The sequence below is a fragment of the Urocampus carinirostris genome, chromosome 1, assembly GCF_059441175.1.
Source record: "Urocampus carinirostris isolate Australia breed hairy pipefish chromosome 1, RoL_Ucar_1.0, whole genome shotgun sequence".
Classification (NCBI taxonomy): Eukaryota; Metazoa; Chordata; class Actinopteri; order Syngnathiformes; family Syngnathidae; genus Urocampus; species Urocampus carinirostris.
This window is the reverse complement of record NC_142349.1, coordinates 9,030,105-9,091,052: the sequence shown is the minus strand read 5'-3', so window position 1 is coordinate 9,091,052 and position 60,948 is coordinate 9,030,105. Positions and strand designations below refer to the sequence as shown.

At 40.0% G+C, this 60,948-nt stretch overlaps 2 protein-coding genes across 3 annotated transcripts; one reads left to right on the top strand and one right to left on the bottom strand.

The window, feature by feature from the left end:
* The first annotated feature begins 200 nt into the window (after nt 1-200).
* On the top strand, nt 201-41,879 carry mapk8ip3 (mitogen-activated protein kinase 8 interacting protein 3). Its single transcript, XM_088322210.1, has 35 exons — nt 201-787; nt 3,757-4,026; nt 7,005-7,125; nt 7,297-7,367; nt 8,787-8,869; nt 10,102-10,125; nt 11,844-11,949; nt 13,140-13,374; nt 13,455-13,557; nt 15,324-15,442; nt 15,931-15,942; nt 16,531-16,548; nt 17,103-17,160; nt 18,238-18,390; nt 20,089-20,146; nt 20,257-20,408; nt 22,222-22,278; nt 22,358-22,528; nt 23,488-23,647; nt 24,369-24,419; nt 25,187-25,276; nt 25,615-25,770; nt 27,696-27,861; nt 28,483-28,680; nt 28,755-28,938; nt 29,010-29,129; nt 30,262-30,342; nt 30,449-30,516; nt 31,946-32,094; nt 32,164-32,335; nt 32,427-32,540; nt 34,490-34,528; nt 38,541-38,705; nt 39,471-39,617; nt 41,049-41,879. The coding sequence occupies exons 1-35, from the start codon at nt 752-754 to the stop codon at nt 41,171-41,173; spliced, it is 4,032 nt and encodes a 1,343-aa protein (XP_088178336.1). The 5' UTR covers nt 201-751; the 3' UTR covers nt 41,174-41,879.
* A 1,720-nt stretch (nt 41,880-43,599) lies between these two features.
* Nucleotides 43,600-49,872, bottom strand: nme3 (NME/NM23 nucleoside diphosphate kinase 3). 2 transcript variants are annotated; one of them, XM_088322103.1, is made up of 5 exons: nt 49,759-49,872; nt 45,904-46,034; nt 44,469-44,570; nt 44,017-44,129; nt 43,600-43,905 (listed from the first exon to the last, which is right to left on the bottom strand). In XM_088322103.1, exons 1-5 carry the CDS (start codon nt 49,802-49,804, stop codon nt 43,791-43,793), a joined length of 507 nt encoding a protein of 168 aa, XP_088178229.1. In that variant the 5' UTR covers nt 49,805-49,872; the 3' UTR covers nt 43,600-43,790. The 2 variants fall into 2 exon arrangements, with proteins under 2 accessions (XP_088178229.1, XP_088178152.1); XM_088322026.1 differs by lacking the exon at nt 49,759-49,872 and adding an exon at nt 49,249-49,525.
* Between the last annotated feature and the right edge of the window lie 11,076 nt (nt 49,873-60,948).

The following is a 60,948-nucleotide window of genomic DNA, read 5'->3' as shown; positions in this document are numbered from 1 at the left end:
ATATAGTTTTTATTACCACTGAGAGGCACTAAATATTAAACAATGCCCCTTTTAGTAACTCTTACCTATGTTAACACCTTATGACGTTAGTTGACTTCAGGGCTAATTGGGCGTATCCTCACGTTTTAATTTAAAGCATTTCCTCTCCACTTCCGGTGCCTTACGCTACCTTGATGCAGATGCTGCGACGTCATCCCCATTGGGTCAGCTGGCTTCTCCATCTGACGGTCGCGACAACCTCTCCCGTTGGGAGACATCACTATCACCTCCTCAACCCACTCAAACAAATGTCTCAAACCTCATCATAGTGGTGTCGTTCGTCGTCGGGGTTCTTATTTATTGTTTGATTCATGAATTGGTGTATTAATTTTCCCAACCGGCAATGGCTTAGCTCGGCGGCTGCGGCTGCCGAGGAGCAGGTGCGGCAGTATCGACGAAGGCATTTCTCTTCCAATTCGGGCATGGCCACATCCGCTCGGAAGGAACCCTCGCGCCTCCACCGTCGATGAACTGTGCTATTTCGATGGATTCAACTAGCTCGGTCGTGACACGACGAGCTGGCGGCGGCTGAAGAGGAGGAGTGGCCCTCTGTATATTTTTCCATACTATTTTTTTCCCTCCAAGGAGCTAACTGTTATGCAGAATTACACGTTTCTCCTTCCTTGACGTGATCAAAAACACCTCGACCGTCGGTCGACAAGGCCTTTGGACGCCTCCATTTGGCTCCCCGCAGCCAGCTGCGGCCGCCAGGATGATGGAGCTACAGATCGACGAGGTAGTCTACCAGGTAAAACTGCAAATGTTTTAAGAGGCGGGGACGTTTTGAGAAAACTGGAAATTTGAAACATGTCGTGGGGGCGTGAGAAAACCCAGTCAAGTGCAGAGTTGGGCGCGTTACTGCACAAAGTATTTCGTTACAGTTTCAACTTACTTCATGATTAAAGTAAATGCGTTACCTCCCAGATTACTGACACCCAAAAGTAGAGCGTTACTCTGAGTGTAACCTATTGGCTACAAATTACCCTATATACTCATATTGAAGATGTACATACATTGAAGCCGACCCCCTAAAACTGCTTAAAAATAGCCTTCATATTTCTTTGCTTGTGCAATCTTAACACAGCCATGACACTCCGTATCCATTTAGTCTTTTGTCTTCAAACCAATTAAAGATTTCCTTATCCAATGTCTGAGTAATGTCCAAGATGTTTTTTTTTTCTGCCAGCAATGGTCCATCCATCATCTGCACCACTTATCATCAGTAGGGTCACGCGTATGCTGGAGCCCATCCCAGCTATCCTCAGGCAGTGGGCAGGGGACACCCTGAACTGGTTGCCAGCCAGTCGCAGGGCACACAGGGACAGACAACTCACTTGCTCATTCACACATAGGGACAATTTGCACCAGCCAATTAACCTGCCATGCATGTTTTTGGAATGTTGGAGGAAACCGGAGTGCCCGGAGGAGACCCATACAGGCACTGGGAGAACATGCAAACCCCGCACAGGTAGGCGGGGAGCTGGGTTTGAATCCATGACCTGAGAACTGTGCCACAAGTGCACTTACCACCCAGTCACCATGCATTCCTATTGCAAAAATAATTTCATAATTAAAAATACCAAAATTCAGCGCTCTATTACCCAAAATTATTTGGTAACATTTGGCCCATTGATTTCTTCTTGATTGGCTGGAAACCAGTTCAGGGTGTCCCCTGCCCACTGCCCGGAGATGGCTGGGATTGGCTCCAATGTTTGGGTGCGCTTTATACTGAGGTTTCATGGTAGTATATCACTTAATTGAGCAATGATTGATCAGTCGGCAAATATCACAGACTCCATTTGCTCAACGTAAATCGAATCAAGCTCACGATGTTGATTTTTGGTTTGAACATTTTATTGACACTATTAACAGCAAACAAACAATGTGAGGTTTGAACAATTTTTCTCGACAATTTCAACAGCAATTAAGCATAACCACAATTTCGTTATATCTGACAATATGACGTTTTAACTGATTTTTTGGTTTTTAGTTTGAACAATTTTTCTCGACAATTTTAACAGCAATTGAGCACATTCACGATTTCGTTATATCTGACAATATGACGTTTTAACAATTTTTTCAGACATCTTTAACTGCAATTAAACCCACAATTTTATTATATCATATCCCAACATTATGAGTTTTTACCGACACTTTTAACAGCAATTAAACACATTCACAATTTCACCCTCCCAATAGAGCCAAATCCTAGCCACAAGCCTACTAGAATTGTAGATGACAAAATAGAAGGCTTTAGATTTCATCTCATTATCATACTATTTTTTTCTCACGGTGCCACGTTGTACTACTTTGTAATGGAGCATTATGGAAAAGAGTTTAACCAACACAAAGTTGTACAATCTGGTACTGTGAGTAAAAATAATTTGATGATGAGATAAAGTCTAAAGCCTTTTCCTATGTCATCTAGATCCCCAGTTGTCTGGTGTTCACGCAGTGGACTTGGGAATTGCATTGTAAATATTATCATTATTATCAATAATATTATTGGTTGCCGACCCTTGGTCTAAATCAGTGTTTCCCAATCTTTTTTGGGCCAAAGCACATTTTATCTCATTAAAAAATCTCGAGGCAATTTCAAAAATGGGTTTCATTCATTTATTTGTTTAATAATTTTTATTTTTTTAAACTTGAATATTATGTTGGCTAAATTTACAGTATAACGTTGTTTTTATGATTTGTGGTCACCATGGCTCAGGGAGTAAAATAAATTATTCATTTTGGTCAATAATTTTGGTGTAATTTAGGATTTTGTTATATTTTCATCATGTTTTTTGAGGTCAACTGTTTTATCTAGTAAAATAACCAAAAATAATACTTAAAATTAGAAAAAAATATGTGCCAGTGGAACAAAAAACAATATATTTATTTCAGTTTTTTTGAAATAATTAAAATAGCAACATTTTGTGCAAAATGTTTTCCACTATGATTTGTTTGTTTTTGCGGTTTAATATTAAATCAAATCCATTATTTATGTCTCTTGAATGATCAATTTGATCAGACAAAAAATATGTTGAGGAAAGTGGAGGTGGTCCACACAACAAAGCGAGAATGCATACTCCTGCTTAAAAATTTTGTTTTTCACACAACAAACAAGGGCTGAAATGTTCTAAGAACTACAAAAAAAATGTTTTAAGCATCACAAAACCGGGACATGGCAAAAACACGGCTGACAATAATGTTGGGGTGCAGCATTTGACAACTTAACGCTGTTATCATGACTTTAAGCCAGGAGATGGTGGCAGACACATAATGTGTGTGCATTTCTTGGACATGGGCAAATAAACTCTTCTTTTTTCATGTTTTTGGGGGTTTGTTCCATTCCAAACAGTTCTGATAAAAGACAAAAGGTAAAAGCAGATAGGCGCAGTGGAAAATAAAGCATACAGTCTCTTTCAACTCGGGTGGCTATTGTTAACACATACTTAATAAGGAAAATAATTAACTTTCAACATTTTAAGGACACCTCAAACTACGCACTGCACTTACGACTCACAAGAAATTGCATTGATGTAGGCAACACTTAGATGGACAAATGCTTGATAAGGGCTCATAGAAAAAGGGAGAACTCTCTCAAAAATATGTATCAGTCATCCAAAATATTCCAAGTTAAGTCAATAATTGATAAGTTCTCAATCAATTGTTGCACATTCATTTCTGACTTTAACGAATCCTGGGGGTTTCCACACCTATTTCTAGGACGACTATGGGTCCTGTACTGTCATGTCAGAGCGAGTCTCGGGACTGGCCAACAGCATCTATCGGGAGTTTGAGAGGCTGATCCGGAGCTACGATGAGGAGGTGGTGAAGGAGCTGATGCCACTGGTTGTGAACGTCTTGGAAAACTTGGATGCTGTGCTGTTGGAGAACCAGGAACACGAAGTGGAGCTTGAGCTCTTAAAGGAGGACAACGAGCAGCTCATCACTCAGTATGAGAGGGAGAAGGCGCTACGCAAGCAGGCGGAGGAGGTCAGTCTGCTTTGACAGTTTCTCCCGAACCATTAACTTGTATGGCACTCCCCATTGCTTTAAACTCTTTTTTATGTCATAGGCCATGGTTAAGTTTAAAATTCAGTAGACACTTAAAATCAGGTGAGAAAACATCAATGGATTTTGAACTTGCAAGGACAACCAGGAGAGGAGCCTTCCTCCAAGTCCCGTTTTACATTACATCTCAAGGTTACAAAAAACGAGCTATCCTAAAGGCTGTGTAGATCAAAGAATTGTAACATGATTGGCCGATAGCGACAATGACTTAATAGTCAAAACAACAAACTGGCATCCTATGAAATCTCCTTTGCATTTGTCGAATATCAAAAGCAGAGTAAACTTATCAGCCATGTTATATCAATGATTTATTTCAGACGGGAACAAAGCGTGCACATGTGAACTTGAAATAGAATTAGAATTGTGTTTATTGTCACTGATAGCATTGATAAATGATATGCTTTTATTGCCTTGCGCTGAAACAAGAATAAATAGCGTTACGTTTACACTAAATACATATTTGAACGCGCCAATCAAAAGTCAGTTGTGAACTCGTGACTTTTCAGAAATTCATTACCCACAATCCTGCAGGACTTTGATGGAAACAAGACAAAAACAGAAGAAGGAGGAGGGAAAGACATGATCATGTGAAATCAATACCATAAACAGCTAAGTCTAGCAGTTTAACCTGATTTGTCCATGCAAGCAGTAGAAACAGAGCAACATAAGCTGAGAAAAACGAGGAAACCAAGATTTAGAAAGCCGCAAGGTTCATAGACCTTTGCTAAATGTTCTGTATTTGAAAAAGGGTGCCTGAGAAAAGAAATGGCTCGCAGTTGGAAAAGTAACAAAGAGCAGCTCAGATTACACGGTTGTTCGACTCATGCTAACGCTAAAAAAAGACAACTCGCTGTCTAAAAGAACCTATTGTCTCCTCTTTGCAACCATAAAATATAGAATTATTGGCATTCTCCTTGGGTGAGGTTGTTGGGGTTGTCGTTTTGTTGTTAACTATCAGGTCTCACATCCGTGTTGTAAGGGCAAGCTCTGTTGGAGCTATACCTCCCAGCTAAATATTGTTGTGTGTGGTTTCAGACCCCGCCACATATCAGACTATAGAATGGAGGAGGCACCAGTGAAAAAGTGTGTCAATATCTCCTTTCCATCAACGATGGCTTGAATAATTTTCAGCCCTTTGAGACTTCTTTTGATTAAGGGCTATAAATAAATATGACTTGATTCAAGAGTGTGCCTGAAACCAGTCTGGAGCAGAGAGGACTTTAATTACAGACTCATAGGTCTAAAAGATTACTACTCCATACTCAGTCAAGACCATGACACCTCTGCTATGTGGACTGAGTGGACGAAGCCACACGGTCTGCCCATGCTGTTCCTGGGAGCAAACCAAGGTTTTTGGGGTTGTTAGTGAGCCATGCCAAAGGTGCCACTTCCTGAAAAAGAGCCAGGATTCCCAACACTAATGGTTCGTCCGAAAAGGACCCGTCATAACTAACTTCCAAAATCCCCACCCCCCTACCCGACACGCTTATCTGTCCACAGCCCTGTAAGAGCCAGATGTTATTTTTTGAACAATAGAAGTAGCCAATGAGCCAGGCACCCAAGAAAGACTCAAATCCGGACGTCTCAGGACATGATTTATTGAAATAATGATGCCAAGTGTAAGTGTCAATGGGGAACCTAAAATCTAAAGGAAATCTTCTGGGATCTGACGTAGGGGGTGGTAAACGTGAGGCTAGTGGGGCTGTAAACATTGGTCTTTGCCAAGTATGGGGTCTAGGAGCAGGAGGAGAGGCAAGAGGTTGGCAGGACATACATGCAAAATGAAATAAAATCAAGAATACAAATTTGACAGGTCAAACATGGATCGGCTTTGACTAACCAAAGATGATCAATGTTCTAGCATCTTGTCTCCAGCAGTTTTTGAAGGCTGCAGACTTGATGAGAGACGGCTACAGCTGGGTTGATTGTGATCCTCCACACCTGTGTTGGATGAGGTGTAAGTCTGGCCCTGCAGTGAAGAGGAGGAACAGGGAGCCCTGTCTTGGCAGGGGCATGGCATAACATTATGTTGATTAATTGTAGTCATTTATTTGGGGTGCGGGCAGGAACGGCGGCGCAGTAGTTAGCGTGTGTGCGGCACAGTTCTGAGGTCATGGGATCCAACCTCATGTGTGGAGTTTGCAGGTTCTCCCCGTGCTTGCGTGGTTTTCCTCTGCGCACTTCGGTTTCCTCCAACATTCCAAAAACATGCATGTCAGGTTAACTGGCCGGTCCAAATTGTCCCTAGGTGTGAATGAGTGAGTGAGTTGTCTGTCTCTGTGTACCCTGCGACTGGCTAGCAACCAGTTCAGGGTGTCTCCTGCCCACTGCCCGAAGATAGCTAGGATGGGCTCCAGCACCCCCGCGACCCTATAAGCGGTGCAGATAATGGATGGATGGATGGATATTTGGGGTGCCTATATACAAAACCTTGCTCAAGACACTCGAGGCCTAAACAACAACTGTCAATTTTCAAGAAAATCAGTTCATTTTCGGAGCCTATAAGCTACATACGTATACACACACGTAAAGTGGGATTTATAAATACGTTTGGATTTAGATTAGATATCCAGTCCGGCAGTATGATTTTTGCAAAAAAAATAAAAATGAATAAATCCTCCAGGCAGTTTCCCTTTCCTCCTTTGATGTCCATTTGCACACCTTATAAACAAGGTTGTGGATTGACAGGCACCCAAAAATGGATTTAAAAATAACATTAAAAAGTACAGTCAGGGCAATTTTGCACATTTGTTTCTACTTATTAGTAACTTGTTTTTCTGCTTTCATTCTACACTACCCATATATTGCTCATACTCACATTTAAACCATAATTACTAGCAATTGCACTTGAGTGCTTATATCGACTGAACTTCAATATCTTCACTTGCCATCTCTTCTAGAAATTTATCGAGTTTGAGGATGAGTTGGAGGAAGACAAGAAAGACCTGCAGGTACAGGTAGAGTTTTTGGAGCTACAGGGTAAACAGTTGGAGCTCAAGTCAAAGAATTATGCTGACCAAAGTGAGTTGACTTATTCATAATTATTTGATTTATTTAAAGATTGTTCTTGTGTCTCTTTTCCCGCAATGCTTTGTTTTAATTTGAATAAGAATCTGCTAGATGAAATTCAAACGCGTGATGAAAAACTGATATGTAGAATAATACTCACTGCAAAATATTTGTGTCATTCAGTCACTCGGTTGGAAGAAAGAGAAGCAGACATGAAGAAAGAATACAACGCTTTGCACCAGCGCCACACTGAGGTAAGTGCCAACAGAATGAGTGACGGCAGCTTAATCGGTCCTACCATACCGATTGCAAGGTAATACAATAGATATTTGTTTTCTAAAAAGTTTTAGACGCCTTGATGAAAAGCTAACAAAGTATGACTAGTTCTTGTCAACAACCCGCTCGGGGTGGCGCGGAAGCACAATGCAGAAGCAATGATATAGGCAACAATGGGTCATTTATTCGAGGTCCAGGTTTAGTACACAGGAAAGAGGAGAAAATCGACGCAACAGTATCTTGATCACCAGAGGCAGTTGTTGTGGTCCAGGGGCAGGCGAGGTGTCGGTGATGCAGCAAACTCACAGTGGCAAAAGCGACAGTCCAAATGTTCGGCAGGCAGAATTCGCGGTTGGGAAAGGAGGAAACTTTTTGGTAAACTGAAAATAAGACAAGGCTGAGACAGGGCTGAGACAGGGCTGAGACAGGGCTGGGACAGGGCTGGGACAAGGCTGGGACAAGGCTGGGACAAGGCTGGGACAAGGCTGGGACAAGGCTGGGACAAGGCTAGACCTAGATATAATGTAAATTAACACAGGAGTGCTTAAATAGTGAGCAGGAGAGGTGATTATTGTGCAATCAGGGCAAGTGACATTAGGTGTGAGTAGAAAGCAGAGCCAAGGAGGATGTGACCAAAAAAGGCAAGGAAAACAAGAGGGATAGATAGAGAAAAACAAACCTGACAGACAACTGATATTACAAAATAATAGCTTTGTCAAATAGCAGCAATTAAGTTAACCACTCTTTGACTATTGCATTTTCCAGTGGTTATTTGTCAAATAATTAATAAAAAATAATTAGTGAGTCCTTGAAAACTAATTAACAAGCCACTGTAACCCTTTACGAAGACGGACCCACGCGCGGACTCACAAGCTAAGGTAACCTGTTTATTGGGGGGCAAAAGCATTTAACCAGGGAGGAGAAAAATCGATAAACATAAAACAGTCGGGAACCAAATCATAGTTGGCATGGTCGGTCTGGCTCAAGTGATTGAGCAACAAGCACAGGCAGGATATCAGCAAGGAAGGTCAAACTCAAACAGCTTCTGCTGTCAGCACAGTCAATATATGCAGGATTGCCAATGAGCGTCAAATATGGTTGATTAGAGGCAGGCAAGGGGATCTCCCAGTAAATTGTCCACTTGTTCCCTCTGGAATGCTGTTTGCTGTGGGTGCTGTGCGTGCAATGCTTGAACGTAACACACACATTTAAATTACAAAACCAGTTAATTATTTTCTAAACATTTTTCTCACTGTTTGCACGACTGTGGATCTGATTACCACATAATGAAATTAAAATTGTTCTTGTGTTTTCTATTTGCCAAGCAGTGTTTTTTAAGTATCAACTAATTTTTCTGCATTTTTTTCCGTCTTTGGTCTCACTGTCTTGTATACTAGATGATCCAAACATATGTTGAGCATATCGAGCGCTCCAAACTGCAACAGACAGGAAGCAGCCATTCAGATGCCAGTGGACGAACGTGAGTTGTCTGTGTGTGTGCACTTTCAGCTGGTGAGAGAATATATCCAGTGTGTTTGTCAGGTATAATTTAGATGTGACTTTCCCTGACAGTCATGTAGTGATCATTTTTCATCTTCCTATTGAGCCTGTCATTTTTTTTCACTGCACTGCTGCTGTCATTTTTCTGTCTAGGTACATCCCACGTCAGTAACATTAGGACACTTATAGAAAAAACTTTTTTATTTTAAAAGAAAACATTTCACTTTGCCTACTTAATGTCTCTTGCAAACAAAATACTAATCTTTTAGTGTTTTAGACAATCCGATGAAGTGTCTAGTGCAGAAGCCCAAATTAATTTTCTCTATAAACAGCGACCCAAGCCTACCTCAAGCACAGATTGTCCAACAAAGCCTAATCCCTGGAACGTGCATTGACTGAGACGAATTGAAAGCTGACCTGCGGTTGTGATTTTTGCTTATGTGGTTTTCGTTATAAACAAAAGAGTGCAGATTGTCATGACATTAAGAAAAAAATAATAGCAACAGATTTAAAATCTTGGATCTTTAAAATGATAATTAGAACCCTCTTGCAAACTAACATAGAATGGAATAGAATAGAATAGAATATACCTTTATTGTCATTGTTACAAAATGGGTTAACATATTGTGACAACGAAATTGGGCATGACACTCCAGTTTTACACATTCACAGTGAGGTATGAGCCAAGAAGATAAAGGAACAGAGAAGATAAGGGTTTAAAAACAAGCGGGATAAGGCTATAGTTATAATTTACATGGTATTTACACAAGAAATGTCGGCATCTGGGATGTTACATACAGTGTTGTCGTGATACCGTTGGTATCGTAAGGGTTGTGCAATATTGCATTTGGTGCAAAGTCATCATAGTGCAAAAAAATAGTCAGCATATGCATTGGTGCAAACATAGACATCATAGTGCAGAAAAAGGAAATGGTCAGACATTGTGCAAGGTGAGCAGTAAACGTAGTGCAGTCGACATGTGCAAGAACATAGACATGAGTACCATTATATTCGTATGAGGTAGTGTTGGCACGAGTTTTCAGTTTTTTTGTGCGATGTCTGTTTTGAGCAGTGAACAAACATAGTGCATCTGGCATTAAAGAGTGTGGTCTCATTTGTCTTCTCATTCTCTAAACTTGTCTCTCTCGCTAATCTGAGACTGTGTGTCCTATCTGTCTTGCTGGCTTTCTGTCTGTGCTGCTGTGTGCACAGTCACCGTCACACATGGAGGAAAAGGTAAATCCAACATGGTCATGCAACTGCCTACCTTTTCTCGCAACTTCTAAACCTGCCGGCTTGGATTTGACTTTCCGAATTCCCTCTTGGTTAAATCCTCCGCATGTTTTTTAAAGGGCAGTGTAGCCACCACAAATGATGAGTTTATAAGTACATAGTTGCGTTTTGGTAGCAAACGATGTCCTCAGGTTTATCATGTTTCCTTCATATACTTTGCCTCATCGAATGCTTGTGTCCATATCACTCCCTTATCTCCTTGCTTTCATGGTCCCATTGTTCTACCTGATTGTGATCCTAATAAAATAAATTGAGTGTTTGGGGTGATTAACGAATGTTTTTAACTGTTAGTTTAATCAGTTTTATTTGTATGTTACTTTAAAATACATTCTTTTCTAGAGATTGTTTTAATGACAAGTCTAAAAATGGGTGAAACTGATTTAACAAATAGAGCCTTTTATTTACTGCATATTCTTTGATAAACATCATTACACAAATAAATGAAATAGTATTAGTCAAGTAGTCCACATGTAGCGAATATGCCTCACAACTGTGAGTGTTTACATTTGAATGTTGTGTTTCAATTGCAAAATGTAATCATATCTCCCACGCTTTGTGGAAGTCAAAAACATGAAAGTTAGGGCTTTGACATCAATGTAAATTTGAAGGTCTGTGTCTTTTAACCACAAACATTTGAAATGTATTTTGATTAAACTCATAGAATATATTGAGAATATTTAAAACCTGATTTAATTGTTCACTTGTATAAAATTAGAGGGGAGAAAACAAAAACCCAACCTAGCTTTATGTAGTATTTTGGGGAAGTGGAGCTCAAGTGTTTATGGCAGTTTCAAATTCAATTGATTTCAAATAAGTGAACAATTAATGAGTGTAACTTTTTAACACGGAAATATACTCCTAAATGTCCTTAACAGTGTTTTGTTCAATTCAGCATCATCAGTCGAATCTAGTTTTAATTAAGGGACCGATTCCTACTACCCAATCTATCAATTCGGGCGCTATTTTGGGATCAGGGTGGATACATTTATAGTTTAGTGGACACTCAAAATAAGGAAGGAGGACATCAGTTAATTGTGGACAAACCCTCAGATTGGACATTTCAAACCTTTTCCAAAAACACAAAAAATGATTTGATTATCATGCCCCTCGTTTTTATTCCACAGACACAAAATTCTAAGCCGTTTTCATTATTCAAAAAAAGATAGTAAACGTGAAATGATTCACCGAACATTAATTCAATGATTTACTTCACAAGTGTTAATTTGTTTGGACTTTATTATTTAATTGACCTTCTAATTGCTTAGGTGATGACTATTAACAACAGAGCTTGCCACGGCACACAACCAACTTGAGAAATTAGTTGTAATTGGTCCTTATCTTAGCCCTAAACTTTGATTTCATTTTAAGAGAGCAGCAAGTGACAAATTGATTATAAAGAAACGTCAAATATTACTGCTTTATTCAAATTCCACAAACACAATGTTCTGTTTGGACTGGTTTGGATGCATACAACACATTGTTGGGAAAATGTATGTGTTACCTTCTCTGATAAATAGAAAGGTAATTGTTAAAAGGATATACATTTGATTTGGAATATGTCTTTTTGTATTCATAATTTAAAAAGAATGCTATAAAGTTATTTGGATTGAATGACTAACATTTGGCGTTCTTCTGTATGTGCGTGTGTTTCCTGACAACAGCAAAGCAGAGCGTCCGCCATCGTTGAGCCTATACCCCAGCGGCGAAGGCATGGTACGTGGGGGCCACGGGGGGGCTAGGATGATGCCCGGGAAAGACATTTGGCAGGTCAGCAAACTCGGCCACTCCACTCTCATTCCAGCCTATCAGGTGGGACAGAATACAGCCATCTCTTTCCTCCACAACCACAAATGCCAGAGGTGGGGTGGGGGCAATATCTTGAATCCCACAGCTTAACTTAGTTTAAACGTCAATTTCAAAACTTGGGACTGTTAGATTACTCTTATAAAATACCTGAACTGCATGACTTGAAAGGTCAGACTAAAGTGGAGCATAGGTAAGATTGGGCCTAAAAAATCCAACCCAAGCCCGACCAATTGCCTTGATTTGCAGGACCGATCCTGAAGCAAATCCGAACTTTCATATTTCATTTGTGGGGACTCAGTAGGAAGAGAGGTGATTTATAATGACAAATTAAAGCATGTCTTGTGTCACAAAATCTAAGTTAAACAAGACTGTGTAAACATTTACGTGCGGTGCGTGGAAGAGCAGGGAGAGCAGGTGTAGTGTTTAAGTGTGAGTTGCATGTAAGTCAGCTGTTTGCAGATGACAATGGTGGCTGACTCTGCAGCAGGACCGCATGCTTTGGTAGTTGAGTTTGACAGAGTGTGTAAGAGAAACAAGCTCAAGGTGAATGCCTTGCATGGCTGACTCCCTATTGGTGTGTGAATGTGTGTGTGAATGGGTAAGTGTGAAGCACATTGTAAAGCGCTTTGGGAGGTCTTTATTGACTTGAAAAGCGCTAGATAAATGCAGACCATTTACTAAGAATGTAGGTAGTGCAGAAGTGGAAGGACCATATAAACAAATAATGTGCAATGGCCAGTCAAAAAGTGATCCTTTTTTGTGTGTGTCATAAATGGGTTTACACAATGCAGATGAAGTAAAATGTTTGGCACTTCTGGACTCTTTGTGCCTAGGAACTTTGTCAAAGCGAGTTGAAAAACTTCAAGTGCTGTTTTATAAACAATTCCAAACCTTTTTAGTTCTTTCGATTGCTTGTGGCTTTTCTCTGTAGGTCTCAGTACTCAGCACCTATACTTAGTGGATTGCGGATGAACACTGTTGTTGTTTATGATATTGATTATATGTATGAATGAGTAGAACTGTAGAAGTATTGATAATATCTGTTGAAACACCATCTATTTAGATAATATACCACATTTCCCCCATGTGATGCTTATCTGTACCGGCTTGTCTCTTGCCATTCTCATGCCACTGCCTCACTCATCCTTAAGGAGGATGGATCAGAGTCAGACTCCGTGGCAGCAACCCCCAGCAGTACCGGAAGCAAGTCAAACACACCAACCTCCTCTGTACCTTCTGCCACTGTTACCCCGATCAATGAGGGCTTCCTCCCGCCGTCTGAGTTTGACAGCATGCGAGCAGGTAGCCGGGGCAGAAAAAGTGCCAAGCGGCTCAGCCGTAACATGGAAGTCCAAGTTTCCCAGGAAACCAGGAACGTGAGCATCGGTAGGGTCACTGATAGGGATTTTAACTAACAACCGCCCACCTTCAGCTAATTTCTTTATCTGAAATGGTTTCTTTGGCAGGTATGGGAAGCAGCGATGAGTGGTCAGAGTTTCAGGAGATCATTGATTCTACACCAGAGTTGGACATGTGCGTGGATCCTCGAGTTTATGGAGGAGGAAACAGGTTCTCCTTTGCTAGCTAGACCCATTGCATGCATACGGCATAATTAAAAATAATACACAGACCGATACATTACATCTATTTATCAATATGCTTGAAGTGTTATTCAAGCTGACACAAGGTCTTCACAACTGACAAACCTGTTCTTCGTTTTTTGAGAGTTAATCTTACGACAGATTTTATACTAGATTGGTCGTTGGGGGAATGCTGAAAAGAAAGCAAATGAAGACATTTAATGTTGCAATAATCCTCTAATTATGTAATGTTCAAGATAAAGTGCCATAAACGTCTTGTAAAAACTAGTACAAAACTAGTACTTAAATCAGACATAGAATATGCTCTCATTGAATGATAAATAAAAAAGTTGTATATTTACACAGGACAGGCATTGATTAAACACAAAACAAATAAATACAGCTCACCACAACATATTGCTACACAGACATGTTATTTTGTCGTAAAACATCCAGTATGATAGCGTTGAGGCAATTTGTTCTGAGGTATGGAGGAAAAAAACATTTAAAAATGAGTAAACTAATGACAATTTCTAATTCCATAACCATATAATGGTTTTGCATGCAAACAAATAGCTCGAAGTAATAGTTGGAACAAACAAAAAAATCACTGCAGTGTTTTATACCTGGATGAAAAATGTAATTAAAACTTCGGTCGTCGGTCATGAGTAGCCGATCGCTGGGAATGCGGAAGTGGCACTTCGGTGTCGAGTGAAGGCAATGTCGAGAGCGAGGAAAAAACATGTTCAAAAAAGGGGTCGGCAACGGGAATCAGACGAAAACAGGGCAGGATAGAGTCAAGAGTCGAAAAAGCTTGCCTTGCGTGTAGCGAAGGTTCGCAGACGATCTGATGAATGTTGACATGAAGGCGGGGTTTGAAAAGAGTACAACAGCCAATCTGAATCCGAGGCTGTTGGCGCCAACGGAGCAGACTCAGGTGCCCCGCATCAGTAATCATGACATAAACATAGCCTTTGAAAAATGTGTAAAATAAAATGTTTAGTTTTTCAAGGTACCATTTAGGGCTTCAAGCTATTATTTTACCTGTTTTCAGGCTAAGTAGCCCATGCTACACTCATATGCTGGCATTTGATTGCAAAAACAAAATCAGGAAAGAATATAAACCCATTTTTTTCTGTTCCAACTCAGATTACTCAATGTTAGTTGCACTTGCGGTGATTATTTCAGTTTAGGACAAAACTTCTGAGTGTTACCTTTCAAAAGTACCTAAAACTGTCCATATTCTCTAAACTTTTCAAGAACAGCATCCAATTTACGTTGGGTACGTTTTGGAATGGGATTTTAAGCGAACTGTATAGGAACGTTAAGGGGTTTACCTACATTTGAAAAATGGATTCCGTAGTTGTAGCTCTTTCAATTTGTTGTTCCTTATTATTATTTCAAACCGTCAGCACCTTGCTGCCCTCTTGTGGCTATTTCGCTTTGAGGGGCTAATAATTTGATCAGGGGTCTCCAACATAGGGGAACAGCTAAGGACAGCTGAGGTGCCCACGCCACGTATTCACAAAATGTTGTTATTTTAGAAAAGCATATCCAACTGGCAGCCCTTTGCTCTTATTAGTAACAAAAAGTAGCTATAGGCTTGAATTTAAACACATGACGTCAAAAAAAAAAGGAAATCGCTCACAAATACCGTAAGTTCTTTTTCCTTTAGTAAAAGTTAGGTAAAATGCTTGTTATATCTCATGCAAAAGCTGATCTCAAATGACTAATGTGTGCTTTGTGTTGTTGCAGCCCCTCCCAGGGAATTGTGAACGAGGCCTTCGGTATCAACACAGATTCTTTGTACCACGAGATCAAAGACGCCAAGTCGGACATCATTGGAGATGTAGATGCCGGAGCAGAGCTTCTGGGTAGGAAAATTACAACAATATATCTAGCTTCCTTTACACTTTCTTGAGTTGAATACTTGAATGCTCGCATACTAACTAATGTGAGTGTTTAGAATAGAATCAATTTGAGTGAAATATAAGCACAGGCATGTATGTGCAAATGCATTTGACATAGCATGGCTAAGGCTGGAATAAGGGTAGAATGGACTGTGGGACTGCAGCTCATGGATCTCTGTAGTCTTCCATGCGAGTTTGTGACTGGCAGTTCGTTCATGTATCCCTTTTTGGTTCTATTTACTTGATCTGTGCAGAGACAGTAACTCCAAAAGGGACATAAACAATAACATAGTATTTCTTGAGAACTGATTGACAAGTGTTTATGACATTGTTTTAAAGATCTGGGCACCTAATACCAAATTAAATATTAATGGACAATGAAGAAAATTCTTATGTTCTGTTAATCTCACAATTTTCTTTCTTTTTTGTGCCTCCATTGCTGACACCAATAGGCGAGTTTTCAGGTGTGTATTGGGATCATGTGCTTGCATTTCTTATTATCGCTTTAACTTTTTGCTGATTAACAAACCTCCACTCTTTTAATTTCCTTCTATAATTCCTTTCCTAAGAACAACACAACACAATTAAATAGTGTAGCAGTAAAGTTGTTTTGAAGTCCTGAAATCTATACTGGAATGCCATTGTTTTGTTTACTCTTAAATTAAATGTACAGTAATCCGTTAACCACATGCGAAAATGGCACGACTGATTTTTCTCCCCCGATTTTTTAAGCATTATTTAACAGTTTTTAGCGTTTTCTCGAAAACCAACTATTGTCAGTCATGACCTTTTTGCATGAGGTTAACGATATCTGGAATAGTATATTATTTTTCTTATACACAAACCATAATATTTTATTTTAACTATTAATATTATTAAAATGTCTTGCTTTTCCGTTGTCCTGATCAAAGTTTAGGAGGCAGGTGTTTGGCTATTTAATGTCTTTTTTTTAGAACGTCTTGTTGTATCCAGATCTATTGAACGCCAACTTTTATTTCTTCTTTCTATCCATCATCTTTCCTCCCGACACCTTCCGCTTCTTTTGCCTGCAGTGCGAGATGATTTTTTCGGTAAGGTGGTCTCATTATATGTACTTGCTTGATTATTTTTACCTGGTATTATTGTAATACAGTACTTGGAGCTTGTATTGTTCATTTGTTTCAGTCTGTCAACAACAGTGACATGGTGTTGAACTTGCCAAAGGCCTTTGAAAGCACAAGTTACAGATCGTGAACAAATGCATCCTATTGATTTCAAATTATTTTGTTGAAATAAAATTACATTTAAAATGTTGTCATGCATTTAAACAGTTTTTCTTTAAAGATTGGACAACTTTGCTGCATACATTTATTAATGTAGTTGCATACTTTTTTCCTCTTGATTAGTAAGTTTTGTTTCTGTGCCTAAATTAACATAATGCTCATGTTTGGCTTCTATGCAAATATCTGCTGCTTATTAATTAACAAAATATTAGAACATAATGAGTTAATACACTAGTAGGCTTTAAGCCACAATAAGCCATATTCAGATAATAAAAGGTTCATTTCGATAAATTTAAGAACCAGAGAAATGCAGTTATGTTGTGAGTTTTATGTTATGAGTTATAAATTGTTTTTTTCTTCAGGAATGGGCAAGGAGGTGGAGAATCTGCTGACAGAGAACAAACAGCTTCTAGAGACCAAGTAAGCAATGCATAACTGTCCCTTGTCATAAAAAAAGGCATTGTTAAAAAAGAAGTTGGATGAATTATGTGTAAAATATTAGGATTTACCTAAGGAATATATTTTGCATGTTGGATGTCTGATCCATAAATTGCACATTTAATTTATCGGGTCCACCAGAATTGGCATTTTAACAGTACTTATCATTATTCAAACCACATGTGAAAAACTCATGGCCTGCAGGCCCAATGTGAACCGCCACACCATTTTATGTGGGTTGCTAGACAATGTTGAGAGAAGCTCAAGAGAAAAACAAACGGGCAAACTTGCAGTTTTAAATATGTCCACTAGATGTCGCCAAGCTGAGTGCCTCTTCCAAAGCTGTCTGGATACCGTCAATCTACCAGAGAATGTCGAGGAAGCCCATTCTATTGTTATTTTACTTAGAATGAAAGTCACGGACGCTCTACTTAGAGCAATACAAAAACTGCCAAATTTAAACATTTGAATTTAAAAACAAAAAAAGATAACTAAAAGAAATATGTTTAAGTCATTAAATCAATCATTTAGTGTCTGTGGGCTATTTTTGTCACTTTTCAGTCTTCATGAGTTTGTTGCCTTTGTTTCACAAATGCACAGTTGATAAACACAACAAGATTTCATCTTAATGAAGGAGAAAACATATTGAGGAAAAAATAAACACTCAATAATTGTTTTATAATAAAATCTTACATACCCGATTCATAAAAATCGCCCTTTAGCTATGGCACACTTTTTATGCCATTAATTGATTAGTCTGGCCCCCGTAAGAATGTTTTCCCTAACACGTGCCTCCCGAACTAAATTAATTTGAGACCCCTGATTTAAACAGTCGTCTTATTATACTGTTTATTCTTGACATGATAGAACTATCACAAACCTTAACAACTTTTATCGTGATGTTTCGATACAACCTTTCTTGATATAAATGGCCACTACACAGTGTAAAATATGCGAAATAATTAATGGATCTGAAAAAGTATAAACATTGTTTGTTCCATAAGTTTTGAATACAATGTCATTATAGGTCTTAAAGCTCATCTCCTTCATCTTTTATAGAAATGCTCTCAACATTGTTAAGGACGATCTTATCGCCAAAGTGGACGAGCTGTCCAGTGAGCATGAGGTTCTACGGGAAGAGCTGGAGGCCGTGAAGCAGTCTAAAAACAAAGTCGACGCCAAAGTAAAGGAGCTGGAGGAAGAACTACGAAGGTGACAATGATTATGGAATTTTACAAAGCCTATAAAGACTAATTATAAAGGTTATGTGGTATGAATGCTGTCTTTAGTTAAATCCCTCTATTATTTATTGCCATCAATTCATCAAGGTTAGATTTGCTAACAAAAGGCCAACGGCTTTACAGCCAATAAGGTAAATTATGTATTGAGGTTGTTGGCTCAAGTTTACATGTACGTCTGAGTGTTCAAGTGTGTATTGATAAGCCTAGTGATCACCAACACCAAATTTACAAAACAAAGTTGTAACTTCAATTTTGAAATGTGCTTCTTTCTTCAGTTCACCCTATTATTAAGTAAACTTACAGAATAATTCTGGTGCAACTCAAATGTCTAGCTCTCTGTTTATTTACTAAAAATCTAAGAAGAGCTAAACGAAGGTTAAAATATGAATTGCTTGAAACGGAACAATCATCTCTATCCATCCAATGACTACCTTAGTCAAAGTTTACCTGTTCAATACAGTACTTGTGTATGAATATGTCTTCACTCCCCTCTCACTTACTGAGATGTGTCCTAACATTGTATATCATGCACATTGTGAGATTATAAACATTATCAAAATAAAATGTAAGCCAGGGATGTCAAACTCACTTTGGCTCTGGGGCCGGATCCACAGTGTCTCAGGCAGATCACTAAAGAAATGTCAACTCCAAACTTTTAGCTTTGTTTTTCAGTATTAGTCATTATTTTTCAGGATAATGTTTAGGGATTTTTAAACATAACATATTTAGATACCTGACAACCTTACAGCTTCATGCGTTGGAGTACTTTCGCCCCTTAAAACTGCCTACCGCCTTGAAAACAAAAATCCTCCTTTTTTTCCAAATTTATACAACAACAAAATAATCTTGACTCAAGACTTGTATTTTAGTCTATGACGGCTCCGTCTTGAAGCAAGACTAAGTCTTTGTGTGAGAATAAACCGCTACATTGAATTAGATTTCCATTTTGGCAAAGGTTTTCCACTTCCTGTATAAAATGGGCATTTCGTTATTTTATTCAAATATTCTGGAGAAGGACTGTGTTTCACGTCTAAAAATAGAGTGCACAATAAAATATTCCTCTTTTTAATATCCAAAGGTTGGCATGTATGAATTTATTCACAAACAATGGTGAAATATTTATGTATCTGTTTGGCATTTAATGTGTCAACTGATTAATGTTAACAGTTGAGTGAATGCAGTTTTACACCTGAACCAACTCCCTGTACTATACAAATTCAACGCTGCCCTCTAGTAGCCGTAAAGAGCATTTAGTTTGCATTTATTTAAAAAAATCATACCTTTTGATACAAATGACCGTGGGAATCGCTTCTTATTTTGACATAATCAGAAATTTAATTAAATCATCCAAGGGTCCAGATCCAGCCTGCAGGATGTGTGTTTGATACAGCTGATTTAAGGCTGTTACTGAGTAAATATTTGGGTTTATTACCTCAACATTGAATTCCTTTGTAGCAATGTGTGAAAAATAAATCACAGATTTTTAATATTTTTGGAGAACTCTAGCAGATAAATTTGAACTGCCAACTCGTCGCGTTTAGTCATTCATTATTGACGAATTCATCACTTATTAGATGTGGCCAATCCATTTCATCTCTTGTGCTCTGTGTCACATTTCAGTTTACACTTCATATTAACACTTGTACACATTTTTCTTTTTGTGGTACAGGTTAAGAGCAGAGGCTCTTGGAGCATCCCGAGACTCAAAGGATGAAGGAAACGATGATGTGAGTCCCCCCTTAAGGTCGACCTTTCGGTTACAAACCTCCATTGTGTTTCACAGGATGATTTAATGAGGGATATGTTAGCATGCAATTGACTGTCATTCTTTGCCCAGTTTTCATCTCCGATACAAGATGGCGACATGACCATGACCCAGAGGCGGCGGTTCACCCGGGTAGAAATGGCGAGAGTGCTGATGGAGAGGAATCAGTACAAAGAGAGGCTGATGGAGCTGCAGGAGGCTGTGCGGTGGACAGAGATGATAAGGTATCTATGGCAAATGCCCATTTAAGAGGAAATATGCACAACACTGTTGGAAAGCTCTTGTATATACAAGAACAAAGTACAGTGGTCCCAGTAAATAGGAGCTTAATTTGAATTAAGGATTGTGCTTAGAGCTCAAATTGCTTGTGTAATGAGCGCATTTTCCTTATATGAAACGACTGAAAACTAATTGGCCAGTTCCAGACCTCCCAAAAGGGTCAAAGTGAAATCCAAATAGCTACAGAAGACAACTTCCTGATTGCTAAAAGCACATTCAAATATTAATTAAACTTTTAAACACTAATAAGGTTGTTGTAGAGTGGATGTGGTTCATCTCTACAATAGTGGGTTAAGCCCGAAACCTACGAGGGTTAGTGTAACACTGCCTGTCGGAGTGCCACATCTGTTATGTTTACATGTAAAGAAATTTCCACCTGTTAAGGAATGAATGGGTGTTGCGGACAAACTATAAATAAGCAAAATTGTACAAACGTCAGCGTGCATTATTTGCAATTCAAGGCATTCACTCAGTTTACCACAAAGATAATGTACATAAGATAATATAAAAGAAATGAAGTTGATCAAGAGTCACCGTAAAAAAGGTGGTGTGGAGGTGCGGGAGTACAGGGGTTGAGGCTGGAGTGACGGTGCACGACTTTTGATGATACGCAAGCACTGGTAAAACACTTAAAATTAAACTTACTGTAACTTCAAACAGTTTGTGAACACAAACTTTGCTGTTTCTTTGCAACAGAAATACAACCTTCTTTAGAAATTATTCCAGTGAAGCGCTGCATAAATTCTTCCACGGCTTTGTGATCGGCGCTCGATGCTTCTCGATTCTGTTCGTTGGCTTGGTTTTCGTTCTCTTTTTTTCTCGGACAACTAACAAAATGTCACAAAAAGGAGACGCTATAAAATGTGATTATAGAGATGCAATCAAAACAAACTTGCTGCGGAATACACTACAGGTGTAACCAAGGGTGTGGAGTCAGTTGCCCAAACTAAACCGAGCTGATGGCGGTGACCAGTCACCACCGTAGAGCACTCTCGAGCGGTATCTAGTTGTAGCCTCGTGGACTGCTCGTGAAATGGATTTTCCCTCGTAAAGTGAGGTCAATTTTCATTAAAATAAACTCTTGAATTTAAATTCTCGTGTGTATTGGTCAGGGGTGGCTAACCAGGTCCTGGAGAGCCGCACGTCCTGCATGTTTTGGAGGTTTCTCTGCTCCAACACAAGTGACACCAATTTTCAGCTTGTTAGCAGGCTTTGGGAGAGCTTGATAACGATCCAGGTGATTGGAATCACCTGTATTGGAGCAGAGAAACCTCCAAACATGCTGGACGTGCGGCTCTCCAGGACCGGGTTAGCTACCCCTGGTATAGGTGCTCATATCAGAGGTACCATGGTAGGTAGCTATAATAGCTATTTTCAGATTAAAATAGTCAATTGTTTTGTAAGTCCAAAATGACTATACTGGTTTTGCAGTTGAACACATGCAATCAGTGTGGACAGTTTAATTTGGGGAAAAGAAGAGTTAAGCCAAAAGCACAGGGAGGAAGGGCATTATGGTCACAAATCAAAGCACAGTTCAAGAAACTCGCGGCTGGAGGAATAAAGGCAGTCTTTCAGGGGTACGGCACAGGCGACAAGGAGTAGGAACTTTGACTGGCAGATCGGCTTGAAGCGCAACAATTTGACGAATGAGATTGTCAGTGCAGTACATGATGATGATGATCTCCAGCGCCCCCGATGAACAATGGCAGGCTTGATCATGAACTATACATCATATGAACATTTTTGGCCATCCTTCAGGGCTTCCCGCGAGAGTCCAGCGATCCAAGAGAAAAAGAAGTCCACCATCTGGCAGTTGTACGTTTTTTGCTTCTAACACCTTTATTGCAATCCACTCTAAATGTAATACACTAAAAATAACTTTGTATTCCGCCAGCTTTGCACGTCTTTTCAGCTCATCGTCAAGTCCTCCTCCTGTCAAGCGTCCATACTACAGTGTCAACATTCACTACAAGTCGCCTTCGCCAGCCGGCTTCCCTCAACGCCGCAGCCACACTATGTGTCAGATTTCCACATCCAACCGCACTTTGGAGTTCTTCCCTGAAGAGTGAGCTAAGACCTGGCTGCCTGCCTCGCCGCTTTGCTCGCTTTTTGCTAGTTATGATCTCGTTGTACTCGACAAAGAGGGGAACAAAACATTTATAGTGATCCACAATCTATTTCTCTTTTTTTTAAATTTAGATCCACCCACAACAATAGAAATTCTAGTTATATATAGTAGTGTAGAGCCTATATAAAACTTTCATATACCATTCAACCATACAAGTGTCTTGGGGTACCTGCCTACTTACCTAATTAGTACTATTAGGCATACATGTCTCTTTTGTAATCACAACCTTGAAATAGAGTAGACCCAAAAGAGTGGTAGATTTGTTTTTTGGTGTTGATAATTTCCCATTCCTCCCAGTTGATTTTGGGAAAATGTGAGTATACTTGTAAAGGTAAATTTTGTGTCAAAGTAACTTGAACCTGAACAACGTTTGTGGGTACAACAAAAAATATATATTTTGTGAATGCAATGCTACATGTTTTTTTTTCCAAGAGAAGAAAAATCCAACAGGTTTAAAGTAAATAAACCCTTTTTTTTTAACTTTTTAAATTGCCAAATTCAAACTTTTGTATACATTTTTTTTCATTGCAACTACTTCTACGGATACAAATGTATTGTTTTTTGATCTTTAACATGAACAAGTCTCTTTAGAACCAAATTTACCTTCAATTAATTTACTTATTTCGTTTATCCAGATCATTTCAATGGGTTTGATTTGTGCATATAATTTAGCGTTTTAGTGTCTATCCCTTCACGACTAGAAGTAGTCCACTGTACATAAAATAGTCCATAAAAATGATACCAGGGTATCTGTACAGATTTTCTCAGCGAATAATGACTGTGCTGCAAAAATTTACATAGAAGGAGAAACAAATGTTTTCTGAGTGTGTGTGGCTGGCTGCTCGCTAACGCTTGGCTCTTTCTCTCCTCGCTTGCCGCCTGGCCGTCGCCTTCAGACTGGCCAGTAACGGTGTTGCGTCTCTCCTCAGTGACTCGGCACTGTTGGCCCGCCGAGAGCAGCGGCGCGAACAGTACCGACAAGTGCGCGAGCACATGCGGCGTGATGATGGCATCATGCAGGCCTGCGGCTGGAGCGTGCCCCCGCGTTTTAAACAGGTAGAGGTCTTCATGTCAAACTGTGCCCTTATTTGCTGCCTCATTGGCCATTCACACAGACATTTTTACAGCGTACTGTTTTTATTTGGTTGATGAAACGAAGCGCTGCAAAAACTCTTTTGGAGCTTTGTAACCTGCACTCTCTGCTTCCTCATGCCAAACCACATTAATAGAGGCAGTTCCCTTCTTGAATTTCTCAAACCAGTCATGGTGGGCATTAAAATCCGTTTAAGTTCTACCCGACGCTGCCTCTTATTTCAAGTTAGTAGATTCAAACTATGTACAAACAATAAAATATTTCATTTTCAATGAATAGGAAAAAATCTATATCTTGTAAAAAAACCTAAAACAAAACTTAAAAAAGGGAGACTTTAAATTCATATTATCTACAGATTTTCCTAATGAATCCTTAGTTCACAAAGTCCATTTATTGTCGTAATATAATATAAGCAATTTTGCCATTCTTTGCAATGACTAAAATTGAAGGTAGGGACAGCAAATGATTGGTTGAAGTATTTTAAAGAATAGGAAATTACCTACTACAGCATATAATAGGAACCCTCTAGAATGTTTAATATTAAATATAATATTGTGGTGATTTCAAACTCCTTGACTGTGACTGCTGACAACAAATTCACGTTGGCTGGGCGGTTGTACTTGTCCAAGGCCCGTGGTCAGAGACTGGTGGAAGTCATCTATCTCTAACTATTCTGTCCCACAGCCCGGTGGCCAGACGGACAACGCTCAGGAAGGCCAGCTGAAAAGACAACAGGCAAGTGAAGGTGGCAAAGTCCAACCTTGAGTGTCTATCCCTGAACTTCTGAATTAAATTGTGTCGACAATCTACTTACTTTATTATCAACTGCTCATTGTCTGTGAGTTTTTGCCCAAACTGTGAATGGTGGTAAAGTTAGATTTTAGCCAGTAAGTCAGGCACATCATAACCAAAGAAAATCACATTTTGCAGAAAGTACCGAAACATTGGCTCGTTGGAGGTGTGCATGTCAAAAATAACACTAAAAAATTTAAGTTCCCAACTTTGAGGTGTATTCCACTTGAAATAATATTGTTTTGTATGTTCCGTGTCATTGTTTTGTATGTACATGTATTTTGTATGTACAAAACAATGACACGGAATATGTATGTTCTATGGAGTGTGATAAGTTCATACTTTAGTAGACAGATAGTTTTAACTTGCGAGGAGAACAGGAGTAGACTGTATAAAATAAACTTCAAGATGCAAAAATATAAATCTGTTAAAAAGATCTTTCCTTACTCCCTTTCTTTTATGAAATCTCCAAGGTTACAAAAAGCAGATCTGGCCTAATGGGGGCAAAAATCACACAGCAACATGATTGGCTGATAGTAAAAATTATGTAAACAGTTCATAATCCAAATAACGAACAACCCTGGAACTGTGCAATTTCCTTTGTAGGTGTACATTTTTTATTGTAAGGAAGCAGAATAAATGTATCTGAGATATAAACATACAAGCTTCGAAATATGTTGCCTGAGCTGCATGCCATCTTTTGCCTTTAGGCTACTAATGAGAAAGATGACAATCGAATGAAGAATGTTCCCGTCCCAGTCTACTGTCGACCTCTGGTTGAGAAAGATCCCAATCGAAAGGTATGTTATAGATTGACAAGACGGTTTTCAATCATATTTTTCTTGCATTTTTTTAGGTTAAAACTATCATTAAAAGTTTTGCATAATGGAGCAGATTTTTTTAGATAATTGTTTGCCAAAGTAGATATAAAAGGAAACTTGCCGCAAAAACAGTGAAGTAGACGCAAAAAAATTAAATCATTCACATTTCGCTTCGGAATTGCTTATTTGGACTGCCATGCCTTGACTTACTAAGTCGTTTCCATTGTTTTTCAATTTACTAGTTTATGAAGAGTACTATAAAATGTCCTATGTGGATTATTTTCCACTTTAGTACCTTGTGTTTGTTTCAATCTCAGCTGTGGTGTGCTGCTGGAGTGGATCTAACAGGGTGGAGAGCCAGCAATCAGGAGCCAGAAACTCCAAGGGTTGTCCCTCGTGGAAGTGACCCTCTGCAAGCAGATGAACATGAAGGAGGCAAGAAGAGCAACCACAACTCTCCTGAGAAGAGGAAGGTGAGCCTGCTGATGTTCATTGCCTTTCTGTTGCTCTGCATGCTGAGATTTATTTTTCGGTATTGTTAAGTTTTTAGATTTTGTATGTATTTGTAATGAAAACCAAATTGCATCCAGCATGGGTCATCTGGGAGTGTCCTAATGGCTTATCGTTTATATTAAAATAACATTCATTCTGTGTGCAATTGACCAGTTTCGTGTTTGCAAGCAGAAGTGATTTCATGAGATAGGTAGCTAATGGTGATGTACTTGTCCATGTGATTGAAGGCTGTTCCTAATGAAAACACTGTTATGACCATGCACTGCATGGCGTGAGGATGGCATTTTCCTTTTAGCGACCACATTTTGGAGATTCACCCTGCATAGCTTTCATAAACTATTGTGGTTAGCTTCATCACAACATACAACTTTATATGAGTTATGTGAAATGAGGGTCGTGTCTGGTGAGGTAGAGTCACATTTACAAATAAATTAAACTACATAGGCTATTATTCATCATTTGAGTGGCCATAAAGTCAATGCGGTCCTCCTTTCGAATAAAAGGGAAAAAGGATGGCTTGTCTTGCTGTGAGCCTGCTAATACAATCATTAACTCTATTGTTTAGATAGATAGATAGATACTTTATTCATCCCCGCAGGGAAATTCACATTTCCAGCAGCATCCCTGCGCTGAGAACAATACAATAATAAAGCAAAAAGAATACAATATACAAATACCCAATGTGACGTGCTAATACCCACTGTGGCATGTTATATAGAGTATCTAGATAGTGCTACACAGAATACACATTGCAATAAAATTCGGTAATATGCAATGTAGGGGGTGTGGTTTAATGTGGGCCTTTACTCCGCCGGGTGGAGTTAAAGAGCCTCATGGCATGAGGAAGAAAAGATCCCTTCAGTCCGTCCGTGGTACAAGACAGTGACAGCAGTCTGTCGCTGAAGCTGCTCTTCTGTCTGGATATAATGCAGTGTAGTGGATGTGATGAATTGTCCATGATTGACCGCAGCTTTTTCAGTGCCCGTCTCTCAGCTACTGTTGTCAGGCTGTCCAGCTCTATGCCCACAACAGAGCTCGCTTTCCTCGCCAGTTTATTGAGACGAGAGGCATCCTTCTTCATGACGCTGCCTCCCCAACATGCTGCCGCATAGAAAAGGGCGCTTGCCACAACTGTCTCATAGAATATTTTCAGGAGCTTTTTGCAGATGTTGAAGGAGGCCAGCCTTCTGAGGACGTAAAGTCGGCTTTGCCCTTTCCTACATAGAGGTTCTGTGTTGGCAGTTCAGTCCAGTTTGTTGTCCAGCTGCACACCCAGGTATTTGTAGGTCTGGACAAATTCTACACATTCTCCTTTGATGGTTACAGGAACCGGGTGAGTTCTAGTTCTCCTGAAGTCCGCCACCATCTTCCTGGTCTTGATGGTGTTCAGGTGCAGGTGGTTTGTGTCGCTCCATTGGACAAAGTCCTGAATCAATTTCCTGTACTCCTCCTCCTGCCCACTTCTGATACATCCCACGATCGCAGTGTCATCAGCAAACTTTTGCACGGGGCAGGACTCAGAGTTGTAAGTCCGATGTATACAGAGTGAATAGGAACGGAGAGAGCACAGTCCCCTGCGGCGATCCTGTGCTGCTGACCACAGTGTCCGATGTACAGCCCCCCTGTTTCACACACTGGGGTCTGCCTGTCAGGTAGTCCGTAATCCATTCTACAAGGTGTGAGCTAACTCCCATCTCTAAACACAATTATGACCCTGATGTCATTTACTTCTGCTCCAAGTCATTTTTAAAATCCATTTTATATCCTCGAGCACTGCTACGTTCACTATTGTCTTTTTTAAAAAATACTATATTTCAAGTTTAACGAGTAAAGTTTGCATACAATCACTACTTACAGTTGTTTCTTTTACACCCCTCTCCTCTAGTCCAAGGAGCTTCAGGAGACAGATGCCATGAGCAGCCGTGTTTGGATCCTCACCAGCACTCATTCTGCCAGCAAGGTGGTGATCATTGATGCCAACCAGCCGGGTTCGCTTGTGGACCAGTTCAACGTCTGCAATGCTCACGTGCTCTGCATCTCCAGTGTGCCTGGTGAGGATGGCACCTCTTACCAGTAACTAGTTGACACATGGTATAATAATAGTCTGTAGTTTGCAATAGTCTGTGGTCTGTGCAGCCCTTTAAGACTTATTGTGATTAAGAGTTAGACAAACAAACGTGACATGACTTGAATTGTCTTGCATTACAAATCTTTTTCTGAGAATAACTTTAACCTTACCACTGAGGACAATGCTTGCATTCCCCAACTTGGAATATATACATTTGACTCTTAATGTCCATTTATGTCATGCTGCTCTTCAAGAACCTTTAATCCTATGGAAATATTGCATCCCTCAGCAAGCTGTGCGTGACAGAAAAGGAAAAAGAGGGGCTCTGGCTTCCAAGTCACTGTAATAAAGACAAACATACATGATAACTCTCCTTTCTTTAAAATGAGTTGGTGCTTATTTTACAGCACAAAGCTGTTTCCCACTTTAACAAACTCACCAGATAAAAGTACTTATCTTCCTCAAAAGCAATTACCTTTTTAACTCTTTATGGTTGCACAGACTTTCCTTGTTGCTTGAATTGGGCTGTGCTAACAGCAGAAAATGGGGAATAAGTTTGATTTCCCATGAATAGAGATCATGTTTTCATTATGTGCCCATACAGCTGCAAGCGAGAGCGATTATGCAGCAGGTGAGATTGTGTTGGATCCAGGGGATAGTGGTGCAGGTGGAGGTGAGGACGCCAACAGCATGGAGGGCATGTTGGCGGGTATCACGTTAGTGGGTTGCGCCACCAATTGCAGTGTTGCCCGCAGCAGCTGTTCCTCACGCACTGACACTCCCATCCTTGACAAAGGACAAGGTGTGTATGTCTGGAATATCTAAAGGTAGGATAGTGTCATTTCTGTGTTTCTTTTAAACAATGTTCTGCTTTAGCGCCAGTGGCTCCACCCACAAGCAGCAAGATTCACCCAACCCAGTCTGCTGAAGAGGCCACAGAGGCCACCGAAGTCCCAGAGTCAACCACTAGTCAAACCGTTCTTGGATCCGCATCATCAGGACCGTTCATGGAGCACGTCTTTACCGATCCACAGCCTCGTCCAGCGGACGTAACTGACAGGTTGAATTCAAAGGTGTCCTTGCACATCTAGTCAAGAAGTGTAGATCTGAGGATTATCTCTGCTTACTCAGGGTCACTACTCAATCCAAAGAGGAAACGTCAGTGCCTCCAGAGACAGAAGATTCTGGGGAAGAGGCCAAAAATTACACCAGCATAGCGCCCACCATGTGGCTTGGGGCCCAAAACGGCTGGTAAGTATGTGCATAGTCATTTCTGCCAACTTACTCCACCACGCGGGCAGCATGGTGGAAGACGGGTAAGCATGTCTGCCTCACTTATCTGAGGTCCTGGGTTCAATATCAGCTCCCGCCCTTTGTGTGTGGAGTTTGCATGTTCTCCATGTTCCTGCCGCATTTCAAAAACATGCAAGGCTGGTCGATTTTTGGGTCCAAATTGTCCCAATGTATGAGTGATCATGTGATTGGTTGTCTGTCTCTGTGCCCTGCCACCGGCATGCAAGCAGTTCAGGGTGTCCCCTGGGACGGACTGCAGCACCGCCACGTATCTACTTTCCTCACATGACTGAAAACACACTAAAACTCATTAATTGAGGAAGGTGCCATATTTTGTAGATCTTTTTCATCAATAGAAAACAATATTGCCCACTTTAATTTAAATATGTGTGGTCAAAAAGACTAGCTTAGTATTAGAATCGCTGATGATTTTGTTGTCTGCTACTAGTGACCATGATGATCCAGAGTAAGGCCGCAATGGGAAAAAATGAGATTGTTTTTTGTTTGTTTTTTAACAACAACAAAAAACCTTTACAAACAAATGCATGCGCCGTACACAATTTGAAATGATCAAAAATATAAAATACATAGGAAAAGTCGACATCTATTTATCATGCATATTTTCTGAAATGTGCTTGGTAATAACAGAGGAAGTACCATAACCTGAGCATTTGATTAATGCTCACTGAAAGGCTCTTAGTCCATATTGTTACTATAAGTAAATTCTTTACGTATATTTTTTGAGGATTAGCTTACCCTGTTGAATTCCCTGTACAATGATACCCTTTTTGTAAACATTGACCCAAAGGTTGCTGAGACTACAGGTTTGAAAGATGAAACCTGCACCCTTTTCACAGAAAATTAGAATATTTGGCATGACGTATCTCCCAAACCACTGCCTGGACTAAAAAATTCAGGTGTAATGTCGTGACAACAATTTAAACAAAGGACACCGAGTTGAATAAAAACTGGAATGTACTTGGTTAAATTCTCAGATTTTAAGACCTTCCACCTGCTTTGTGATCTCTGCTCTATAAAATAAGGGTGTCCCAAGATGTCTGTCTCTATGATTCATGTCTGTCACCCCAAGGCTTTACGTCCATTCAGCGGTTGGCAACTGGAAGAATTGTCTCCACTCCATCAAACTCAAAGACTCGGTGCTCAGTCTGGTGTAAGACCGGCATTAAGTTATTCTTTGCTCCTTTAAGGACATCTCATTTTTGTTGTTGTCTTGTAACTTTGGGTCTCTCCAAAGCTTTTCTGTTTTTCCATCGCAGGCATGTGAAGGGTCGTGTCCTGGTGGCCCTCGCTGACGGAACCCTAGCCATATTTCACAGAGCAGAAGGTGACTACTTAATTGTGTTTCATATCTTCTTTTACTTGCAATTTACCCAAAGCAAAGCAATGTCAATATTGGGCATTTCATTCACCACTAGACGTATTCTAAAAATAATGCAATGACATTTAGGAGCAACAAAATTCCAAAATAACCAAATAAACACAACACAAATTAGGTAGTGGGCAGCACGGCGGCGCAGTTCATGTCATGGGAACCTGTCGTGGGTTCAAATCCAGCTCCAGACTTCCTGTGCGGAGTTTGTATGTTCCCCCCGTGCTTGCGTGGGTTTCCTCCGGGCACTCCGGTTTCTTCCCACGTTCCAAAAACATGCATTTCAGGTGAATTGGCCGGTCCAAATTGTCACTAGGTCTGAATGAGCGAGTTGTCTGTCCCTGTGTGCCCTGCGATTGGCTGGCAACCAGTTCAGGGTGTCCCCTGCCCACTGCCCGGAGATGGCTGGGATGGGCTCCAGCCCCCCGCGACCCTAATGTGGATCAGCGGTACGGCTGATGGGATGAGATGAGATGAAATTAGGTAGTTTATTACAGAGCAATGTGGAAAAGATGGAGTCAATGGATCGAAGAAGTGGAAAAAATTGGGTCATTTAGTGTTTTTAGGGTGTGTCACAAGCAGTGTTGGGCGCATTACTGATAAAAGTAATTAGGTATAGTTACTAGTTACTTACTATAAGTCGCTCCTGAGTATAAGTCGCACTAGCTAAAAATGAATCACTAAGAAGGAAAAACATATATAAGTCGCACCTGAAGTATAAACCGCACTTTTGGGGGGTATTTATTTGATAAATTCAACACCAAATAAATAAATGTCATCTTAAAGTTTGAAATGAAAATGAAATAGAAAATAGCAGATTGAATAAGTGTATTATGTATGAAAAAAAGGAAAAACTGGAAAAGTGCATTCCGTGTAATAAGTGTATGGCATACAAATGCGCGGCACGGCAGCTGAGTGGTTAACATGTCGGCGGCACAGTTCTGAGCCTTTCTGTGCAGAGTTTGCATATTCTCCCCGTGCTTGTGTGAGTTTCCTCCGGGCACTCTGGTATCCTCCCACATTTTCCTTTATCTCTTCAGGCGTGGTGTATTGCAAAAATAATTCAAGAAATAAAAATGAATCACTCTTTTACTGTAAATTCTCTGTTCACGTTTGCCCCATTGATTTTGTTGTTCCTGTATAAGAAACACCTCCTACCTACTCGCTGCCTACCATTCGCTGCTGGTGACCCAGAAACAAATATGTGCGTATGAACTACGTGATTTCAATATTTTATTTTATAGTTGTAATTGACTTACAACACTTTATCCATATGCGTAACAGTACTCAGTATTGAGAAAAGTAATTGTGTTTCAGGAACGCGTTCTTTTGTAACTCTTCACCCCCAATACTGGTCATAAGCGAGTTTATCATCTTCATGCAGACGGCCAATGGGATTTGTCCAACTACCACCTGATGGACCTGGGCCGACCTCACCACTCCATCCGCTGCATGGCTGTCGTGCACGATAAAGTGTGGTGCGGCTACAAGAACAAGATCCACGTCATCCAGCCCAGAAACATGCAGATAGAGGCGAGTCGCTTTCGGCGCTTTCCCGCCAGGTTATCCGTCGCTAAACGTACCCGCTCGCTTGTCCGACAGAAGTCGTTCGACGCCCACCCTCGTAGGGAGAGCCAAGTGCGGCAGTTGGCTTGGATCGGCGACGGCGTGTGGGTTTCCATCCGGCTTGACTCGACGCTGCGGCTCTACCACGCTCACACGCATCAACACTTGCAGGACGTGGACATCGAGCCCTACGTCAGCAAGATGCTCGGTCAGAGGATGACGCAAAGATTGAATACGCTATACGAGTTAGGGTTGCATTTCAACCTTATAGTCACGTTCTGCCACCTTGCGATTGGCAGGCACCGGCAAGCTGGGCTTTTCGTTCGTTCGCATCACCGCTCTCCTGATTGGCGGAAATCGCCTGTGGGTGGGGACCGGAAATGGCGTCATCATCTCTATCCCACTAACAGAAAGTGAGTGTCCTTCATTTACAAATGAACAAATGAATTGGGGATGAATATGTCACATCACAGCAATTGTTCACATCTTAGCAGCCTCACAATCTTTGTTTTGTTTTGTGTGTGTTGTGAGTTTAGCGTTTTTACATTCCGGTGCCATCATTTAGCTCACAAATATAAACAGGTTGAGGAAAGCTTTAGATTCCCCTATTTAACACTGTTGAGATTTACCTTCAGACAATTCTCAATCACTGCAGAGTCGTTTGTGTATCAAATTGTACTTACTGAAATAGGCAGATGTATTACATTTGGGGACAAAAAGCCATTAAGATTAATGTACTGAAATAATGAGAGTTTTACTAAGTTTTAACTTTTGCAAGACTATTTTTCAGGATTTTTCACTAGTTTACCATACACAAATGGATTATAAGATTGGATTAGATTTAGTCAACATTAGCGCTTAAACAGTGAAAGCACTAATGAGATACGAATGAATGTAGTCCTGTGAATGCTGAGGTTTAAACTCAAGTTTATCTCAATTAAATACCTCAAGTTAAAGCTATTTTAAAGCCTCTTTAAAGCTTTAACTTTCACATCCGTAAATAGATTAAGTTAGATTTGCTTTAGTTTTAGTTAAAGCTTCTAACTTTTTAAACACTTACCTTATCAAATTGAATATAGATAGATAGATAGATAGATATATAGATAGTTTATTCATCCCCCTAGGGAAATTCACACTTCCAGCAGTAGTCTTGTTAAAAAATAAAATAATAAAATAAAAGATATAGAATAAAAAAATACCCTATATAACGTGTTGATAACGGGCATTTACTTGAGGTTAGAGCAAAAACATAGACATTACTTAATAGAGATATACACCTTATTTTTTCTCGGTTTTTCCTGAGATGAAACATAGTGTATTATTTATCTCCTTCTAGTGAAACAAAAAATTAATTCATTAAATTTAAAAAAATCAATATTCAACTAAATAATAAGAAAAGATATATGGACTAGCTTATAAGTGTCCCAAAAATGTGTATTTACTTTACATAACATGAGCTTTACAAAGAGGAGCTGACATGATTGTCTGCCATCTTTCTGCTACAAGTAGCCTCGAAAACAAACAAAAAAAACAATTGTGAAAGTCTGAGCAAAAAAAAAAAAGGTTTCTATAGTTAATATTCTTCCATGGGCTTTGTAGCACTACTTTTTGATTGCACTACACAATACAGTGACATCTAATGGTCAAGAATTACACAGTGTCCCTTTATTAAATCAAATTTATATTGTTTTTTTCCAATGAATAACTTTTATTTTCCACTAGGAGATCTAAAATAATAGACTGTCTCTTTAAGAATGGTGCTCTTAATTGCTACTGCGAAAAAAAATCAATTCCTTTTGTACGTTCTAAAAAATGATTTTCAATGGCTGTCACCTCTATGTTTTCAAGTATCGGTACTCTCACTAGCGTGACAGATACCAATATTGACCACTCTCCTTTGGTTGTTTTATGGGTAAAAACAATAATTGAATCTGGTTTAATTATAAAATATTTGTAGATTTGTTTCAGCATCATGTTTTTAATCAATTCATGGTATTGGTACTTGGTGTCTCATAATATTAACTGGTGGCCAAAGATTTGGTCAAATTTACCAACCTAAAAAAACAAATAATCAACAAAACAGCTGCCAAATCAATGTTATAATTATTTTATGGTAAATGTTTGTACCCTACTTATGCTCTCCAAAAGAAATATAGCCTTTTGGCTGGCTTTATTATTTCCATTTAGAATAAAAAGATCCTATCTGTGTTCTTCCACATCCTCCTTTTAGCCTATATTAAAGGCCTGTCAGTGTTATCCCCGCTTTCTCTGGTTCGTATTTCTCTCACTGTTACACTACTTTCTCCTGTCCTTCCTTCGCCTCCTCTTTTTCCATATCCTCTTCTTCTTCCTCCTCTTGTAGCGGTGGTCCTTCACCGGGGACAACTCCTGGGTTTGAGGGGTAAGTGGGAGTGCCCCTTCCTCCCGCTACTGGTCCTCTTTTACAAGTACCTGCCTTTGTGTCCCCTTTAACAAGTGAAAGAAATAGCCTCAAAGTTAGGGACGAATGAAAACAAAAATGACACTAATATGACCTTTTTTAGAATAAATTTGAACTTGTGTAAGCCAGTGACGTGTAACGACACCTGTTTCCGGTGAGGCACAGTCAGATTTACAAATAAATTGACCTACATACTATTCGTTATTTGATTGTCATGACTAGAAAGCAATATACAAACTGTGGCATAGGGAAAAAAAACTTCATCTCCTTACCTCAACTTATTAACTAAGTATTTACCCTGCTCCTTTTGAATAAATGCATAAATAGATAGGTAATCCTCCATGAGGTAAAAGGTCCATGCAACAGGAGAAAAATAGAGGTACTGGTTGTCTTAACTTGCTGTTAGCTTGCTAATCACTATAGTAACTCAATTGTTTGAAGCTGTTGGGGCACGGTTTCCTGCGGTGTGTCTTGGACAAGTACAACCTGGTGGCACCCATCCCTCTCCAGGCTGTTTTTACGGTAGGATTTGCTCTCTCACATGAGACAGGTGGGAAAAAGCCCAATCTGATACAGCTAGTCGAAACGGAAATAGCAAGGGTCACCAAACTATGGTCCGCGGGCCATATGAGGCCCACCAACTAATTTAATCCAGCCCATGAACTGCTTCAGTCAAACGATGACCTGTAGTTTTAGACATGTCCACTGGATGACGCCAAAACCAAGCACAACCCCCACCCACAGTAGCTGTATCTGCTGACTGCTATTTATCAAACAAAGACATTTGTGCCAACACCCATTTAGATGTTATTTGATTTAAAATAGAAGACTGTTTAGGGCAATACAAGTGCACTTACCTGGATTTTCTAGCCTTTGTCCCTGTGTACCCCAATAACACCTATTTTCTCTCATTGCGTTCATGGCCAATACTTAAATAGCCAGTTACGTTTTTCTGTATTTGCTTTCTATTTATCATATTTAATTTCATCTAATAAAACACGTCCGAAGAAGCCCTATTGCAGTGTCTGAAATAACGTCTGCCCGGGCGCCCGGAGTGTACATCTTTTACGTCGGGCAGACAACTTACAAAACATCTCCGCCCGGCTTTCCGACAACTTTTTCAAGAAAAAAAAACAAAAAAAAAAATTTTCAAATCAAACGTCTGCTTTATTCCGATTTCGAAATATTCGTTCGGTTTGGAAATTTCAGAATTTCTGTTCGTTTGTAAATTTGCATACCTGGCAGCCAATCAGAAGCCTTCATCGAATAACTTCCTGCTTCCAGACTTTACCGAGCATTATAAGGTCGTGCATTTGCATAACATTTTCCAAAGTAGACGCACAGAGAACACAAGAACAATGGATAAGCCAAAACTTCAGCCCCAGAAGAAAGATTCAAAAGAAGCTAACAAAATGTATGACGCTACAAAACGTAAACGTACATTAAAAGCATCGTGGAAAGAGGGATTCACGTGGCTTGTAGCAAACATTGCATGAATGAAGATTAGTAAAAACAGGTACATACTGATGGCAGGTGGAAAACAGATGTCATATACATGCAATGCATGTTCAAAGTAGATTTATAATAAACTTAATTTTAAAGTTTTGTTCTGTTATATATTCTGATTATCAATCCTTAAGACTTTGAAACAATAGGTTTTTTTTGTGATTAGTCCTCTTATTGTGTTTCAAGCTGTGAAATATTTGGCAGGCAACTTTTCAGAGTTGTCTACCCTGGTGTCCGGTAACTATTTGTCATGAGTTTCAGACACTGCCTGTTGAATTGAGTTTTTCAAAGCAAATGATCAAATTTAGTGGTTAAAAAATGGAAATATTACTTTGCTATTACTCTTAATTAAAGTTTTGTAAATTATTATTTGTATAATTGTATATTTTGTGTGTTTCAAAACCAATTGAATGAAATGGTCCCTTTACAAACAAATAGACGATAAAAGACAACTTGTGCTGGTAAATACAAACGTGAAAAAATGGATTGACTTGTGTCCTCTATTTTCCTCATGTATTGTCAAGGCATCGGATTTAAGACTCTCTATCGGCATATAAATAAAACTAAATACATCAATCGCCTATTTGTTCCTCTGGCCCCTGTGCAGTTTTTTTCTCACCAATGCGATGTAAAGCGCCTTCCCACTTTAAAGAGATGATACCAAATCCTAAACCAGTGGGGAATAATTCTTTCATTTCGAAATGTTGAGTTTCACATCATACATGATGCATTACAACACTCGTGGCTTTCATATTTCTGTTGAAGAAACAAAGTTTTTGCTGATGACGTTACGCCCTTTACATAAAACCAAGGAAAATGGTATGATATTGCAGATAATTCCTCTAGTTCAATTTATTTTCTTAAAAAAAGGCGAAAATGCATCTTATAGGACAAAATAGGTAAACTAATCAAAGTTCACAGAAGAAATCATTTCCTTAAAATGAGGAACACTATCTATTACGTCTTATCAAAGCGGCGCTGCCACGAGCGGCTGCCTTTTCCAGCAGCTGCCCAACTGTTTTATTGTCTGCTCCTATCTTCGGTGTTTTTTCTTCCCGTTTTGACAACTACACTATGGATTACTTCTATCCTATGGACATGGGTTTTAACGCACAAGAAATGCGTGTATTTCAACTCCTTGCCCTGAGGAATTCTCGTGCCGGCGTGATGAAGGGGCCCATGGTGGAAGAAAAGCCGAAGCTAGCGAAGCTAGCGAAGCGGCTAGCGGCGTTATAAGTCTTCGGTACCATCCGTAATCATGGTAAATGCGAACTCACGACCAAATAGGATCATCGAGTGCTTTTTGAAAACATCGATGCGCACAGGGAGCGCAGTTGCTGTGTTTTGCGGAAACGTGGCTCACGTTTAGCATTCCGGACGCTAACGTGTAGCCACCTGGAGAAATCCGGCTTCAACGTCGCTAAACAGAGACATGAAAGCCGGGGGGAATCGGAGAGGAGGCGGACTTGCTAACACGAGGTGGTGTATCCCTGGATTTTCACAAAGAAAAGATTTCCATCTGCCGCAGGAATGTCGAACTTTTGGACTGGCGTGACGTCATCCACTCCGCTACAAGCACCCTCGGGCATCATGTTAATCTGTTAATAAACAACGGGGTAGACTGCTGGAAGTGTGAATTTCCCTACGGGGATGAATAAAGTATATATCTATCTATCTATCTATCTATCATCTATCTTTCACAATGAATCCGATAGGCTCTGGTTTTCAGCAAACCAAACAATATTCACAATGTGAAAATTCAGCGATTTTGAAAAGAAACATCCAAAAATTGAGAAGATAATTAAGAAAGAAATGTATATCCACTGAATAAATATAATTATTTAATATATTTGTAAATGTATATTTCCATGATTACAAGTAAGGCAGCGCCTCACCTGCCTCCTGACTGCACGTCACTGGTGATAGCAATGCTTCTGACTGTGAAAGTTGTGGTGCATTTGAGGTCTATCCTCAAATATCTAAATCCCCAACTTTCAATGAGTAGCAAAACCCTCCCCGTTTTAAAGTTTGCCCAAATGAAACATATTTGTTCATTAAGAGGCTTCCTGTCATTTATGTTTGGAGCGTAATCAGCGTTAACATGCTAATTCAAAGTAGCAAAAAGTCTATGCTGTGTTACAGCCAACAGTGTCAACCTAGTGGCTGTAACACAGCATTGACTGTTAGCATTTTTGTCCAGTGGTGCTTAAGTTTCAATTCTCATTAAGCTGATTTGAATTCTGACAGAACTCCATGACACTTCCTTGGTTGCTAGTTGCCCTGCATGTTTTTCATGTCGGTATGGCTTGCTGCTCTTGCATGCAGAAGACGTACGTCAACTCTCATTTGCAATTACTGTTATTTGCTTTCTAGCTGTTATTTCAGCCTTTCAGTACAAACGTGTCTGGGTTACCAACAAATGTCAACTTTCTCATTCTCACACACGTTTGCTGTGTGGCTCTTCCAGCCAACAAGGTCTCTCCGACGTCATCGGGGGGAGTGATCCACGTGTACGGCGACGACGGCTCCGAGAAAAGTAACGGAAGCTTCATCCCTTACTGCTCCATGGCACAGGCGCAGCTCTGTTTCCATGGACACCGCGATGCTGTAAAATTCTTCGTCACAGTCCCTGGTGAGCTTTCTCGCTTCTGGGTCATAAAAAGGGGTTCACTTTTACACTACACTAAAATCATGACGTGGTTGTCTTAATTTCTGCATAAATTCACATACACTGTATATGAAGCATAAATAGACCCACCTTACAATAGCCCCTCAGAATACGAGCTACTCTAATTACTATAAAAATGTGATATGCGGGATGTCTTTTGAGTAAAAATCTTTCCTGAAAAGGAAGGAGAGGAAAAACAAGTTATGAGAATTTCCGGATGCTACCACGGCCGAGTGGTTGAGATCGCTCACTGCCAGCATCACCCCGATCCTGCGAGCTCACTCGTGCTCCCTTACCCCTCCGCCACCACGCATGCACCTCAATTTGTAACCACTGATTTCCTGCACTGTAAATGCTCATAATAAACTCGCATTTTATTATATTAATAACATTTTATTTATCTTATTACTGTATTTGTGTGTTCAAATGCTATTTGAATGTGTTTTAAGTGTTCAGTAAGATGCATTTTATAGCTATTTAGCACTAACCTAGATGTTTTTTGGAGGCTGGGAATGAATTAATTGCTTTTCAGTTATTTCTCATGGGAAAGATTTGCTTGGAATACAAGAAAATCTAAAGATGAGCTTGATCTGGAAAGGAATTCATCTTAATTGTAGAAGGGCCACTATTTTAACTTTTTTTTGCTATCAGGGAAAAAAAATTGACATTGCAAATGTTGAATTTGTCATGAATGTTGTCCTCTTACCTAATTTCCATTGTTTGTTGAAGGTAATGTTCTCGCCACACTGAATGGCAGCGTGCTGGACAGCCCCACAGAGGGGCCGGGCTCCACAGCGGCCCCTGAGACCGAGGCTCAGACTGTGCAAAATGTCTTGGTCCTGAGCGGTGGAGAGGGTTACATTGACTTCCGTATAGGTGAGCAGTCTTGAAGCAATTAATAAAAGGATTGAAAATGGTGGTGACTGGGGGTGAGGGTAAGGGGCTTTGGAGAAGGTCGACTTCCTTAAGGTTAAGTAATATTATCAAAACATTATAAAACCATGTTAATATAATGTCGATGCTATCTTACGCTGTATGAATATCATGGCACTTAAATGGTATCTACAGTCGTAACTCTACTTATGAATTTAACTTGAGCTGGGAGTAGCTTCGTAACCTGAAAAGTTTGTAAGTAGAGATGCATTTTGAATGTAAATGCACTAATCTGTTCCAAGACTTGCAAAAGTACAGGATGATATTTATATTTAAATCATAAAAGAGCATCAGAACATGAAACAAATACACGTTGAAGTCAGATTACCACACAATAAATATTATTATTTATATTCCCCAAAATTTTATTTTAAGGACATTCTATTGTTTGAGGTTCCCTTAACATGTTGAAACTATAACAGTTTCTCCATTAAGTATGTATTAAAAATGCCCTGAGTTAAAATAGCCTTCATCTGCTTTTATCTAACTTTTGTCAGAGCTGTTCAGGACTTGCAAAATTATAGGAAGCAGGAAAGTCTAGAAGGGGCCCTGGGAGTGATGTCATGCTTTCTGTTAGTGTAGCATGAAAATGGTGAACATAAAAAAGGACTGTTTATACAGTCTAAATGCCAACCCAAACCCCTCAAAAATATGACAAAAATAAGTTTATTCGAGCTCATCTTAGAAATGCACATAATTTTACGCCTACGCAAGCAGCTTGACAGTGTCTGCAATGAAGATTTAAGCCAGAAGATGGCGTTACAAACAGAAAATTGTGAAATTCCAGACTGCACCCTTAAGTAGACTCGAGTCAATTTAATAAAACCACAGCTCTCTGTAAGTGGCTGTTTCCTGGGCAGATTGCTTCTCCACCACGAGCAGTTTTTTTTTTTAGAGCGCACTTTTACACTTCCACCTTCGAAGCCAAAAATGTAAAAAAAAAAAAATCAGACCCTTCGGCTAAGCAGCAGGGTGGAATCTGAGATTTTGTGCTTTCAAATCCTGCCGACAACGCCAAATATTGGAAAATAGTTCATATTAAATGCTGGTGAAAGAGACACTGTGGTCTTGACGAATCTGGCCAGGGAAGAGCTGAGTTTATTGGTGGGAGGCTAATGTATACAAGATCTGGCTGTATAACAGTTTCCTCAAAAGGAAACACCAATCTGCGCACATCACAATATCTAGGGTATCTTGACCTTCATCGGTTACACAATGATTCCATGAAAAGTTATATACTGACTTGCAGATGTTCTCCTTACAAGTTTTAACGAGTTTTTCTCCACAATAATCCTTCAAATTGTAGCAATATGATTTGAATACAAGTGAATTTTTCCCATTAGTAAGCTGCTGTTTTCGGTGTCATGTGCTCAGGTGACGGTGAGGATGAAGAAACAGAAGAAGGAGAAGGCGAGGGAGCCTCTCAGGTCAAGCCTGCATTGTGCAAAGCAGAGCGAAGCCACATCATCGTTTGGCAGGTGTCTTACATACCAGAATGACTTCTTCGTTAACCTTCTTTCTCCGAGCGTCACGTGACTCCCTGGTCATGCATAAGTTCTCCCATGTAAATCTGACTGTACTAGCTGTGCATTGTTCCTCGTGCTCCCTCAACTACCTTTTACGCCTTGGACATTCTTAAGACTTCTGCCATGTTACTACCGTCCCCATCCTGGCATTTGAAATATCGTTGTGGGCCTTGTAAGCCAGCTCCATACCGTAAGTTCCTTCCCTTCACTATCTGTCGTGTATTCTCCCTCCCAGCATCTGCTTAGATATTGTCCTGCATCTACCCCAACAATTCCATCTTTCTTCTGTTTTCCCAAAAAACTTCTGAAAGCAGCTCAAAAAAAACAATCCCTCTACAGAAATGATTATATGTACCAAAAACATTTAAAGAAGCTAAGAATGACTGATTACATTTCAAGTTCTATTTCGTCCATATTAACAATTAGTGATTACTAATGGATGAATTAGATGGTGAAGGCATGTTCACCTCAACCTTAAAGATATATTTGGGTGAACCTGAATTTCTATGATGTTTAATGTAAGACCTGAAGGGCATTGTGGTGCTTGAGGTGACATAAAGCAGGTGAATTTGTGTGTACAGGTCACTGTAAATGTCTACAAAGCCCATTCTTGATATGGAAATTCATGCATTGATCTCTGTGGATTATAAAATATTAAACTTACATGTGTGGATACTCAGCAAGATTGGTGTGTGCTGACAAAAGATATCGCACTCGTACAGAAACTTCATAGAAAACTTTCATTTTAGAAAAACTATCTAAGTGGGTGTCATTTGTTGAGAAAAAAAAAATCAACTTGAAGTGGGTTGGAAATTGGAGACTTGTAAAAATAATATGTTTACATTTAAATAGACAATTTTGTTAGCAATGGCTAATTACAGAAAATAACTTGGCACACATAGTAGTTCTCTGTCAAACTTGTTGGTTGCTTTGTTGGATCCCTTAACCAGTAGGGTCATAGGGACAGCATTTACCATTGTGTGTCATGGGCAAGTACAACAACCCCCATCCCATTCCAGACCAACATATGTTTCCACCAAGTCTCGAACCAGGGACCTCTGGTGTGTTAGAAAAGTGTGCTAACCACTGCACTAATGAAACGCTAGTACTCAGGCAAAAACTGCAAAAAAAAATTAATTCAAAATTAAGTCCGTAGGCATGGAGCAAAATCTTCAAACTTAAAGAAGGAAGCACTTTTATTCCTCTGCGCTTTTGTGTAACATTGTAAGACGAGTGCTGAAAACAAGTGCTGAAAACAAGCGCTGGAGCTGAGCAGTTTAGTTAAAGCTTTTACTACAGAATATTCTGAGCACAACTGATCAGAAGTGCGCGGTCAAAAATGCTGACAATTATTTTTACACTGGGAGGGGAGCCGGACAATAAACATGAAGTAGAAGGGATTTGAGGTGGAGTATTCCCCAAAGCATAGTCTTTGTCCAAACCAGTTCTATTGGGAACTGATTTGACCTTCCCATATTCTGGCTCCAAAAAAACACAGCTGAAAGAATAGAAAACCTGTATACTTACAACCAAATTAATGAATAAATCATGAACTAGAGTAATTCTGACTAAAAAAGTGAAGACATTATAAAAGACTGAAATAACAAAGAGGTTATTCATAGAATCACGACAGTAGATGCTGTGACACATTTCAATATTACAAGAAGTTAATTGTGAAATGTATTATTTTCAATGTAGTTTTTGGCGTATCTATTTTACACATTTACTTAAATATAACTCATAGGGGTGGGACAATATGCTTTGGTCACGATTCTCAGCTGTCAGGATTCTCGATAATTGCGATTTTACAAGTATCGCGATTCGATATAGTTGATGATTGCGATTTAATTTGGTTTCCCAAAAAACAAGCAACGTGAATCATATACTTCTGGTACAATAAACCACAAATGATGTTCATACAATGCACATCAATCTGTGTCAGAAAGCTGAGATTTATTTCAACTGAGAGAATGAGAACATAAAATGTACACTGTGCAACTGGTTTACAGACATGGAATGTCTTGAACTGATATGCCAACGAAACACAAATGCGGTCCTTTAATGATCCGATTTGCAGTTAACACTGTAAGATGAGTCTCGAAAAGAAAACAATGTATAAAAGCAGCACAAGTGTAAAGTATCGAAATAAAATCGAGATCCTTCGAATCAAACGTCTTTCAAAACCCTGCTAAAACTTTGCTGTCCGGTTATAAAATACAGCATTTTTGCAAAAAAACTGCCTCTGAAAAAAGCAACCCATCTGTGAGCTTTAAAATGAAAGTGCTTGAAATTCAAGCTTTTCTTTCTTCATTTGCTCTCCCGCATTTTTAGGACGTCACAAAAATCGATTCCAGGTGGAAAGGTCGATTTGAAAAATGGCCAATAGTGAAATCACGATATACACACAAATGGATTTTATTTGGTCTCGCTCCTTGTAACTTAATAGACGTTTTCTGCATCTTTATTAGAAACAGAAGTCACGCATGGGGTCTTTTACGCTCAAATCTCAGTTTGTGGTACAAAAATACAACACGTTCACCCTTGTTTGAAGTTGCAATGATTGACCGATGACAAAGGCGAGAGGTCCTCCTCAGTGGAGCCACGGTGTGCTTTTGCTCTTCCACAGCTGGAGCTCCTTTTGCTTGAACCAAAGCAAAATTTCTTTTTGAGCACTTATCAAAGAGTCGCTGCCGTGGATCACATTCCTGCCCACAGAATAATCACCACAATCTTTAAATGTTTCACTCGGTTCTGTATTCTGTGCTAAATACTTTTCCAAAAGCAGTCCTCATCCTTTTTTTTTTTTTTTGTCATACCTTCCAACATCCACACAGAAGTCCCCACGAATGGTCCCAGGGAGAGACTCAGCCGGGTTGGTTTCGCCTAACATTTTGCGGGTGGTTTTGACCACATCGAGACCCTGCCAGACCTGAATCGACACATGGCTACGAATGAGGCGTGTACATGGGTCATTGTGATTTTCTGGGAATTTCTAAGAGGAATGATGTTCTCGTGGTTGACTGAGGCTATTTTAACTCAACTTATAATAATTACAACCTGGTAATAACATAGTAACAACATAGTAATAGTAATCGTTTTAGAAATGCATATTTCCTAAGTGGAGACACATTTTGGATTTAAAGACCTTTACTTGTTCTAAGCCCTGCAAAAATGTTCCCAATCAGTAGCCCATAGTAACTCTCAGCTTAAAAAGGTTGGTGAAGCCTGCTGTACAGATTTGTACATTAGTATAGGATGGGCATCTCACCATGGCAACGATTGGCCCAGACTTCATGTAGTGAATCAGTTCACTGAAGAAAGGCTTGTTCCTCAAATCCCAATAGTGGTCCATAAGAAGTTCCTCTGAGGCCTGGAGTAAAGTGTTGAAAAGGAAAAAAACAAAACAAAAAAGTAGCACATCTCATCAAGCACCTGCTGTCTTTTGGACATTAGATTTTGGGCTATGCTCGTCCATCCATATTAGACATTATTTTGTCATAAAATAGAAATTGGGTTGTGGTCAGTCCATCCAACGTGGACCAGATTTAGTCCAAAAATAGTCATCGTTGTGTTTACATCTTTTAACCTGGTCCAATTCGGCCCCTTCTCTTCTCAACCTAACAAAAACGTCTTTTGGATAGAACCTTTGGGTCTTTTTTATCATACAGTAAAACTCAGTAAATCAGGATCCGGTTTACCCGGATCTTCACAAAATCCGGATAAAAAGTTCAGTCCGGATGATTTCTAATGTATTTCTCACAAAGAAATTCCATGCATATTCCGGATATTAAAATCTGGATCTTCGGCTATTTCGGATCAAAATCCTAATCATTTCTATCCATACCTAGCCATGTCTAGTCCGGAGTCGTATTCCTAGTCGACATGCCGTCTTTGTCGTCTTCTTCCTGGAAAAGGCTGGAAGACGCAACTTTCCTGGAAAGTGTATGCCATCCTTTTGTCAGTAGACAAACGCATTTCTCTTTGATTCAAGTTGTGATCTATGCTTGAAAAATGACACCAAACGAGACTACGCTCAGTGTCACATCATGGCGTCAGTGAAGAAGAGGGGTCGAGAGGACCGGACATTAGAGGAAAAAATAAAGATCATACACTAGTGTGTAGAGCAAATAAGGCCAGCAAATAAATAACTTCCACCTTTTTTGTTTCAAATAACTCACTTTGGAATGGATGTAACGACTGTGTCCTCTTTTGTAGTTTACGGTTGTACTAATTCACCATAGACAATAATAAAATCTGATAACATGAAGTTTTGAATGTAATCAAAACGTCCAAAGCTATGTATTGATAATATAAAGTTTTCACCTGACGTAATTATGTCGATTGGAGGGGCATACTCAAGTACAGAACATTACGCAAATTTCTCACTTCTTTGTCTTTCTAACAAGATTAGCAACTTCAAACACTGCCCCCTTATACTGTGAGTATCATGTATCTAAGACCACACCCAAAGAGGCATGATCTGGTCAAATGCCCCTGTTCCAATAAAATGAGGAGCTGATCTATAGCTCGTCCTCTTCTCTACTGCCCCGCATGATGGCCCGCCAAGCGGCCGTGTGGGCCTGCACTGCTGCCTTGGGTCTAGCACGGTCCATTTGAATGGATTAACCGAGTTTTACTGTATTTTCAATGTCTTTCTTGCCGATGGGTAACATAGTGTGAAGTAGTTGACCTTCTTCACATACCTGCACAAGTTTGATTGCTACGAGTTGGAAGCCTTTCTTCTCAAACCGCTGGACTATTTTGCCCACCAATTTCCGCTCCACTGCGTCAGGTTTTATGGCAACAAAGGTGCGTTCGTTTACACCTGTCCAGCCTAAGGAAAAACAAACGCTATCGTCAAATCAAACATGGGAATTCTGTTTGACCTTGTTTGATAAAAGAGGTAAATCGCTTATTTTTAACATACAACCGTGAAAAAGAGGAGTTTGTGAAAGGACAAGTATGAGATCACGTGGCGCAAAATTTAGGTGAGATGGCGCCTAAAAATTGAAATCCGACCCGAACCCCACTAATTAACTGGATTGACAGGAAGCAAACCCAAAATGGAATATTTTTGTCGAGACGCCATCAGACGAATCAACTTGATAAGTTTCATCACTTCTCCCTACGAAAAACTTCATGGCCTGCAATTTTTTTAGTATCACTTCAGCCTGATGCGTTTTGGGCGCTTGTACTCAGCCAATTAGAACGCGAAGATGACGACAGGCGGTGGCTGCCAATTTAGGCCGTCTATCTTTGTATTACATGTGATCCACACGCTTGTACAGTATAATCTCTACTTACGAATTAGTGTTATTCTGTGAGTAGCTTTGTAAACTTGAAACATTCGTAAGTAGAGTGTTTTGTATCACAATTGGTTCGAGGATGTGTCTGGGGCACTTGTGACGTTGATCAGACGATTGGTAGGGGTTATGTTCGTCCCTTTTCCTCAGCGAAAAACTAAATTGGAAAAGTGTTCGAAGTAGATAAAGGCATGCTGTCGCCCTCACATTCAACTTAACGTAAATATGATTGATGGGAACCTGAACAAAGTTATTTATTATACAGTAAGTGTTTTTATTTTTATGAAATTAAAGTTTACGCTGCTGTTGGGTTGTTTATACCACAGCACCCTATAGAGTGCTTCGAGGTCCTAAGATTACCCACAATGCATTGCTTGCGGGCATTTTGGAAGTCAACAAAGCTTTTCACTTCATTCTTATTGTTCAGCGAACCAGTTAGATTCTACATTGTAATGCCGAATACGTGCGTTATTGTTGGCTGTTGTAGCCGAGGGGAAAAGGGTGGGAAGGGCTTCTTTAGACTTCCGAAGTGTGTTTACGATCAGGGGATTGAAGCTCAGGAGAAAAGTGAACGGCGAAGACGAATGTGGCTGGCAGCTATCAACCGGTCGAATTTGCCAAAGCTTGACTGTGTTCGTGTTTGTTCTGACCACTTTCTGACAGGTAAATTGAATTATTTATGATGTAGAAATAAATTTTAAAAAGGTTATGGGACATGTGTACTTCATGTACATCTGTCGACACCATTCAAGTAATTTTGAAAATCCTTCAGTTCACAAAAGAGACTTGGGTGGAAAATAAGATAGTTGACAAGTTCGATGTAAGTCACACACGGCAACAAATCGGGATCAGACTTCCAGTCCTTGATTTTAATTAGGTAGGGATCCAATTTTCCAATAAAATGCAACTTCGCAGCGTACCGCTCACGTGCTTCCTTGTCTAAACTCTCCACGTAGTTTTCCATAGTGTTGATGGACAAAATCCGTACACAAACGAAGCTAGTTGAGTAAATAAATAGACAAACTGAGTAAATATTTGCTCCTCTCGCTATCGCCGCTTGTAATCGACAGACTTCCAAGATGGCGGCACGAAGCCGTGTTACTATTTTTAGCACAGAGCTCGGAGCCCTCTATTAGCCTCACAGCACGCTTAGCTCCTTCCTGCCAAATTACTTTGGTATATTACCATGAAATAGTAACCTGGACACACTTTAAATTCCTGAATGGGTTCGTTCTGTCAAAATAAAAATAAAAACATTGTTTAAAAAAAAGCTACACAAGTTTTTTAAGTCAAACTTTATTTCCTCCTAACACTGATTTTTAATTGTTAATATTTTTTCAAGTGTCATAAAAAGTGTTAACATTTCATTGCAGTGGTAACTTGAATAATTGTTCAATGTTCATAAATTGTTTGAATTTTTAATTTTTTAAAAACGGCCTTTTTTGATTTTACATTTTTGAATTCATTTTCTGTAATATCAGCCTGTATTGACGTTGACAAAAATGTGACCCGCAAGAAAATCTGTTGTGAAAGGATTAAGTTATGATTTATTTTCAACGTAGATACATTGCATTAACAAGGACATTGACCCGACCAATCTGGCCGCCACGTGAATACGCTTGTTAGATAGCTGCTATGGCGTGCTGACGTGTGTTCTATCAACCCTTAGCACGCACGTGACCTAAATGCGGGAAAGCACCATGACGGACGGTAGTAACCCGTTGTAGACAGTGAATGGGGACCAGTAAACGTTACACAAAAACAGCTATACTATTCAACACCGTTGGCAATGACTAGTCAAGGTGGTTCACCTTGTCTGAAAGCACAAAGAACACTATTTAGAGAAACTGAAAATAGAATTAGCAATGCTACCTAACAAGTCATACAATCTTCCTCCTGACATATTCACCCTTCTAAACAAATCGCCTAGTCTGCCTGACTTTAGGCCACACCCATCTGTACCACTATATTGCAAATTGAGTATTCCCAAACACCGGTGATGATCTAAAAGCTTATACCAGTCTGGATCTTACTAGTTCTTCGTAGCAGGTACGCGTTACTCTGCTTCGTTTTGCCGACAAATGAACCCCCGGCGTGAAATGTCACCCTCACGCAGACGTTACTAAAACAAGTTTTTATAAGTTTTATAGAACAGTAACGCTCAGGGCTATTGCACCTTGTATAGAAATCACTTTTGAGCATAGTGAAAATATTGACTCTAAATGCCGTTTCATCTTCCGTTTATGGTAGAGCACTTAACAGTTTTCAATACGGTGGCTCAGGAGGTAGAGCGCTCATCTTGGGAATCCCGGCTCCTCCGTGTTACGTGTCGAAGTGTCCTTGGGTAAGACACTGAACCCCTAATGCCTCCAATAAGCAGGTTAGCGCCTTACATGGCTGCACGGCCGCTATTGGGAAATGTGAAGCACATTGTAAAGCACTTTGGGAAGTCTTCATTGACTTGAAAAGCGCTATATAAATGCAGATCATTTCAATACATGTGATATTCGAATAATTAGTTTTGAATCCCTGGGTAATCACAATAAAAGCAACTCTTTTTCGTAGTAAGAAATGACAACGGTAAGACACTAATGTAGCCTGTTAGCACTAGCTAGCCTATTACATTGAGTGTCTTTGACATGACTCGTACCAACTTTACATAAAATATGTCGGACACGGATCGGACGTATCTTATAAAAAATGTTTGCTTCAAATCCTAGAATACTTGAGGGGATGTCAGCCTGCCAGCATTGTGCCTCCCTTCATTTGACTGCAGATAAACATCGCAGTCTTCTGTTTTCATCAAAGGGAATTAAATTCTAAATTGGGCTTAGAAGCTTGCCCACTGGACAGGAATTTATCACCATTGTAAAAAGTGGTAGTTATATTCTTCTATCTTGTTTTTTTGTATTTGTTTCAACTCAACTGCCCATTCAACTTCCGTGCGCTCAAGTGTTTTTGGCTGTCCGCCATGGTTTCCATTCTGCCAGACGAGGCAACGTGACGTCACGACCAAAGGGTCAATACATATCTATGGAATACATTTCTATCTCTGCTGCGAAGCGTTTCCGTTCACCATGGAAACAGGTAGCCAGAAAATGGCTGCCACGTCCCAGAATTCCACGCGGTTCCCAAAAAGTTCACCGGGCAAGCCAAACACGCTCTATAAACCCAGTAAAAATGCGAACCTTTCACCAGATGTAAGCAGGTATTCGTTGACAAGCGTGGAGGGTTAAAAATTAGTTCAACACCCACCTGACTGCAACATTTGCGAAAACAGAGAAAGAAAAAGGCATATCATTGTGGCTATGTGATCAACGACTACGATGAGAGAAATACACTGGGTTCGCGCACGCGCCTCGTCATACTTTCCCTCTCAGAATCCTTGCAGCAACATAAACAAATGCAAGCTATATGTTCTAAGTTGTCAATATTTCACATAGTTAATACAACAACAACCAATAATATCAAATATCAAATGGTGATACAATTGAAATTTGACTGTTTTTACAAGGCACGAGAGTCATAGCTCAACATTATATATTTGCCATCTTCCGGGACTTTTTGACAGCAGTGCGGGAATATGTATGAATTACAATAAAACACATTTTGTAACTTCGAACGCTGAATCCTGTTCCCACATGAAATGAATACCGTTTGGACACGATTTTAAGGTGTTGAATAAATTGTGTAACACATTTTTCTATCCCCTTTTTATCCACACTTTTGGTTTGAACAAATTTATTGACACTAAAAACAGAAAACAATCATGACAATCTCAACAGCAATTAAGCACATTCACGATATTATATTCCAATATTACGTTTTAAACAGCAAACATAAAGTGAGGTTTGAACAAACCTTCTCGAAAATCTATCATATTCACAATTTCATTATATAACATCTTTGTTAGTGTCAATAGATCCGTCCAGGCCAAAGTCGATTGTTCTCGGTCTGAACAAATCCACCGACACCAACAGCAGCAAAACACAGCCATCAAGCATATTCACAATTTTTTATATTTGACAATATGACGTGACGATATGACGTTTTAACATTTTTTCCTGACATTTCCAACATCAATTAAACAATTTCAGAGTTATTTTCTTTTAACAGTAGTTAACCAGCGTGTAAAAGGCAATACTATTGTGCAAGGGCATAGCTCTGCCATCCTACCCTCCCAAGCAGCATTCTTCCAGTCCTCTGTGTGGGTCCTTTTCCTTCTGCGTGGGTCCTCTCCCTTCTGGGTTCCACAACCCAGGCCGTTGCTGCCGGGACTCCCACAGCGTAGCTCCGGCTCCCCCCTCCGGGTGGGTACAGACGAGTCTTCTTTATGGCTGCGTCCTAGGCCCGCCGCTCGCAGATTGTATGGTATCTGCAGCCATTTGGAGCACAGCCACGGGGGGGATCTGCCTGCACCTCCATACCAGCAGGTTTCTGGAGGTCCAGATGGCGTCCTTGATGGCGGCGAGAGTGAGCCAGTCCCTGGCAAAGTCGTTCCGATGTCTCCTCGACCGACTCACCCCGTAAAGCACGTACTGTGCATCAGGGACCTCTCCTGCTGGCAAGTCCGGGAACTTTCCTAGTTGTTCGGCCATTGTCCACAAGACCTTGGCAGCGCTGCACTCACAAAAAAGGTGCCTCACCGACTCCTGGGCGCCACAGCCAGGTCGAGGGCACGTCGAAGTCGCTGACATTCCTCGGTGGTGCATTACAGCTCTGACTGGGAGAACTTCATGAGCCACCATCCATGACAAGTCTCGTAGTCTGTTTGGGAGGGCAGGATGATTGACGTTGCTCCAAACCGTTGTGGAATCGCCAAACGCAAGCCCCCGCACAGGGCTTACTGTAGCTCGCTCTTGCACAATAGAAATAAGGGCCCTGTGGTTTTGTAAAGTGTGACATTCTTGTGTTTCCAAATCAAACTTCTTCAAAAAAGCCCGAATAAAGAGATGTGTTGGTGGCAAGTTAAACGAAACTGGAATCAAACGATTGTTTGGTACAAGCTTTAGCTTCCGCAAATATGAGCCCATCCAAAAACGGGTCATTGCTTGACTTTTCGGGTTGTTGGGTGGGCCCACAGCGTTTTGGAAGTGGAGAGAGACATATTTGCTTCCCAGGAAAAGCTGGAGGTCAGGCACTCCTTTCCCCCCTTTTTCCTTTTTCTTTTTCATTGTATCTCTCTTTATCCTTTCCCACTTTGAGCCCCAGACAAAGCGAAAGATGGCTCGGTCCATTTGTAACAGCACGTTTCTTTTAGGCATAAAAATTAAACTGATTGACAAAAGCATTGGGAGGATGATCGCTTTGATGATTAGGACCTTCCCCTCTATTGTCATTTTTCTTAGTGACCAAAAAACAAGTTTTTGCTTAACTTTCCTTGTCACGTCATCCCAGTTGGTCTCGCCTCCTCCATCCGCATTGAATTTTACCCCTAGGATTTTCTGGTCTGTCTTTAACACCGTCAGCGGGAGTCCTGCCTTTTCTGTCTCTTTCCACATTCCATAAAACTTCACTTGCGATTTTTCTCTATTTAGCCTTGAGCCAGACGCCCTCCCAAACAGGTCAGTCAAGTCAAGGGCTCTTTCAACAGATGCGCGGTCAGTACACAAAATATTAAAATCATCCATGTACAAAACACACTTGGTAATTTGTCCCCCACTTCCTGGGATATTGATGCCTTCGACAAATCTATCTTTTCTTAACATTTGTGCCAAAGGTTCAATGCAAAGAACATAGAGAAGGGGAGACATAGGGCAACCTTGACGTACACCGCAGTTGATCTCGATTGCTTCCGATAAATTCCCGTTAATCATGAATTTGCTGTAGATGTCTCGGTATAGCAGTCCTACCCAATTGATGTATTTTTGGGGGAAACCACATTTTTGCAATACCCTGAAGAGGTATTGGTGCGAGACTCGATCAAAGGCTTTTTCAAAGTCTAGGTTTAGGACCGCTAGTCGCATGTTTCTGTCTCTTGCATAACAAATGGTGTCACGGATCAGCATGAGACTGTCGCTGATCTTCCTTCCCACAATGGCACAGGTTTGGTCTGGATCAACCAAGTCTCCCAAGACAACAGACATTCGTGTTGCTAGAAGCTTGCTGAAAATTTTACAGTCTACGTTTAAAAGCGTTATGGGTCGCCAGTTTTTTAAGTCAATTTTGTCTCTTTTTTTGTGCAATAGAGTAACTATCCCGATTCTGAAACTGTCCGGCATATGGTCTCGACTGGAAAATTCGTTAAAAACAGTTAACAGATCTGGTGCTAAAATATCCCAAAAAGTCCGGTAAAATTCGAGGTTGAGTCCGTCCTCCCCGGGTGATTTGCCTTTTTTCATAGTCTTTATGCAATCATTCAGTTGGTCTTGGGTAAAGTCCGATGTTAAAAAGGGGTCTTGACGCACTGATCTTGAAATATGATCTAATACATGCCCCATTTCATTCTCATATGTTTCTTTCTTTTCAAATAATTTTTTGTAGTAGTCTTCGACCAATCTGGTTATTTCACTACTTTCCTTTGTTATTTGCCCGTTTTCGTTTTGAAGTTTAAAAATCCCCTCATTTTTGCCCATAATTTTTTTAAAAAAGTAGCGTGTACATTTTTCCCCTTCTTCTATTTCTCTTTCTCTGCTTCTTATTATGATGCCTTTGCTCTTTATTTCCGCCAAATCGTTTAGTTCTTGTTTGGTCTCTTTGATTTCATCATTAAAGTCCATCCCCTTTTCTGTTAGGATGAAATAGCGTTGGAGTCTTCTTTGTAGTCCCGACATGCGTTTCATCTCTTTGAGTTTCTTGTTTTTCCCTGCATTTTTAAAAAAGGTCTGTGTTCGTTTCTTTGTCATTTCCCACCATTGTGCTCGTGAATCATACGAGTCTTGAAGGGTCTGCCAGTCTTTGTACAGCTCCCTGTATTGTGCGGCTAGAGCCTCATCCTCCAGCAGGGAGCAGTTTAACTTCCACAAACCCTTCCCAACAGTCATACCTGAAGGAAATGAGAAAGAGCAGGACAGTAGCAAGTGATCCGAAAAAAAAACTGGAATTAATCTTGCATCACTCTGTGCTAAACCCCTCGTAAATATGTAGTCTATTCGAGAGGCTCTGGCATTGTCACTACTGAACCAGGTGAAGCCCTCCTCTCCTGGATGTATGGATTTGAAACAGTCCACCAGTTTAAATGTCCGGCACATGTCTTGTAATAAAGTTGATGTTTTATCTACTTTAAACTCCTCATCATTCCTCTTTCTATCCTTCCTACTTAAGATGCAATTAAAATCTCCTCCCACGATTAGTGGTTGATGGCCTAGCATATACGACTGGATGTCCTCTAAAAGTTCGTACCTGAGTTGTCTGTCGGCATGGCCGTATATGTTAATGAGGTTAAAATCATTCCCTATATAAGAAAGTCTTGCTAAGATTGCGCGTCCGTCTCTCATCACAGTACTCCCCTTTATGATGAGTTGAGGGTTGTTTATTAAAATGGCTACCCCATCGTTACGGTTTTCATTCGAGCCACTCCATAATGACGGATATGGCCAAATCTCTTCCCACTGTTTATAATTTTTTAGAAAGGGGATGCAGCATTCCTGTAGTAAAAACACATCCGTTCTGATAGTTTTTAAAAACGATAAAACACTGTGAGCCTTAACCTTTGATCTCACACTTCTTACATTGATAGTAGAGAATGTAATGTTCATAATTGTTGTAAAAGTATTTAAACTAGTTAGACAAAACTGGGGGATCTGAGTCCATTCTTTGGTGATCATCGAGATCATCGAGGGTGTCACCTGTGTCAGACACATCACTTAAGAGTAGTACCTCATTTTGAGACTCACCGGGGAAAACTCTGGGACCCTCTGACTCTCTGTCTGTGGTTCCAGGTCTTCCCCTTTTTTCTGGGTTAGGGGGTGAGCCAGAGGACCTATCAAGGGGTCTCTTACTTCCTTGCCCACTAAGGGTCAGGTTTTTTCCCTCCCCGACTTCCTCCGTCTCAACTTCATACAGTTCCCTTGTGGGCTTATTCACCGGCAATCGGCTTTCTTCTAAATCTCTTATCTTTGTTTCTGGTTTTTTCACCACTCCCAATTTTGTCTTACTTTTACTCCTCTTTCCAGTGCCCGTATGGGTTTTTGGAGAGTCATTCGCCTTTTCGATTTGTTTGTCTTCTCCAAATCCCGGCAATGGCGTAGCAAACAAATTTGCTAATTTGAACTCTCTTCCAGGCCCTTCCTGATTAATATGTGTTTTCGGAGTGGCAGTTGCTTTTTCTATTCGTTTGTCATGTCCAAATTCAGGTATTTTATGAGAAATCGAATTTGAATTTCCAGGTTCTTCCTGTTTCAATTTTGATTCTCTGGTCTCTGCTCCAGGGGTTTTGGTAGGTACATCTGTTTTTTCAATTTGTTTGTCTTGTCCAATTTCTTTGTGCATTTCTTGATCAATTTCATTGGGTATTTCCATAACTTTATTCATTTCCTGTTCATCTTCATTGGGTATTTCTATAACTTCATTAATTTCTTGTTCATTTCCATTTTGTATTTCCATGACTTTATTAATTTCATTGTCTTTGTTACCTTTATTCACTTCATTGTCTTTGTGAAAATTATTCATTTCATTATCTATGTTGTCTGACATAATTTCATTGTCTTTGTTATCTTTATTCACCTCATTGTCTTTGTGACATTTATTCACTTCATTATCTATGTTGTCTGACATCATTTCATTGTCTTTGTTGTCTTTGTTAACTGCCTTCCTAGCTTTCAATTTGTTAGCAAACGAATTCGGGCAGTTTCTAAAGAGGTGATTCGTTTCTCCACAAAGATTGCATTTTCTGCTATTGCTACATTCCTCAAAGGAATGTCCAATTGTTCTGCACTTTCCACAAAAAACTCGATCACATACCTCAGCCAGATGCCCATGCTCACCACATTTGCGACAGAGTTTTGGTTGCCCTTGATAGTGGATAAAGCCACGGTTTTCCCCCAGGAATATAGTCGACGGAATTTGTTTCAGTCCCTGAAAGCCCTGAGGATCTTGCCGTAGTTGGACTGGTACCCTCCAGGCACCATTCCAATAGCCTTTCTCACACCTCACCTTCATAGCCTGGCCTTTTACTGAGCAGTATCTACTCAACCAATAACAGACGTCATCAGCACTGATCATTTCACTAAACATTCTAACAACGACAATTTTGTTAGTATTATCAGTCAGCTTCTCCACTGTAAATCCTGAAAACTGGGACCTCACTCCCTCAAAGCGATTCCAAAACTCTTGATAAAGAGCTGCCGTTTCAAAACTCACATCAAAGCCTTTGCCAGAAGTCAATTTTATGACAGCATATACCTCCTCCTTTTTAAACTTCAGAATCTTCTCAACAAACTTGTTAATAAAATCCGTCCTTGACATTCCCTCCGAAACTGCCACAACATCTTTGAGCAAGAATCTCACGCAGTTACGTCTCCGCCCGCCGGTATAATGCCCGGCCATGGCAGGACTCGGCTGCTTTACTTCTAACTATGTTAAAATGGTTAGAATTGTAAAATTAATAATTAACAATACTCTTATAACCGACGCCATCCACACGTCTCTTAAATAGCCAAATTATATTGGAAACGTGCAGAAGAACACAAAATAATTCGACTGTATGAAACAGTGCTACCAAAGACTACGAATATTTCGTAGTCTACCACGCCACGTTATTGCATATGATGAAATACACTATTTCTATGAAAACTAAGATAAATGAAGAAAAAACAGCAAAGCTCATTTTTGCATCGACAGTGTTTATTGATCCTTGGCTTTTATCATGGAAACTTTTGATGTTTTTTGCTTGTTTTTTGTTTTTTTGCGATTTTTTGGGGGGGGTAACATTGAACATTGCAAATACAAACAAAATTGGAATTAACTAGTGAAACAACAAAACAACATTACGTTTTTAAGGGGAACAAAGTGCTGTAGAAATACAGAGAAAACGTTAATAAATCAAGTAAATCAAGGATACAATATATGACATGTTTAATTCAATGCTAGGGATTAAGATCCCGGTAAAAGTGCGTCATTGTTTCTTGGTTCTAAGATTGTTTACTATTTAGCACTGCTCGTTCTATGCGATTATACTGTCATTGGCTTCGTTTTAAAGAGTATTGTTAATTATTAATTTTTCAATTCTAACAATTTTGACATAGAAGTAAAGCAGCCGAGTCCTGCCATGGCCGGGCATAATACCGGCGGGCGGAGACGTAACTGCGTAAGATTCTTGCTCAAAGATGTTGTGGCAATTTCGGAGGGAATGTCAAGGCAGGATTTTATTAACAAGTTTGTTGAAAAGATTCTGAAGTTTAAAAAGGAGGAGGTACATGCTGTCATAAAAATGCCTTCTGGCAAGGGCTTTGATGTAAGTTTTGAAACAGCAGCTCTTTATCAAGAGTTTTGGAATCGCTTTGAGGGAGTGAGACCCCAGTTTTCTGGATTTACAGTGGAGAAGCTGACTGATAATACTAACAAAATTGTTATTGTTAGAATGTTTAGTGAAATAGTCAGTGCTGAGGACGTCTGTTATTGGTTGAGTAGATACTGCTCAGTTAAAGGCCAGGCTATGAAGGTGAGGTGTGAGAAAGGCTATTGGAATGGTGCCTGGAGGGTACCTGTCCAACTACGCCAAGATCCTCAGGGCTTTCAGGGACTAAAACAACTCCCGTCGACTATATTCCTGGGGGAAAACCGTGGCTTTATTCACTATCAAGGGCAACCGAAACTCTGTCGCAAATGTGGTGAGCATGGGCATTTGGCTGAGGTATGTGATCGAATTTTTTGTGGAAAGTGCAGAACAATTGGACATTCCTTTGAGGAATGTACCAATAGCAGAAAATGCAATCTCTGTGGAGAAACGAATCACCTCTATAGAAACTGCCCGAAATCGTTTGCTAACAAATTGAAAGCTGGGAAGGCAGTTAACAAAGACAACAAAGACAATGAAATGATGTCAGACAACATAGATAATGAAATGAATAAATGTAACAAAGACAATGAAATTAATAAAGTTATGGAAATACAAAATGAAAATGAACAATAAATGATTGAAGTTATAAAAATACCCAATGAAGATGAACAGGAAATGAATAAAGTTATGGAAATACCCAACGAATTTGATCAAGAAATGCACAAAGACAATGGACAAGACAAACAAATTGAAAAAACAGATGTCCCTACCAAAAGCCCTGGAGGAGAGACCAGAGAATCAAATTTGAATCAGGAAGAACCTGGGAATTCTAATTCGATTTCTCATAAAATACATGAATTTGGACATGTCAAACAAATAGAAAAGGCAACTGCCAGTCCAAAAGCACATATTGATCAGGAAGGGCCTGGAAGGGAGTCCGAATTAGCAAATTTGTTTGCTACGCCACTGCCGGGATTTGAAGAAGACAAACAAGTCGAAAAGGCGAACGACTCTCCAAAAACCCATAGGGGAACTGGAAAGAGGGGTAAAAGTAAGACCAAATTGGGAGCGGTGAAAACACAGGAAACAAATAGAAGAGATTTAGAAGAAAGCCGATTGCCGATGAACAAGCCCACAAGGGAACTGTATGAAGTTGAGACGGAGGAAGTCGGGGAAGGAAAAAATTTGACCTTTTGTGGGCAGGGAAGTAAGAGACCCCTTGACAGGTCCTCTGGCTCACCGCCTAACCCTGAAAAAAGGGGAAGACCTGGAACCACAGACAGAGAGTCGGAGGATTCCAGAGTATTCCCCAGTGAGTCCCCAAATGAGGTACTACTCTTAAGCGATATGTCTGACACAGGTGACACTCTCGATCACCAAAGAATGGATTCAGATCCCCCGGTTTTGTCTAACTAATTTAAATACTTTAACAACAATTATGAACATTACATTCTCTACTATCAATGTGAGAAGTGTGAGATCAAAGGTTAAGGCTCACAGTGTTTTATCGTTCTTAAAAACTATCAGAACGGATGTGTTTTTACTACAAGAATGCTGCATCCCCTTTCTAAAAAATTATAAACAGTGGGAAGAGATTTGGCCATATCCGTCATTATGGAGTGGCTCAAATGAAAACCGTAACGATGGGGTAGCCATTTTAATAAACAACCCTCAACTCATCATAAAGGGGAGTACTGTGTTGAGAGACGGACGCGCAATCTTAGCAAGACTTTCTTATATAGGGAATGATTTTAACCTCATTAACATATACGGCCATGCCGACAGACAACTCAGGTACGAATTTTTAGAGGACATCCAGTCGCATATGCTAGGCCATCAACCACTAATCGTGGGAGGAGATTTTAATTGCATCCTAAGTAGGAAGGATAGAAAGAGGACCGATGAGGAGTTTAAAGTAGATAAAACATCAACTTTATTACAAGACATGTGCCGGACATTTAAACTGGTGGACTGTTTTAAATCCATACATCCAGGAGAAGAGGGCTTTACCTGGTTCAGTAGTGACAATGCCAGAGCCTCTCGAATAGACTACATATTTACAAGGGGTTTAGCACAGAGTGATGCAAGATTAATTCCTGTTTTTTTTTTCGGATCACTTGCTACTGTCCTGCTCTCTCTCATTCCCTTCAGGTATGACTGTTGGGAAGGGTTTGTGGAAGTTAAACTGCTCTCTGCTGGAGGATGAAGCTCTAGTCGCACAATACAGAGAGCTGTACAAAGACTGGCAGACCCTTCAAGACTCGTATGATTCACGAGCAGAATGGTGGGAAGTGACAAAGAAACGAACACAGACCTTTTTTAAAAATGCAGGGAAAAACAAGAAACTTAAAGAGAGGAAACGCATGTCGGGTCTACAAAGAAGACTCCAACGCTATTTCATCCTAACAGAAAAGGGGATGGACTTTAATGATGAAATCAAAGAGACCAAACAAGAACTAAACGCTTTGGCGGAAATAAAGAGTAAAGGCATCATAATAAGAAGCAGAGAGAGAGAAATAGAAGAAGGGGAAAAATGTACACGCTACTTTTTTAAAAAAATTATGAGCAAAAATGAGGGGCTTTTTAAACTTCAAAACGAGAACGGGCAAATAACAAAGGAAAGTAGTGAAATAACCAGATTGGTCGAAGACTACTACAAAAAATTATTTGAAAAGAAAGAAACACATGAGAATGAAATGGGGCATGTATTGGATCATATTTCAAGATCAGTGCGTCAAGACCCCTTTTTAACATCGGACTTTACCCAAGAACAACTGAATGATTGCATAAAAGCTATGAAAAAAGGCAAATCACCCGGGGAGGACGGACTCAACCTCGAATTTTACCGGACTTTTTGGGATATTTTAGCACCAGATCTGATTACGGTTTTTAACGAATTTTCCAGTCGAGACAATATGCCAGACAGTTTCAGAATAGGGATAGTTACTCTATTGCACAAAAAAGGAGACAAAATTGACTTAAAAAACTGGCGACCTATAACACTTTTAAACGTGGACTGTAAAATTTTCAGCAAGCTTCTAGCGACACGAATGTCTGTAGTCTTGGGAGACTTGGTTGATCCAGACCAAACCTGTGCCATTGTGGGAAGGAAGATCAGCGACAGTCTCATGCTGATCCGTGACACCATTTGTTATGCGAGAGACAGAAACATGCGACTAGCAGTCCTAAACCTAGACTTTGAAAAAGCCTTTGATCGAGTCTCGCACCAATACCTCTTCAGGGTATTGCAAAAATGTGGTTTTCCCCAAAAATACATCAAGTGGGTAGGTCTGCTATACCGAGACATCTACAGCAAATTCATGATTAACGGGAATTTATCGGAAGCAATCGAGGTCAACTGCGGTGTACGTCAAGGTTGCCCTATGTCTCCGCTTCTCTATGTTCTTTGCATTGAGCCTTTGGCACAAATGTTAAGAAAAGATAGATTTGTCGAAGGGATCAATATCCCAGGAAGTGGGGGACAAATTACCAAGTGTGTTTTGTACATGGATGATTTTAATATTTTATGTACTGGCCGCGCATCTATTGGAAGAGCCCTTGACTTGACTGACCTGTTTGGAAGGGCGTCTGGGTCAAGGCTAAATAGAGAAAAATCACAAGTGAAGTTTTATGGAATGTGGAAAGAGACAGAAAAGGCAGGACTCCCGCTGACGGTGTTAAAGACAGACCAGAAAATCCTAGGGATAAAATTCAATGCGGATGGAGGAGGCGAGACCAACTGGGATGACATGACAAGGAAAGTTAAGCAAAGACTTGTTTTTTGGTCACTGAGAAAATTGACAATAGAGGGGAAGGTCCTTATCATCAAAGCGATCATCCTCCCAATGCTTTTGTCAATCAGTTTAGTTTTTATGCCCAAAAGAAACGTGCTGTTACAACTGGACCGAGCCATCTTTCGCTTTGTCTGGGGATCAAAGTGGGAAAGGATAAAAAGAGATACAATGAAAAAGAAAAAGGAAAAAGGGGGAAAAGGAGTGCCTGACCTC

Bases quoted from the DNA above. Each gene is read 5' to 3' on its own strand.
- mapk8ip3 (XM_088322210.1), top strand. From the start codon at position 752: ATGATGGAGCTACAGATCGACGAGGTAGTCTACCAG. The intron at 17,161-18,237 runs GTAAGCAATGCA...CATCTTTTATAG, and splicing joins AAACAGCTTCTAGAGACCAA to AAATGCTCTCAACATTGTTA. The intron at 24,420-25,186 runs GCAAGTGAAGGT...TTTTGCCTTTAG, and splicing joins GCCAGCTGAAAAGACAACAG to GCTACTAATGAGAAAGATGA.
- nme3 (XM_088322026.1), bottom strand. From the start codon at position 49,306: ATGAAAACAGAAGACTGCGATGTTTATCTGCAGTCAAATGAAGGGAGG. The intron at 44,571-45,903 runs GTATGTGAAGAA...ACTTTACTCCAG, and splicing joins TAGCAATCAAACTTGTGCAG to GCCTCAGAGGAACTTCTTAT. The intron at 43,906-44,016 runs GTATGACAAAAA...TTCTGTGGGCAG, and splicing joins TTCTGTGTGGATGTTGGAAG to GAATGTGATCCACGGCAGCG.